Raw genomic sequence first — 62,908 nt, forward strand, 5'->3', positions numbered from 1 at the left:
GTCAAATAATAAAGGCAGAGGAACTTTTATATAATGATGACTATGTTTTTTTTTTTTAACTATGACTGAATTCTTATTTCAACAGGTAAGATTGACTTCTGTAAGTAAAGCTGTTTTGCCAATTTTCCTCTTCCATCCAAGAAAAATCACACTGTGAAAATTTATCTAATTTATAAGCCTGAGCTGAGAATCAGAGGAGGTCCAATAAAGCTATCTACTAACAAAAAATTACATTTTAGTTAACATTTAAGAAAATTCAAAGAGGGAAGGTGGCTCAGTGTTAGAGGGCTTGTCTTGCATGCATGAGGCCCTGGGTTCGATTCCTCAGCACCACATAAGCAGAAAAAAAAAAGCTGGAAGTGGCATTGTGGCTCAAGTGATAGAGCGCTAGCCTTGAGCTGAAGAGCTGAGGGACAGCACCCAGGCCCAGAGTTCAGGCCCACGACTGGAACCCCCAAAAAAAAGAAAAGAAAAGAAAAGAAAATTCACAGAAATAAATAGGCATAATTCACTTTTCTACAGTTCTTTATTCATCCACCCACATGACCAGAAACTCAGTCTTTAACCTTACGTAAATTTAGCATTCAGCCTCAATGCTAATATATTCACTAATTTTCAAAGCCTTTTAAGGTTTAATCTCTGTAAATATCTTGTAGAAAGTTTCACTTTGACTCTTGGTTGAATTCTCTAGTACTACCGGAACAGACATTTGGTCAAAGCCAATACTATAAAACCAAAATGTTGGGCAATGAGTTTCAAACTAACCTGTACTTGGATAAACCTGGGTATACTTCTGAACTTTCTATGCTGAAACTTTATTCCACATTGTACCATTGAAGATAAGATTACTTAATGCTATAGCATTCCCATTAGAAAATACCATTGCATTCAGGAAATAGATTGTGTTTTTGAAAATAAACCTGAACGTTCCTGTTCTAAGTATTAGTCACAAGATGTGTTGCAGCACAATTAGGTTGGTATTTGAAATGATATAAGACAGCAAACAGAAATATTTTTTAACCTCATAAATTTACAAATAACTTCTTTTGTGACTTTAATATGTGTTCCTTTCTATAGCTTACTTTTCTACTAAGAAAATGCATTTCCCAATGCTGGAAAGATAGCTCAGTGGCAGAGTGCTTGCCTTGCATGCATGAGGCCCTGGGTTCGATTCCTCAGCACCACATAAGCAGAAAAAGCTGGAAGTGGCACTGTGGCTCAAGTGGTAGAGTGCTAGCCTTGAGCTGAAGAGCTGAGGGACAGTGCCCAGGCCCAGAGTAAAGGACCCACAACCAACAAAAAAAGAAAGAAAGAAAGAGAGAAAGAAAGAAAGAAAGGAAGAGAGAAAGAAAGAGAGAAAGAAAGAGAGAAAGAAAGAGAGAAAGAAAGAAAGAAAGAAAGAGAGAAAGAAAGAAAGAAAGAAAGAGAAAGAAAGAAAGAAAAAGAGAAAATGCATTTCCCTTTTCAAAAACTGGTCTTAAAACAAGACCTTCTTTCGCTGATAGACTGTGTGAACTACATGACTAAGGAAGCACTACTTTTATAGATGACCAGATAGAAAGCTCATCTTCATTTTAATGGCTACTTGATTTATCACAACTATTATTTTATTTATATTATTTAATTTATATTATGGTTACTGTAGAAATGGGCTGAGTTCAATCTGCCTGAGGTTCATATGCTGCTTCTAGTACTTTCTATGAAATCTTAGAGAAGTTGCTTAACATTTGTTCATCTATAAAATGGAAATATAAAAGTACTTAAGAATGTTTTATAACAAATAAAAAGAAATATATATATTTAAATATTGTAGGTGTTAATTTAGTAAGCAATTGATGAATGTTAATTTATATTCCAGTCATTACTACAATTTTTTCATTTATACATTTAAGCCTCATTTGTTAACTAGATTAAACTTTTTTCATTTCAATAATTTTCATATTTTTTAATCTTTAGGATGAAATCTCTGGATATATATTGTAGCACATACAGAAGGCCAAAGACACATTAGTTAAGCTAATTTCGGTGCTTCTGATTAAACTTTTTAAAAAGTACAGGCATCAAATACAAATGCACAAACCCTGAAATTCTAGAGTAAAATGTAATTAATATATTTGCTTGAAATAAATGTATGCATGTGCTAATCAAAATGTAACTACATATTTATGGGACATTCATATCATCTTTTCACCACAGCTGTGTCTGTCAGCAGCTCCACTGTCTAATGGATTCCCTAGTGGATGGGAACCACACTGTAGTGACAGAGTTCATTCTATTGGGCTTAACACAAGATCCAGTCCTTCGAGTCATCCTTTTCATCATCATCCTGTGCATCTACCTGGTGACTGTATCTGGCAATCTCTGCACAATTCTCCTTATCAGACTTTCTTCTCTGGTCCACCATCCCATGTACTTTTTTCTCAGCCATTTAGCCTTTGCTGACATAGCTTTATCAACCACTGTCACACCCAATATGCTTGTTAACTTCCTAGTGGACAAAAATGCCTTTTCTTTCCATGCATGTGCCTTCCAGCTTGGCTCAGTTGCTGTCTTTGGGGCAGTTGAGTGCTTCCTTCTGGCTGCCATGGCTTATGATCGCTTCATGGCCATCTGTAACCCACTGCTGTATTCAACCAAAATGTCCTCCCAAGTCTGTGTCCAGTTAATCATGGTGGCTTATGCAGGTGGTTTTCTCTATGGTTGCACTTTTACTATTTGCTTCTATGTTTTGCTTTTCTGTGGACCCAATAGGGTCAATCATTTCTTCTGTGACTTTGCTCCTTTGATTGAATTGTCCTGTTCTGATGTCAGTGTACTCACAGGTGTTGCCTCAAGTTCCTCTGGCTCTTTGATTCTGTTCACAGTGGTGGTCATAGTCATCTCATACACGTACATCGTCATCACCATCCTGAAGATGCGCTCCACTGAGGGCCGCCACAAGGCCTTCTCCACCTGCACCTCCCACCTCAGTGCAGTCACTCTGTACTATGGGACCACTACGTTTATTTATGTGTTGCCGAAGTCTCTGTACTCCACTGACCAGAACAAGGTGATATCTGTGTTCTATATGGTGGTGATCCCCATGTTGAATCCCCTCATCTACAGTCTCAGGAACAAGGATATTAAGGAGGCCCTGAAAAGACAGATTAGTAGGAAAATATTTTCTTAATATCTGTTAATTAGTACTTTATATAGTGATAATCTCCTATTCAAATGATAATAGAAGGGAATAATCTGTGGCCAATATATAATAATAAAATTCTGGTGTAGACTATTTAAGTAAATGCGGAGAATGAATTTTCAGATATTAACTGGAATGTCATGGGTTAATTGTGAGTTTCCTTTAATAAACTTAATTTATAATTTAGAATAACATTTCTTTCATAAAAATATTTTCAAGTAATTTTGATCAAATTTTTAGTTTGAAGTACTTTGTGCTACAAATTAATGTTGCTGTTAATATAAATCATTGCAAGTAGGTGAGTTTTCTTCAGTAATTCATCCTGAAAGATGATTGATAACTATAATTACAATGGGCTATGCATTCTGGTAGTAAATGCCAAAATAGAATGCCCAAATATAAACCTTAGACTTGTATTGGTTAGAAATGATAGATTGAGTTGGGTTATCTCACTGTCCTGTTGGAAAATCCTTCTGTTGTCATCTGCAACCTATTGCCATTTTCAACCAAAATGTTCACAAGGGTCTGTGTTTAGTAGCTCCTATTTTATATGCAAGGGTGTTCTTAGTAGTTGTTCTTTCTCCATGTGCTTCTGTACTTTACTCTTCTGTGGACTAAATGGAGGCACTGACTTTTTCTGTGATTTTCTTTTCTTTCTTTTCTTATTGGGAAAATAATGTACAAGGGGTTACAATTACATGGGCAAGATAATGAGTACATTTCTTATCAAGCACTGTAGACTCTTCCTTTGTTTCCCCTTCCCATAACTTCCCATCCTACACCCACACCCCCCCACCCAGTCCTCCTCCACCCCCAACCAAAATTGTAAAGTTCATTTTCTACATAATGACTTGTAAATCTCATTGTTGCAATGGGTCCACCTGTATCCCTATTTAAACCATTTGTTTTCCCCCTTACCCTCCACAAGTTATACCAAACTCAAATACAGTGAAAGCACGGGTTATACTGTCGGGGAGGGACATACAAAGCAACAAAGAAATCATCTTATAAATATGTTAGAAACAATCGCATGAAAGAAAAAAACATTTGAATACATATCTTAGGGTTCATTTCCTTAACATCAACTTATCTGACCTTTTCTGCTTGTCTCAGACATATACTAGTTATTGCAAATAAGGGAAACCATGGCACCTATGGTTCTTTGGGCCTGGCTTAATTCACTTAGTATAATTTTTTTCAAGTCTTTCCATTTCCTAACAAATGAGGCAATGTCATTCTTTCTGATGGAGGCATAGAATTCCATTGTGAATATATACCACATTTTCTTGATCCATTCATCTACTGAGGGATATCTGGGTTGGGTCCATATCTTAGCTATGGTAAACAATGCTGCAATAAACATAGTTGTGCTGGTAGCTTTAGTATGGTCTTCTTTGTGATCATTTGGGTAAATGCCCAAAAGTGAGATTGCTGGGTCATAGGGGAACTCTATGTGGAGTCTTTTGAGGAACCTCCATACTGCTTTCTAAAGTGGTTGAACAAGTTTACACTCCCACCAACAACGAAGTAATGTTCCCTTCTGTCCACATTTCCTCTAGCATCTGTTGTTATTAGAGTTCTTGATTTTTGCCATTCTACCTGGGGTGAGGTGGTATCTCAATGTTTTTTTTAATTTGCATTTTTTTATGACTAGGGAGGTTGAGCATTTCTTCATGTGTTTATTGGCCATCCTTCTTGCCTTTTCAGAGAAGTTTCTCTTTAAATCTTTAGCCCACTTATTTATTGGGCAGTTGTTTCTTTGAAGATTTGCTTTGGGGGGATTTAATTTTTTGAGTTCCAGGAATATTTTAGATATGAGACCCTTGTCCATTGTATGGCTATTGAAGATCTTCTCGCAATACGTAGGCTTTCTATTGATCTTGCTAGCTATGTCCTTTGCCATGCAGAAGCTCTGCAATGTCATGCAATCCCATATATCCAACCTTTCTCTGATTTATTGTGTTTCTGGGTCTTTATTAAGAAAATTTCGACCTGTGCCAAGGAGAGCTAGGGTTTCTCCTATTCCATATTGTAATGTTTTCAGAGTGTCTGCATTGACTCCGAGGTCTTTGCTCCATTTGGAGTTGATTCTGGTACAGGGTGATATATAAGGGTATAGCTTTGGTTTTCTACAAATAGTTAACCAATTTTGCCAGCACCATTTACTGAAGAGGCTGTCTTTCTTCCATTCTATTTTTTAGTTCCCTTATCGAAGATTAGATGGCTATAGGTCTGTAGGTTCATTTCTGGGTTTTCAATTCTATTCCATTGGTCCTGAGGTCTCTTCTTGTGCCAGTACCAAGTTGTTTTGATTACTATGGCTTTGTAGCAGTTTGAAATTTGGTATTGATATTCCTCCAGCAGTGTTCTTTCCGTTGAGGAGCGTTTTTGCTATTCGGGGTCTTTTATTGTTCCATATGAATTTTTGGATTACCTCTTCTATTTCCTTGAAGAATGAGGTTGGAATATTGAATTTGTAGATATTCTTGGGAAGTTTTCCATTTTCACGATGTTGATCTTTCCAATCCAGGAGCATGGGAGGTTTTGTCACTTTCTAAGTTCTGTTTTGATTTCCTTTTTCAAGTTTTTAAAGTTTTCATCATAGAAGTCCTTCACTTCTGTGGTTAATTCCTAGTTATTTTATTTTTTGTGGGGCTATTACGAATGGAGTTGCTTTCCTAATTTCAGCCTCACTTTTTTCATTGTTGGCATACAGACAAGCTATTGATTTTTGAGGGTTAATTTTATACCTTGCTATTTTGACAAAGTTTTGAATCAGCTTGAGAAATTTCGGAGTGAAGTCTGTGGGATTTTTAAATACAAGATCATGTCATCTGCAAAGAGGGAGAGTTTTACTTCTTCTTTCCCTATTTGTATACCCTTTATGGTTGCATCTTGTCTTATTGCTGTAGCTAGGCATTCTAATACTAGATTGAAGAGCAGTGGAGAGATTGGACATCCTTGTCTCATTCCTGAGTTAAGGGGAAATGGCTTTAGTTTTCACCTGAGTTAAGAGGAAATGGCTTTAGTTTTTCACCATTAAGTATAATGCTGGCTGTAGGTTTGTCATATACAGCCTTTATTGTATTGAGTAATATTCCATGGATTCCTAATTTTTTCAGAACCTTCATCATAAAGGGGTGTTGGATCTTGTCAAATATTTTTCTGCATCTATTGAGATAACCACGTGGTTCTTATCCTTGCTTCTGTTGATGTGATGTATTATATTAATTGATTTGCATTTATTGAAACAGCTTTGCATCCCTGAAATGAATCCTGTTTGATCATGGGGTATGATTTTTTGGATGAATTGTTGAAGTCAATTGGCCAAAATTTTGTTGAGAAGTTTTGCATCAATATTCATCAAAGAAATGGGTCTATAGTTCTCTTTCTTTGATGTGTCCCTGCCTGGTTTTGGGATGAGGGTTATGATGGCTTCATAGAATGAGTTGGGTAGTGAACGTTCGCTTTCAATTTCATTGAAGAATTGGAGGAGTATTGGTGTGAGCTCTGCTTTGAAGGCCTTGTAGAATTCTGCTGTAAAACTATCTGGTCCTGGGCTTTTCTTAGATGGGAGGTCTCTTATTGCTGTTTCTATGTCAATGCTTGATATGGGCCTGTTAAGATGGTTTAACTCATCTTGGTTTAGATTCGGCATGTCAATATTTGCTAGGAAAAGGTCCATTTCTGTCAAGTTCTCAAACTTATTAGCATAAAGTTTTGAGAAGTATTCCCTTATAATGTTCTGAATCTTGGTTGTTTCTGTGGTGATGTTTCCATTCTCATCTCTGAGTTGATTTATTTGGGTGTGTTCTATTTTTTTTCTGATAAGATTTGCTAAGAGTCTGTCAATTTTGTTTATCTTTTGAAGAACCAACTCTTTGTTTTGTTGATTCTTTCTATGGTTTTTTGTATTCTAATTCATTTAATTCTGATTTAATTTTAATTATTTCTTTCAGTCTATTGGATTGGTGTTTATCTTGCTGCTGTTTTTCAAGGAGGCTCAGATGTCTTATTAAATTGTTGGTTTCAGATCTCTCCAATTTGTTGATGTAGGAAGTCAGAGTTATAACCTTGCCCCTGAGTACTGCCTTTGCTTTGTCCGAGGAGTTGGTAATTTGTGTGTTCATTTTTGTTAAATATCATGAACATTTGAATTTCCTTTCTAATATCTTCCATGACCCACTCATGATTCAGCAGTGTTTTGTTCAGCCTCCATGTGTTACAGGACTTTCTTTGGTGGCTTTTGGTGTTGAGTTCTAATTTTATTCCCTTGTGGTCAGAGAGAATGCAAGGTATAACTTCAATGTTTCTGAATTTGGACAAGTTTGCTTTGTGGCCTGAAATGTGGTCTATTTTAGAAAATGTTCCATGTGCTGCTGAGAAAAACGTGTATTCTGATGCTGCTGGGTGAAATATTTGGTAGATGTCTGTTAAATCTAGTTGATCTATGCAGTTGTTTAGATCTGTGGTTTCTCTGTTGAGTTTTTGCCAAGTTGATCTATCTAGTGGGGAAAGTGGTGTGTTAAAGTTAATGTCTTTGGATCTATGTGGTATGCAAGCGAAAATAGTATTTCTTGGATAAATTTGGGTGCTCCGTTGTTTGAAGAATAGATATTTAGAATTGTAATATCCTCTTGAAGGAGAGATCCCTTAATTAGTATGTAGCGACCTTCTTTATCTCTTCTCATGAATTTTAATTTGAAGTCTATTTTATCTGATATTAGAATTGCAACTCCCGCCTGTTTATGGGGGCCATTTGCTTGGTAGATTTTGTTCCAGCCTTTCACATTGAAAATGTGTTTGTTTTTACGGGCAAGTTATGACTCCTGAAGGCAGCAGATAGAAGGATCTTGTTTTTTATTCCAACTAGACAGTTTATGTCGCTTAATTGGAGAGTTAAGTCCGTTAATGTTGAGAGATAGGACTAAGAGGTATTTGGGAGTTCCTGCCATTTTATCCACCTTCTTGGGGACTATGGCAATTGGGTTCTTCCTATGGTTCTTGGATTCTCTTTGGGTGCGGTTTCTTGGCCTTTATTGTGGTCTTGTTGGTTTTCTATGTGTAGGACATCTTTAAGAATCTTTTGTAGGGCTGGTTTGGTGGAGATATATTGTTTCAATTTTTCTTTGCTATGGAAGGTTTTTATTTGACCTTCGTTATGAAGGTGAGTTTAGCTAGGTACAGTATTCTTGGTTGACAGTTGTTTGTCTCTAGGGCATGGCATACATCATTCCAGACTCTTCTTGCTTTAATTGTCTCAGCTGAGAAATATGAAGTGATTCTAATTGGTTTCCCTTTATAGATGATTGATCTTTTTTTCTTGACAGCTTTAAGGATCTTTTCCTTGGTCTGAATTGATCCTGTGCAGATTATAATGTGGCAGTGGGATGTCCTGTTCTGATCTGGTCTATTTGGAGTTCTAAAAGCTTCTTGTATCTGAATAGGCCTATCTTTTTGCATGCTTGGGAAGTTCTCTGCTAGGATCCTGTTAAACAAATTTCCTAGACCATTAACTTCTGTCTCTAGGTGCTCCTCTACATCCATTATCCTCAGATTAGGCCGTCTGATGGTGTCTTCCAAGTGTTGAATAGATCTATCAAATTTCTTGGATTTGTTTTGGATGGTTGTATGTTCTTTCTCTCTAATATCTAGGCTGTCTTCAATCCCTGAGATTCGATCTTCTGCATGGTCTAACCTACTATTAAGACTTTCTACTTTGTTTTTTATTTCTTTTCCTTCTAGTTGGTCGGCTTTGATGGCTTCAAATTCTTTGTTGGAGCTTTGTTTTAGATCTTGTATGAACTTCTTTACTTCCTTAATTTGGTGTTCAGTGTTTATTCTCAAATCACTTAGTTGATTGGTTATGGTTTCCTTGGACTCCCATTCCTTCTGTTGGGTTCCATTCAGCATTCCCTTTGTGGTCTCCCTGACTTCTTTCAGCTCTCTGTTTACAGATTCCATGAACACCTTTAGTGATCTTTGTCTATTCTCATCCTGTTCTCTCAATTCCTGTATTACTATTTGATTAGCTTCCTCATGTTCAACCTATTTCTGTAGTTCCCTTTTGAGTGTTCTCAGCCTGCTCACACCATTTCTTTATTTCTCTTTGAGTGTTCTCAAACTGCTCATGAAATTCCTGTATCAATCTATGAGTAGCTTCTTCATGCTCATGATATTCCTGTATTGACCTTTGATTTGCCTCTTCTCTCTCCCTATCATGCTCACACAGAGTCCTTTGCGGGTTTTCAATCTTTTCATTTACCATGTTTACCAGTAGTGTTTGTAGAGCTTTTTGGGAACTCTCCTCTGGATTTTTCATTATCTGTTCTGTCCCCTGATTATCATTAGTAGGAGTTGAGATACCCGGACTTGCCATTTTTTTTTCTGGCCTGTTCTGCCCATTTGGGATGAAAGTAACACCAGTTTTGTGCTAGAACACTATCTTAAGGCAAGCATCAACCAAAGTCTGTAGTTGCACAGTCAAAAGTCTGCAGATACAATCTAGTTCAAAGATATATCTATTCAACATCAAACAACTATGTATTAATGGGCTATGAACTGCAAATAAGAATTTGGTAAACCATAAATTATTAGGTTTAGGGAGAGATGTGGGTAATAATAGGAAAGAGGGATGTGGAAGGGTAGAGGGAGACTTAATCTCAAAGGGAGTCCTAATCTCAAAGCGGGAAATAGGTTGGATAGAATGATAGTAGAGAAAGAGAAAAAAAGAAGAAAGAGAAAGAAAAAAGGGACAAGAAAAAATAGAAAAACAAAAATTGAAAAGTGAAACACTTAAAAAATTATGCAAATTAACAACGTAATATTCAGAGAAGAACCAGGGATAGCATAAAAGAAAGGGAGGTATCGAAAGGAGACGTGAAAAACTTTAAAATGCTTAAAATATTATATAAGTATAAAGAAGTAGAACTGCTATTACGGAATTTAAGTCTAAGAGGTTTTGAATTGAGTAATACATTTCTGGATTAAGTGTGTACACAATGGGGGATAAGGTCTAATAATCGACTATGGTTATATCTGAGGATGAGCAGAACAGCAATTAAGTCATGCACAGAAGAACGAAAAAGAAGAAAAAGTGAAAAGAATGAGAAAGAGAGAAAAAAAAGGATCAAAATGTCAGTAGAGCCAAAAAAACTTTTTTTAAGGAAAAAAAGCATACACACACATACACCTAAAATAAAAATTACAATAGGAAGGAAAAAAGTTAATAGAAAACAATTTTTAAGTTAAAAATTTAAAAAAAATTTTTATAAAAGGTACAAAAAAAGAGTTCTTTGATTTTTTTGGGGGGGCGTTGGGAAGATTCTGTTTCTCCCTTGTGTCCATAACCAGTCTCTTTGTTGGAGTCTCTGGTCTGCTTGTGGTGTTTGATTTTTGTGGTGTTTGATTTGGCTTGGTTGGTTTCTTAAGTCAGTTTGTTTGAGCAGGCAAAAAAATGCTCTGCTTTATTCAGGATTTTGTGATCCTCCTCCCAGGCTAGTTCAATGGGAGGGAGATCTTCTTTGAGTATCACAAAAGAGGGAGATGGCTGTTTCCTCTAGTTTGGAGATGCTGTGATGAGGCTAGGTTCTGGGTAGAGTTGAAGCCTTTCAGCAAACAGCAGCTTTTCCCTGAGAGGCTAGCTTCTGAGAAACTCACAGAGCCCAGCCTGGAGCCTTTCTCAGGGTTTATGTTTACTGAATTTCAATTGATTGTCAAGGCTGCTGTAGGGAGGTGCAGCCTCTGGCTCTGTTTACCCAGTGAAGAAAGCCACTCCTGGGGCTGACAGAACTTGCTCAGCCCAGGCTGGGTGACTTTTCCCTGGGTGGCAGGTCAGGTTAGGTTTCTGTGACCTGCTAAATGGTTCTTTTGTTTTCTTCTAAGGCCTGAGTTGGAGCTAGCTGCTCAGCCAGGCCTTTGTCAGTATCAAAGATGGAGATCTCCGTTGCGGGGGGAGGGGTGGCTTTCCCTCCTTTGTTCCCTGAGAAGGAATGAGGATGTCAGGCTTCTACTCAGGCTGGAGTCTTGGTTCCTGGGTTGTCTCTGGTCTGCGATCTGCAGGATGAAGATGTCTGCTCCTTGTCAGTTCTTGCTGGTGTTGAGTAGAATCTGCTCACCCGCTGCATCTGGTGCCTTTGTCCTGGAATCTCTGTGTTGCAGGTATGGTGGCTACGGCCATTGCCGCTGACGCTGCAATCGCAGCTATGGCTGCTTGCAAGTGCTCAGATGTGCCTCCTTGCCTGGATTTTCCCTCTCTGGCCTGACTCTCTGTCCTGTGATGGCACACTTGGTGTGATTCTCTGGCTTAGGACTGTTCACTGGAGCTCTAAAACTGCTTTCTATGCGAGAGCTTGTTTAGCCTCCAGCTTCTCCTCCGCCATCTTCCCGGAACCTCTTTCTGTGATTTTCTTCTTTAATTTAGTTCTTCTGTTCTGATATCACAAGGTTACCTTATTGTTTGTCTCATCATTATGGATATACTGTTATTATCTCCCTCTTCAATACCCATATTCTACTTACCTTGTGTTAACTCTGTGTACCTATACAATTCTTGTCCCTCTAGCCCTAACGTAAGTAGTAGCAATATTGCAACATAAGGTTTAGTATCATTGAGAGAGATAAAAAATTGAAATAGCTAAAGTAATGTTGATAAACAGAATAAAATCCAAGAAATTACTATATATTGAGTTTTTTTTAATATAGCTACAGTAATTAAAAGTATTTGCTATGCATTAAGAAATAGGCACATAGACGTATGGAATGGAAAAGAGAATCCAGATAAACATAGAATAACTTTTTATCATAAAAAATCCACAAAATATACAATTAGCTTTTAAAATCATTTGAAAATGTACAATCCAGCTTTCTTATAATACATTCACAAGGCTGTAGAATCATCATCCATATCTAGTTTGAGAACAATTTTATATCCCAAACAAGAAACTTCATACCTACTATATCCTTCCCCTTCCTTGGATTCTGGCAAAACTATTCATTATTCTGTATTCTTGGCTTTGCCTACTTTGGATAATTTGTGTTTGAATATGTTTTGTTCACTTAGCCTAACAAGTTTTCTTTTTTAAAAATATTTTTATTGTAAAGATACTGTACAGAAGAGTTACAGTTACATGGGTAAGGTAATGAGTACATTTCCTATTGAGCATTGTTACCCTCCTTTTAACGATTCTTTTTAATGCATTGTTAGTGTAATTGCAAAGGTGATGTACAGTTTAGTTATACAAAACAGATAAAGAGTGCATTTCTTTCTGAAAAATGTAACCATTTTCCTTGCTCTGTCCCAGTTTTTCCTTCCCATCCCACTAGTTGTATAGTACATTTTTAACATAGTGTCTAGTGAGTACCACTATTGCATTTGCTCACCATTTGTCCCTCTATTTCTGTGTTCTCCTTTCACACTTCCTATAAAAGATAAATGAACGAGATAAAGGAAAGAGACAAAAGCAGAAACAAAGAAAAAAACCCTCTTGCTTCAATTCCAGAGTTAATTTCAATTCATATTATTTTATGTGATCAGATGTACCATTGTATTTTTCTCCCAAGAATATCCACCTTTGATCTCACTGAGTGTAATGTCTAGAGATTGCATAATTTATCATGTCCCAGTGTAATATTTTTACCATCCATCCTGTTTACTTGTAGATTTATAGAAACATTGTAGCTATCACAAATGAGGGAAACCAAGCAAACTATGTTTCTTTGGGTTTGGGTTAGTTAATATAAATTTTTCCAAGTGCTTCAATTTCCTTATGAATAAAGCAATATAATTCTTTCTGATGTGAAGCATAGAATTCCATTGTGTATATATACCACATTTTCTTGATCCATTCATCCACTTAAGGCATCTGGGTTTTATTACATATTTTGGCTCTAGTAAACAATGATGCAACAAACATGGTTGTTCTGGTATTGTTAGTGTGGCTTTGTTTGTGGTCTTTTGGATAAATGCCCAGGAGAGGAATTTGCCATTATTGGCTAAGGATTTTTGGTCTGTGTAAAGATCAAATGTATTTCTTCTTTAACACTCTCTTGGCTGAGTTTTCATTCTATTGCTAACTTCATATAATCAATTTGGAAGTATTTCCTCCTACTGTTTTTCTAGGAGATTGTGAAGAACTGATGTTAATGCTTCTTTAAACATTTAATAAAGTTATTGAGTGAGACAATTTAGGCACCTTTCTTGGTAATTTTACTATGAATTCCATATATTTAAGATACAACTTTTAAATAACATATGTCCTATTATCTATATTATGATAGCTCATTTTTTTTATAAAAATTGGATCATCCTATCTAGGAAACATATATACATATATATGCAAGTATTTTTAGATATAGATACACAATAAATATTATACTTATATAATATACTACACAAATATATATACAAACATTTACTGTTGGTATGTATATTTGGTGAAGTGGGTCTTTAATCATTATATGATATTTTGATCCTAACCTCTTGGCTTTGAAATGTACTTTATATGGTATAAACATAATAACTCCTAATTTTCTTTACACAAATGTCTGTATAATTTACCTTTATTACTACTTTGATTACTAAATGAACATATATGCAAGAGGAACCGGTATATTTAGGAGAGGGGTAGAGTTGGAGGAGTTTAGGGAGGATGGTGGAAGGTATGACATTGATCATGATGCATTGTATTAATAAACTGACATGTTGAATTGAAACTCTTTTGTGCAACTACTGAATAATAATAAAAACCTTATTTAAAAATCCAATGCTTCCTACAAGAAAATTGGAAAAAGGGTGGTCTTAACAAAAGTGAAAATCCTTGGGCCACATTTCAGACAACCAGTAATGCAAAAATAGTAGAGTTCCCCCTCCAAGGTCCAAGGTCCTGAACAATGAGAGATTGACCTTCATCCATCCTCCCTCCCAAGCACTTATATAGCTAGTGTCAGAAACATACATTGGGAAAATTATTGTCCTTTCTCTCCAATCTATCCTCATCCAAAATTCAGCAGCGTCTGCTCATTCTCCTTTCTAATTTTTTGAATAGTTATTATCTTTAAGGAGTAGTTCAAAGGAGGATATTATGTATGCAAAGCATCTTGATGGCTGTGGCTCCTTTCAACATTCTCATCAGGCTACACCTTCCCTCAGTTTTCTTAAATTTTAAGATGGAATTTAGTTTTCACTTGTTACTTTAGAGCTTCTCCTGAAATATATGTGAAACCAATAGTGACGATTGGGTATATAATCTCAGTGAAAACGATGAAATAGATCAGACAATAAAAAATTTTGACAATGCTTTTCTTGTCGTGAGATTATCTGTGGGCACCCTAGAAGAATAAGTTGGGTATCTGGCTTCCATTGCCTATGATCACTTTATAGCAATCTTCACACAAACTGACTGCAGGAAACTAAAAAAAGTGGTAATCTTGACAACAGAGACTATCCCTGGGTCACATTTCAGACAAGCGCTGATGGGAAAATAGTCCTCTTCCCTCTCACTGGAGCAAACTAAGACAGTGATCCTCATCCATCCTCCTCCCATACACGTGTTTGGCTAGAGTCAGAAGCAGACATGGGAATTGACTGACCCTTCTCTCCAGCCTTCCTCATCCAGGAATCAACAGTTTCTGATGATTCATTATTCTAATTTTTAACTTAATGTTATTGTCAAGAAGATTTACAGAAGCTTTACAGTTACATAATATGGCAATGAGTACCATATTATGTTCTTATTGAATGGGTTATCCCCTCCCTCATTTTTCTCCCATTTTGCATTCCCACTAACCCTCCACCCCAAAGTTGTAAAGTTCATTTCCAACATACTGTCTCATGAGTATCACTATTGCATTGATTTTCCCTTTGTCTTCTGACCATTTTGTTATTCCCCCTTCCCTTCCCTAATTCAGAAAAATGTATATATAATACCTAGGGTACCAAAATTAAATAGAGTGACAACAGAGGATAAACCATAAGAAAAAACACAAAAGAAAAAAGAAATCATGTAGTGCATTTAAAACAATAACAAAGTAAAAAACCTCTGTTTCCATGTCTTGGGTTTCATTTCATTTAGCATCATCTTATATGGTCATATGGACATAGCTATTGAGCTATTATATGCATCCGCTAGGACTTTCCTAGACATGTAGTAATTATTAAAAATGAGGGAGACAATGGGGTCTATGTTTCTTTGTGTCTGGTTTACTTCATCACTTTTTATAAATAGCACATTTTCTTGATCTATGAGGGGCATCTGGTTTGGTTCCATATCTTAGCTATGGTAAATAATGCTGCCCAGAAGTGGGATTGCTGAGTCTCAAGGGAGCTCTATGTTTAGTCTTTTTTTGTCAGTCATGGGGCTTGAACTCAGGGCTTGGGTGCTATCCCTCAGCTCTTCAGCTCAAGGTGAGTGTTCTACCACTTGAGTCACAGTGCCACTTCCTATGTTTAGTCTTTTAAGGAACCTCCTCACTGCTTTCCAGAGTGGTTGGACAAGATTACATTACCACCAATGGTGTAGTTGTGTTCCTTTTTGGCTATTTCCCCTCTAGCCTCTGTTATTAGATTTCTTCATAATGACCATTCTAACTGGGGTGAGGTAGAATCTCAATGCTAGCAAGATAAATAGAAAGCATAGAGATTTGAAGAAGATCTTCTTAAAACAAACAAAGGTCTCACATCAATAATATATTTAGAACTCAAAAAATTAAAAACCCCCAAAACAAATTCTCAAAGAAACTGCCCCATTAATAACTGGGCTAAAGACCGAAAGAGAGACTTCTCTGAAGAGGAAATAAGAATGTTCAATAGACACATGGAGAAATAAACATCTTGGCCATAAAAGAAATGCAAATAGTTATTCTGAATTTTTAAAGCAAAGTTTTGCTTTACTTTCTACTTTTCCATGTAAAACGTCTCCAATTATGGAAGGGAAGGGGAACAACAAAATGGTGAGACAATGGTCAAAGGGCAAACCAATGCAGTTAGCGATGCACACAAGACAGTATGTTGAAAATGAACATTGCATTGTTTCGTACAGGTACATATAAAGTTCCACTATACCTTATAGTTTAGGATTCTAGTACATTAGTTTTTCTTTCTTTCACAGTCTTTCAGAAGTTTCTTTCTGGAGGAAATATGCTGCAGTGGAAATCTGATCTGTCTAAGCTATTTCTATTTGACAGCATCTGTTAACAGTTCTTCTTCTACAAAGTGTCATTCTACAATATTGTCTAAAATAAGGGACCATCCTTTGGGCCCTTGATATTTATTTTACTTATGATAGGTACAAATGCATCACTTCTACAGAAGTATATGCAGTTTTTGCACCACGTAATATATACTTAGCCATCAGACACTGGTTATTATAGTAATAGTGTAGTTCCTGACACTAAACCATTATGCTAAACCATTGCATTGAACTGTTCAGTTTCTTTTGATTTCTTCATCTTTGTAAGGTGGAAGATTCTTCAGTGGTGGACAGGAGGGCTTTCCAAGGTTTCGGATTTTCTGTGCGACTGTAGCTCTACTCTTCATTTATTACACGTGTCCTACACTCAGGATATAAAGGGTAAATCTCAAGTATCTATGCTTGGCATGCTAGGTTTGCCATGTGGTTTTGAGTACAAGTATGTGTCACATTTTTTTATAGGCTTCTTTTATTTTAGCATTAATGTTTCCTTTTTTAATAAACAGCATTAAAACAAAAAATATTCCAAGCAGGATTATGTCTCTAAGACATTAATTTAATTTAATTTAATCACTCATGTGCTGTAATGTATCCTTGTTACCATTCATATACTCTTCTGCAGTCTCACCTTAAAAAGGAATCACAGTTTAGATTTTCTACAATTCACTTACTGAGATAGTATAAAGAATTCTCTTTTGTCAAAAACAAAAGCTCACACCAATGTTTTCTTGTGCCTCTAAATCATTATTTCTGGGCCAGCATTCCACTGGGTGAAGGAAAGTAGGTTGTAAATCTTGCTTACTGGAGCCATTCGGAATTGACTCTATACCTGCTTGAACTGGGATTGTCTGGATCCCCAACATAGCTCTCTTTCTTGTCACAACCCATAAGAAAATTCAAACTGTAGCACAAGTGATAAAAATTTCTTGAGATATATGTTGGAGAGAATAGTTTCATTTGAGAATAGGCAGAATGTTTTTGCCTTAGCACATGAATCTCCAATCCTAATTATGCAGTTCCCTACTTCTCTAATCAGGATGCTACACATTTAAATTCCAATATCTGATGTCATTAAATAGGTCTTTTCTTCTAACCTATTTCCCTTTTTGTTTCTAATCATTCGCTGCAGTAATGGCATTGCCCTGTCTGTAAGTTGAAGGGTTTCACTTGTGCCTAGTCTGCTTCTTCTTCATTTTATGGCTTCTGCTTGCTTTATTGTCTGCCTGGCACCTCCAGGAAAACACTGGCTACTAGGAATGAGAGTGGGACTTGTTTTTCCTAAACTTACTGCTAACCAACTTATTTCAACCTAGTAATGTCCTCCAAAATCATCTGTGTTGCTAGAAATAACAGAATTTCCTTTTGATGGTTCTCTAGTAATGTATGAGTCTGTGTGTGTGTGTGTGTGTGTGTGTGTGTGTGTGTGTGTGTGTGTGTGTGTGTGTGTGTGTGTTCATATTCAAGTCTTTGAAATTCTTTCTGATGTCTCTCTTAAAGGGACTCAGTACAATTACAAATTTTGCTCAATCATCCATTTAATCATTTGATTTTTGGTTTTTGTTTTCTTTTGCGGTTTTCCCCTCTTGTGGTGGGTTTCATCTCCTCTGTAGTTCCTTTCAATTTAAATACTACCGAATTTACAATTGGTCATTTTTCCTCAAGTACTATGCTTTGTCCCTTCAAATCATCACAGTTTCATCTTTCACCTTCTATTAAATGGGACAATGGGAATTGTTTGCTATGAAATCATTGGAAAGATTGAAGAAGGCAAATAATGCAAAGGGGAAGCACAGTGCTTGCAGATTAAGCTCTGAGTGAAACTTGGTTAGTTCTATCCCTGGTTCCCCCATTTTTTATCATGAGAACATAAGAATCATGTAGTAGAAGTTTCTAAAATTACAGCTTGCAAATGGGTTCAATTGACTCTCCAGGAAATCATCATTCATTCATGTTCCATTAAATCATACAAGATACTAACCAGTGGCTAATGTGTTGAGAAGAATAAGCCTCACATGGAAGTCATCCAAAACACTTTTCACTCAATACACTCTACATTATTTCCAAACTTTAGTTTTATACCTTTGGTTATAAAGATCATATGAACTTCTTAAGTAATTGTCTAAAATTCAATATTATATATCATATTTCTTCCATATTCTCAGTGAACATAGTGGAGTTGTCTCATAGCTTTTACTGTAAATTACTGATCAAACAAACAAATTTTGAAAGGAAGATGTGTTAGGTATTCATTTTATGTTTCCAATTTAGTATATTTTACATTGAAATATCAAGGTTAACTAAGAACAATTATTTAGCTGTGAGATAATTGTTTATAGTGTACTCTAAATCATTATGAAAAGAAAGTGATTAATACATGAAATTACACTTGAGGACTGACAAAGTCCTTGAAGATTACTTTTGTTTATGTGAAATAAACTGCTCATTATACACTTGAGAATATGATAATGATCACTGGTATGTTTGAATGCACATGTGAATCTTTACTCTTCTGATGTTTACCACCTAAGTCAAATAATGAAAGGCAAAGGAGCTATTATATAACCATAATAACTTTGGGTATTTTTTACTGTATGATGAGTGAATTCTTATTGCAAGAGGTAAGGTTGATTTCTTGAGTAAAGCTGTTTTTTTCAGTTTCCCTCTTGCACCAGAGAAAAACCACACTGAAATTTTATCTAATTTATATACCCTTGTTGAAAATCTGAGATGGTCAAATCAAGCTATTTGCTACCAAAAAAACCCACTTTAGCTGAGATAACTTAAATTTTTATAGGAAAATTCAAAGAAATAAGTAGGCATAATTCAGTTTCCCACTATTCCTTATTCATCCACCCATTTGACCAGAATCTCAGACACTCCTTAACCATACCTAAAATTTGCCTTCAGCCCCAATGCTAGTACATTCAGTAGCTTTCAAAGGGATTTAGGACTCAACTTTCTAAATATATTGCAGAAAAACATACTATGTCTATTGCTTGGACTCTACTACTACAGACATGTTGGTCACAGCCAATACTATAAATCTAAAATATTGATCAATGAACTTTAAGCTATTCTCTAACTTGATAAATCTCAGTAAACTGTTCAATTTTGTATGTTGAAATTGTATTCCTTATTGTACTATTGAATATAATATTATTTTATGCTTTGATACTCCAATTAGAAAATATTTTTGCATTTAGGACATGGATTTGTTTGAGAAAATAAACCTTACCATTTATGTTCTAAGTATTAGTCCCATAATATTTTGCAGAATAATTAGGTTGGCAATTGAAATTATATGAGAAAGCAAATGCAAATATTTAAAAAAAACTCATAAATTTACAATTAGTGGCTTCATGTAAAACTTTAATATGCATTCTATTTCTTCTTTTGCTAATAAGAAAATGCAGTTCCCATTTTAAAAACTGGTCATTTTCAACATATTATCTTGTTAGAATCACTGTTGTGATCCTCAGGTCTCAGCCTTCTTAGTAGCTAGGATTACAGATGTTAGCTACCAGTGCCTGGCATGAGTCCATTTCTTTTTGGACAATGTTAGCACTTGCAGTATTCTCTCCCAGTTTTTTCCTGCCATCCCTTCCCACAAGAGGCCAGTCTTTTTTTTGGTCATGGGACTTGAGCACTGTCCCTCAGCTCTTCAGCTCAAGGAAAGCGCTCTACCGCTTGAGCCACAGTGCCACTTTCAGGTTTCGAGTCGTTTATTGGAGAAAAGAGTCTCATGGACTTTCCTGCCTGGGCTGGCTTTGAACTGTGATCCTCAGATCTCAGCCTCCTGAGTAGCTAGGATTACAGGCATGAGCCACCTGCGCCTGGCAAGAGGTCTGTCTTTTGAGAAAAGATTTTGTACATTAATACCTTGCATGAGTTTATTGTATAGTATGTATTCTTTGAGGTTGTATAAAATGTGGAATGTGAAAAAAGACTTTAGCACATTAAAAAAAAACAACAAAATGAATCACTGTTGTATTTTTCTCCCTGAGGGAAAGCTAGAGAAAACGAGGGAGGGGTAACACTGTTAGAAAAGAAATGTACTAATTGCCTTACTTATTTAACTGTAATCCCTCTGTACATCATTTTTGTGATAAAAATATTGGTCTTCAAGCAAGACTATTTTTACTGATAGACTTGTAAACTATGTGACTAAAGAAGTACTTCTTTTGTAAATGAACAGATAACTGAAAATTGAACCCCGTATCTCCTGTTTACATGTGTGTTCACCTTCGTTGTAATCATTATTTATTTAATTGCAACTTTTATTTCATTTACATTATGGATACTGGATAAATGAGCTGTGTCCAAACTGCTTGAGATTCATGTGCTGCTTCTAGTACTTGATATGAAACCTCAGAGAAGTTGCTTAACTTTTGCTCAACTACAAAATGGAAATAAAAGTATTTAAGATATAGTTTTTAGAAAATAAAAAGAACTATATGTAAATATTTAAATCCTCCAGTTATTAATAAGCTGTTGATAAATGTCATCTTCTATTCCAGTTATTACTACAAATTTTTACTTAACAACTTTAAAACTATTTTGATAGGTATATTAAAGATTTTTGTCAGTTTGATAATTCTCTTATTTTTAAGTCTTAGGATAAAAGTTCTGAATGTGTATTGTAGCACATGTAGAGGGCCAAAGAGACATTATTTGAAGCTAATTTTAATATTTCTGCTTAAACATATTTTAAATAGCACAGACTGTGAAACTCTACAGTTAAAATGTAATTAATATGTTTGCTTGCAATAAATGCATGCATGTGCTAATCAAAATGTGACTACATATTTATGGTTCATTCATATCAGACTTCATCACAGTTTTGTCTCGCAGGAGATCCACTGTCAAATGGATTCTCTACTGGATGGGAACCACACTACAGTGACAGAGTTCATTCTATTGGGCTTAACACATGATCCAGTCCTTCAAGTCATCCTCTTCATCATCATCCTGTGCATATACCTGATGACCATATGTGGCAATCTCTGCACAATTCTTCTCATCAGACTTTCTTCTCTGATCCACCATCCCATGTACTTTTTTCTCAGCCATTTAGCCTTTACTGACATAGCTTTATCAACCACTGTCACACCCAATATGCTCGTTAACTTCCTAGAGGACAAAAATACCATCCCTTTCCATGGATGTGCTTTCCAGCTTTGCTCAGCTGCGTTCTTTGGGGCAGTTGAATACTTCCTTCTGGCTGCCATGGCTTATGATCGCTTCATGGCCATCTGTAACCCACTGCTGTATTCAGCCAAAATGTCCACCCAAGTCTGTGTCCAGTTAATCACGGTGGCTTATTCAGGTGGTTTACTCAATGGTTGCACTCTCTATCTTTGCGTCTATGTTTTACCTCTCTGTGGACCCAATAGAGTCAATCATTTCTTCTGTGACTTTGCTCCTTTAGTTGAACTGTCCTGTTCTGATGTCAGTGTCCTCACAGGTGTTGCATCAAGTATTTGTGGCTTCTTGATCCTGTTCACAGTGCTAGTGGTAGTCTTTTCATACGTGTACATCGTCATCACCATCCTGAGGATGCGCTCCACTGAGGGCCGCCACAAGGCCTTCTCCACCTGCAGCTCCCACCTCAGTGCAGTCACTCTGTACTATGGGACCACTACGTTTATTTATGTGTTGCCAAAGTCTCTGTACTCCACTGACCAGAACAAGGTGATATCTGTGTTCTACATGGTAGTGATCCCCATGTTGAACCCACTTATCTACACTCTCAGGAACAAGGATATTAAGGAGGCCCTGAAAAGACAGATGGGCAGGAAAATATTTTCTTAGTATCTGTTAGTTCACCATATTTTTTTATTGTGAAAATGTTCTATTCAGCTGATAGTAAAAGGTACTTTTCTGTTGTCAATGTCTAATAATAATATTTTAGTGTTGACCATTTTGGAAAATGTGGAGAGTAAAATTTCAGAGATTAACTGCTATGTCACATGTTAATAATGAGTTCCCTTTATTAAATTTAATTTATAATTATGAATAACACATTGCTTTCCATAAAATATTTTATTTTTAATCATGCATTTTATTTAATGTACTTTGTGCTATAAATTGATGTTGCAGCAAATATAAACCTTTAAGAGTGTGTGGTTTTTCAATACTACCTCATCCTGAGAAATGATTGATAACTCTCTTATGATTGGCTGTGCATTCTTATAGTAAGTGACTAAGTAGGACACATGTTTTAGTGTGGTAAGTTTATCTGCTGGTCTGGAAACAACAACTTAGGTTTAGTTATCTTACTTCCGTGGCATAAGATCCCTTTGTTGCTATCTGCAACAAACTATATTCTACTAAAATATTCATAGAAGCCATGAAAGTGGTTTTCTCAGTGGTTGCTCTGTCTCTATGTGCTTCTTTCTGTAATTTATTCCTCTCTCCCTCAAACAGAGGCAATCATTTTTTCTGTGATTTTGCTCCTTGAGTTCTTTCTTCTGTTCCTACGTCAGTGTCCCCACAATTGTTTCATTGTTTGATTGTCTCATCATTATGGATATAATATTTATTAAGTCTATCTCCAATATCCATATTCTAGTTTGTCTGGCTTATCTCTGTTTACCTATAAAATTCTTGTCTATATTTTTGTCTCTGACACCTTTGAACTCCAGAATGCAACAGCTATTCTAACCTGTAAGATCAATTTGCTTACCTGTTTACAATTTTCAGACTTACACTCAACAACTGGATAACACACACCCTTAAATTCTGTGTCTATATCTTTTCTACTCTCTCTGTAAATAGATGTGTATGTATGTTGAACCCTTACATCTACAGTGTCAGGAGCAAAGGTATTAAATAGACTTTGAAGAGACAGGTTGGTAGAGCAATATTTTATTAGTGACATCTGCTATTTTTTCTTGGATTTCATTTAGCAATAATACTCTATAAGTATAATGATAAAGGAAATGCACTATGTGTGGTTGAAGTGTATCCATCAATAATCAGCCATCATTGAGATTTTGTTATGATAGAGGGAGATTTTTCATATAGCAAGAGAGAAATCGTAGCTTGATAATAAAATAATATGTTGAAAACCATTTAAAGCTATATATAGTATATTACACACAGAGAGCATACTGGGGTATAAATTCATGATTTCAACTCATGCTTGATAGACAGTACTATAGTACTTGAATCAATCCACATGTCCATTTTTGCTTTGTTATTTTTTAAATATTTTTATTGTAAAGATATTGTACAGTTACATGAATAAAGCAATGAGTACATTTTCTATTGAGCATTGTTACCTCCTCCTTTGTTTTTCCTTTACTATCCCTCCCTGCCCTATCCCCCCAAGTTGTAAAGTTTGTTTTCAACATAATATCTAGTACATCTCATTGCCACAATGGGCCACCTATATCCTCGTTTCAGCATTTTGTTATTTTCTTCCCCTCTCCAAATCAGAAAAATGTATATATGAGATGCAGAGCACCGGGATTATATACAGTGACAAGAGAGGTTATACCATGGGGGAAGAACATACAAAAAAACCCAGAAATATCACATAGTATATTAAAAACAATAGCAACTAAGATAAAACCTCTTGTGTCCCTATCTTGGGGTTCATTTAGCTTGACATCATCTTATATATTCATATTTACCATTTGCTTAGGTTTTTTTTTTTGAGAAAGGGAGTCACATCATGTTTGGGCCAGCCTAGTCTACAATTTCTTGCATTTTTGCTTCCCATGTCACTGAGATGACCAGGATTTGCTATCATGCCCAGTCACTTGTAAAGGCTGACATTCAGGACTGCTTTTCATCTAATGTAGTCCCCTTCCACACAGAATCTCATAAAATATTTTTGATGTCATTGCAAGAAATGGAGATATTAGAAACATAATCTCAGAAGTGGTATTGTGGTTCAAGTGGTAGAACATAAACTTTGAGCACAAAGAGGTCAGAGACACAACCCATTCTGAGTTCAAGCCACAGGACTGGCACATATGTATGTATGTGTATATGTATGTATGTATTTATATATACATAATTTTTCAATATATATATATGATACCAACAGTTATGACTGGATATATCTTCTCTGTGAAAATGCTGAAGTTGTTCAGACAATCAAAATGTTGGCAATATTTTTCTTGCACTGAAATTATCTGTGGGAATCCCTACAGATTGAGTATCTGGCGTCCATGGCCTGTGATCACACAAACCTACTACAGAACACTCGAAACAGGGTGATTTTCACAACAGAGAACATCCTCCAGCCCCATTTCAGATAAGCACTAATGGAAAAATAGTACACCTCTTTCCCAAGGTCTCACTGGAACAAACTAGGAGAGTGATCTTCATCCATCCTCCCTTCCATGAACATGTATGGATAAGGTCAAAAGCATACACTAGGGAAATGACTGTCCTTTCTCTCCAGTAACTTCTCATGTAAAAATTGGTAATTTTTTGAATATTCTTATCTTTAAGTAAATGTATAAATGATTTTGTGAATATAATGTATCTTGATAACTGTCATCCTTTCAAAATTTTCACCCAGGTATCACAGCTCACAATTCCCTCATTTTACTTATATTTGAGGTTATACATTGATTTTTATGCCATTGAACAATGTAGTTTACATATATAATGAATCTTGATCAAAAGGAAGAACTTTCCATGCTCCTGAATTAGGAGGATTAACATCATGGCACAAGAATAGGACTCAAGACCTATGTTATAGAATAGAAGACCCAGAAATAAACCCACAAACCTATAGCTTCCTAATATTTGATAATGGAGCCAAAAGCATGGGAGGGGGGAAGAAAAGAGTCTCTTCTTCAAATGGTGCTGACAGAAAACTGAAGCTAGATCCTTATAATCAACCCTGCACCAGAATCAATTCCAAATGGATCAAAGACCTCAACATAGGGCCAAATATCATGAAAATATTACAAGAAGGGGTATCGAAACACTAGGGCTCCTTGGAGGGGTCAAACTTCCTAAGTAAACATGCAGAATCACAACAAATTAAAGAAAGACTGGATAAATGGGATTGTATCAAACTGAAGTTTGTGCATGGCAAAGTCATAGCAAGATAAATAGAAACATCACAAAATGGGATATATTTACTAGCTGTGCATAAGACAATGGCCTCATATTTAAATTATATTTAGAACTCCAAATTTTAAGCTCCCCCAAACAATCCCTTAAAGAAACAACCCAACATCAAATACAGTGAAAGCAGGGGTTATACCGTGGAGGAGGAACATACAAAGCAACATAAAAAATCTGTGGAAGGGAAGGGCAAAAACAAATCATTTAACTAGGGATACAGGTGGACCCATTGCAACAATAAGATGTACAAGTCGTTATGTCGAAAAACAAACTTTACAACTTTGGTAGTGGGGGGTGGGGGGAGGAGGAGGATTGGGGGGGAGGAGGTGGGGGGAGTATGGGAAGGCATGGGAAGGGGAAACAAAGAGGAAGCAACAATGCTTGATAAGAAATGTACTTGTTATTTTGCCCATGTAATTGTAACTCCTCTGTACCGTATTCTCACAATAAAAAAAAGAAACAACCCAATTAATAAATGGTCTAAAGACCTAAACAGAAACTTCTCTGAAGAGGTAAGAGTGACAAATAGATACATGAAGAGATGTTTAACATCTCTGGCCATAAAGAAATGCAAATCAAAGCTGGGCCTGTATTCCTAGCTACTCAAAAGGCTGAGATCTGAGGACAGCAGTTCAAATCCAGCCTGGGAAGGAAAGTCCATGAGACTCATCTCCAATTAACCACAAGAAAACCAGAAGTGGCACTGTGGCTGAAGTAATAGAACACTTGCCTTGAACTGAGGAGCTCAAGGATAACATACAGGCCCTGAGTTCAAGTCAACAAAATAAAGGACATGCAAATCAAAACAATGAGGGGGATTTTACCTCACCCTAGTGAGAATGGTCATCATCAAGACAACTAACAATAACAAATGCTGGCAGGGTTGTGTCCAAAAGAACATGCAATTACACTGTTGTTGGGAATGTAAACTGGTTCAATCACTCTGGAAAGCAGCATGGAGGTTCATCAAAAGACTAAACATAGATCTTCCCCATGACTCAATAATTCCATTCCTTAGTATTTATCCAATTGACCACAAACAAAGTTACACTAAAGCTACCAGCACACCATTTTCATTGCAGTACTGTTTACTCTAGTCAAGATATAGAATCAGTCCAGATGCCCCTCAGTGGATGAATGGATCAAGAAAATGTGGTATATATGCACAACGGAATTCTATGTTTCCATCTGAAAAAAGTGTCATTGCCCTAGTCATAGGAAATGGAAAGACTTGGAAAAATTAAACCAAGTAAAGCAGACCCAAAGAAACATAGGTTGCATGTTTTCCTTCATTTGTTGTAACTAGAATATGCCTATAAATCTACAAGTAAACACAATGGATGATAAAAGACAAAACAATGCTCTTGAAATGATAAATTATACAGGATTCTAGACATTCACACAGTGAGACCAATGTAGTGTATTCTCAGGAGAGAACCACAGACTAAATAGCTATGTTCATATGATCATATAAAATGATGTTCATTGAAGGGAACTCCAAGAAATGGAAACAAGAAGTTTTTTGTAGTTTTGATATTTCGTTATTTTGCTTTTTTGGGGGGAGGGGTTTCATCAGTATTGATGAATTCTGTATTCATAGAATTTAGGATACATCTTTAATTATTTTTAGTTAATAGATTTATTACCTTTGAAATGTTCTAATATTTTGTAGAAACATTTTATATATATATATATATATATATATATATATATATATATATATATATATACTATTTGATAGCATATTCTACCTAGAGTGAATATCTTTATCTACCTCTAAGTATACAAAGAGATAAACAATTGAAAACATACTCACAGGATACCAAAAATATGGTAATATATTATAGAAAGATCCACATTTTTTAGTATTTAATTAGTCTTTCCAGCCAGGCAACCAGATATTTTTGACAAAAATAGTAGTGAAAAGCCAAAAACTCTCAAGAGGTTCAGAGTGGACCCTAGCTAGGTCAAAGCTCTTAACTCTTAGGCTGAAGATTTTTTTTTAAATTTATTGTGAAGATACCATACAGAGGGGTTACAATTATATGAGCAAGGTAATGAGTACATTTCTTATCAATCATTGTTGCCTCCTCCTTTGTTTCCCCTTACCATCCCTGCTCCCTCCTCATCTCCCCTGCCCCAGCCAAAGTTGTAAAGTTTGTTTTTCAACATAATATCTTGTACATCTCATTGTTGCAATGGGTCCACCTGTATCCCTATTTAAACAATTGTTTTTTTCTCTTCCCCTCTACAAATTATACCAACATCAAATACAGTGAGAACAGAGGTTAAACCGTGAGGGAGGGACATACAAAGCAACAAAAAAATCATCTTATAAATATGTTAGAAACTATAGTAAGAAAGAAAAACCATTTGAGTTCTTATCTTGGGGTTCATTTCACCTAATATCAACTTATCTGACCGTTTCTGCTTGTCTCATACATATAATAGTTATTGCCAATATAGGAAACCATGGAGCCTATGTTTCTTTGGGCCTGGTTTACTTCACTTATGGAGAGACTTGGAAAAAATTATATTAAGTGAAGTAAGCTAGGCTGAAGCTTTTTTCAGCAGTGTTATTATGCTGAAAATTATTAGTTCTATAATATTCCAATTAGAAAAGGTTGTCAGATAGGAAACGTATTCTGTTTGAATAAACAAACTTTCATAATTATGTTTTAAACATTAGCCATATGCCATTTAGTTGGTAAGTTGATATTTCAAATATTATGTGAAAATAATGGCTTAATTGTGAATATCAAAAATATTTAATGAATTTACAACATGTAACATTATTTATAAGTTTAACTTGGGTTCTTTCTTTTCCTAGTTCCATCAGGTATGTTTGTTTCTTATTTAAAAAACTGGCTTTTCAGTAATGACCTTATTTAATTAGTAGATATTATGAACTATGTGATCAAGGAAGCACATGGTTTAGAAAGATAAAAAGCTAATCTGTTAACCTTCCTTACTTGAGTACTGAATTACATTGTAGCTATTATTAATTCATCATAAATTTTTTATTGGTAGTATTGGTTACTAAAGAAATAAAGTTCAACCTGACTATCCTAACTCCACTGTTTCCTTTGTACCTTTAGATAAATCACTTAATATTTTCAAGCTCAGTTTCTTAATGTATATAATTGAAATCAGATATGTAATTAAATTTTATGGAAGTTAAGAATTATGTAGGAAAACTTAAATCCGACAATGATAACTTAATAAGTATTCAGTAAATCTTAGCTATTCCTCAGATATCCCTTACATAACTTTATCTAATACATTTCAAATATTTATGTTACATTTATTATTCTTTCCTATTCTGTTTACATGTCATACATTTAAACAATTATCTTTAAAGACATGTGGGTATATTTCATAATATACTAACAAGAAAAAGATATATATTACTCAAATAGAATAATGCTTCTGCAAAAGATTTTTAAATTAGAGGCATTACACAGAAATGTATACATTTTTAATCTCTAGAGTAAAAAGCTCATTTATTTTTCTAATTTTTGAATGATGCACTTGCTTAAAATATTCTCAGGCATGTATTGATGACAATGGACCAATTATAATCTCAAATCTCTCATGCTATATTTTATCACAGGTATTCTTTATTTTATTTTATTTTATTTTATTTTATTTGTGAACATACTGTACAGAGGGGTTACAATTACATGGGCAGGATAATGCGTACATTTCTTACCAAGCATTGCAGCCTCCTCCTTTGTTTACCCTTCACATCCCTTCCCAGCCTCCCCCCTCCCCCCTCCCAATTCCCCCCCCCCCCCCCGCACCGACGTTGTAAAGCTCGTTTTCGTCATGACAACTTGTACTTCTCATTGTTGCAACAGGTCCACCTTTATCCTTAAACGACTTGTTTTTCCCCATCTCCTCCCCAAGTTATACCGACAGCAAATATAGTGAACGCAGGGGTTATACTGTGGGGGAGGGACATACAAAGCAACAAAGAAATAATCTTATAAATGCGTTAGAAACACATGCATGAAAGAAAAAAACATTTAAATACATATCTAAGTGTTCATTTTCCTAACATCACATTATCTGACCTTTTCCGCTTGACTCATACATATACTAGATATTGCAAATAAGGGAAACCATGGGACCTATGTTTCTTTGGGCCTGGCTTACTTCACTTAATATAATTTTTTCCAAGTTTTTCCATTTCCTAACAAATGGGGCAATGTCATCCTTTCTGATGGAGGCATAGAATTCCATTGTATCACAGGTATTCTTGGGGACATAGTTCCATTGTGTCATAGATTCCATGGTTCATGAGAATCACACCACAGTGACAGTTTATTTTATTGGGCTTATCACATGATCCAGTCCTTCAAGTCATCCTCTTCATCATCATCCTGGGCATCTACCTGGTGACTGTATCTGCAATCTCTGCACAATTCTTCTCATCAGAGTCTCCACTCATCTCCACTATCCCATGGACATTTTTTTCTGAGCAATCTGGCTTTTGCTGACATAGGCTTTACATTTTCTGTCACACTGAATATGTTGGTTAATGTCTTGGTGGAAAGAAACACAATTGTCTACTTTGGGTGTGTCACCCATCTGGGTTCAACTGCTTTATTTCAGACAGCTGAGTGCTTCCTTCTGGCTGTCATGACCTATGATCACTTTGTGGTTATCTGTCACCCACTGCTGTATTCAACCAAAATGTCCACACAACAGTGTGTGTCCAGTTAATCATGGTGGCTTGGTTTCTTAATTTTTGTTTCTTTGCATTATCCTCTATAATTGAGTCTTCTGTGGACCAAACAGAGTCAATCACTTTTTCTGTGATCTGGCTCCTGTACTTGAACTGTACTGTTCTGACATCAGTGTCCTTGCTGTTGTTCCTTCACTTACTGCTGGCTTTGTCATTTTGCCCACAGATATTGTCATAGTCATCTCCTACATCTACATCCTCATCACCATCCTGAAGATGCACTTCACTGAGGGCCGCCACAAGGCCTTCTCCACCTGCACCTCCCACCTCAGTGCTGTTACTCTGTTCTATGGGGCCACTCAGGTCCTTTATGTGATGCCTAAGTCTATGTTCTCCACTGACCAGAACAATGGGATATCTGTGTCCTGTACTATAGTCATCCCCATGTTGAATCCCTGTATCCACAGTGTCAGGAGCAAAGATGTTAAGGAGGCATTGAAGAATCAGAAAAATAATTTCCATTTTTTAATTCTTTAATTTTTTATTTTATTGTAAAAATGCTGTACAGAGGGGTTCTAAGTTAGGTAATGAGTACAATTCTTATCAAGCATTGTTACTCCCTTCTTTGTTGCTCTTCCACTAACCCTTCCTTCCCTGACATCCCCCACCCCTTTCTCGCTCTTGAAGTTGCAAATTTCCAATACACTGTCTTACAGGTATCATTGTTGCATGGGTCATCCAGCATCTTGTTTCAGAGTTTTTTTTTATTTCTCTTTGCTTCCCCAAATTAGATAAATGTATATACAAGATGCAGGGTACCAAAATCAAGTACAGTGACAACAGGGGATATACCATAGGAGGAAAAACATACAAAGGAAACAAAAAAAAATCACTTGAACATTAAAAAATAACAACAAAGGAAGACTTCCTGTGTCCATATCTTGGGGTTCATTTCGCTTAGCATCATGGTATATGGTCATATGTACATAGCTTTTGAGCTTTTCTGATAAAATTATCTTAGATGTATACTAATTATAGCAAATGAGGGAAACCATGGGACCCATATTTCTTTGGGTCTGGCTTACTTCACTTAAGATGATGTTTTCCAAGTCGTTCCTGTTCCATTTCCTAACAAATGGGATGGTGTCATTTTTTCTGATGGAGGCATAGAATTCCTATATATATAATGTTTTCTTGATTCATTCAGCTATTGAGGGGCATTTGGGTTGATTCCATATCTTAGCAATGGTGAATAATGCGGTGATAAACAGTTATGCTGGTAGCTTTAGTATGGCTTTGTTTGTGATCGTTTGGGTAAATGCCTGAAGTGGGATTCCTAAGTTATAGGGGGAGCTCTATGTGTAGTCCTTTGAGGACACTCCATACTGCTTTCCAGAGTTGTTGAATCAGTTTACACTCCCACCAACAATGCAGTAGGGTTCCCTTTTGGCCACCTCCCTGTCAGCATCTGTTGTTATTAGATTTCTTGATAATGGCCATTCTAACTGGTGTGAGGTAGAATCTCAATTTTTAAAATTTTTTATTTATGGTGTTTATTTTTTACTTTTTAAATTTTTATTGTAAAATTACTGTACAGAAAGATTACACTTACATTAGTAAAGTAATGAGTACATTTCTTCTTGAGCACTTTTACCTCCTCCTTTGTTTTTCCCCAACAATCCCTTCCCTCTCCACTTTCCCAACTCAACCCTTCCCCTACCCTGAAGTTGTAGAGTTTGTTTTAACAGTTTCTTGTACATCTCATTGTTACAATGGGTCAGCCTGTATCCATGTTTTGATGTGCACTTCTTTTATGGCTAGAGAAGTTGAGCATTTCTTGGTATGTCTATTGGCCATTAGAAGCAATCCAAAAATACATATGGTACAATAAAAGACCCTGAAAAGCAAAAACACTCCTTAGCAGAAAGATCAGTGCTGGAGGAATATCAATACCAGACTTCAAACTCTACTAGAAAGCCATAGTAATAAAAACAGCTTGGTACTGGCATAAGAACAGAACTGAGGATCAATGGAATAGACCTGAAGACCCAGAAATGAAGCCACAGATGTAGAGTCACCTAATATTCAATAAGAGAGCTAAAAAAAATAGAATGGAAGAAAGACAGCTTCTTCAGTAAATGGTGCTGGAAAAAAATGGTTAAATACCTGCAAAAAACTGAAGCTAGATCCTTAGATATCACCCTGCACCAGAGTCAACTCCAAATGGACCAAAGACCTTGAAGTCAAAGCAGACACCCTGAAAACATTACAGGAAGGAATAGGAGAAACTTTATGGCTCCTTGGCACAAGCCAAAATTTTCTTAATAAAGACCCAGAAACACAAGAAATGGGGTTCCATAAAACTGCAGGGCTTCTGCATGGCAAAGCTAGCAAGATCAATAGAAAGCCCACGGATAGGGAGAAGATCTTCACTAGCCATACAACAGACAAGGGACTCATATCTAAAATATACTTAGAACTCAAAAAATTAAATCCCCCAAAACAAATCCTCAAAGAAACAACTGCCTGATTAATAAGTGGGCTAAAGACTTAAAGACAGACTTCTCTGAAGTGGAATTTCTTTTTTTAAAAAATTTTTATTGTGAAAATACCATACAAAGGGGTTACAATTACATGGGCAAGGTAATGAGTACATTTCTTATCAAGCACTGTTCCTTCCCATCCCTTCCCATCTCCCCCCACCTCCCAGACCTCCCCCCACCTGGCCAAAGTTGTAAAGTTCATTTTTCAATGGCTTGTACATCTCATTGTTGCAATGTGTCCATCTGTATCCCTATTTAAACAATTTGTTTTTGCCCTTCCCCTCCACAATTTTTTTAAAAATTCTATTGTGAAAATACCGTACAGAGGGTACATGGGCAAAATAATGAGTACATTTCTTATTAAGCATTGTTACCTCCTCCGTTGTTTCCCCTTTCAATCCTTTCCCATACCCCTCCTCCCAGCCCCCTCTACCTGATCCTCCCCCCCACCACCAAAGTTGTGAAGTTCGTTTTCGACATAAAGACTTGTACATCTCATTGTTGCAATGGGTCCACCTGTATCCATAGCTAACTGATTTGTTTTTGCCCTTCCCCTCCAAAAATTATACCAACATCAAATACAGTGAAAGCAGGAGTTATACCATGGGGGAGGGACATACAAAGCAACAAAGAAATAATCTTATAAATATGTTAGAAACAATTGCATGAAAGCAAAAACAATTGAATACTTACCTTGAGGTTCATTTCCCTAACAGCAACTTATCTGACCTTTTCTGCTTGACTCAGACATATACTAGTTATTGCAAAGAAGGGAAACCATGAGACCTATGTAATCAAAACAGCTTGGTACTGGCACGAGAACAGACCTCAGGACCAATGGAATAGAATTGAAAACCCAGAAATGAACCTACAGACCTATTTAATCTTTGATAAGGGAGCTAAAAAAATAGAATGGAAGAAAGACAGCCTCTTCAGTAAATGGTGCTGGCAAAATTGGTTAACTACCTGTAGAAAACTAAAGCTAGATCCTTATATATCACCCTGAATCAGAATCAACTCCAAATGGATCAAAGACCTCAGAGTCAAGGCAGACACTCTGAAAACATTACAGGATGGAATAGGAGAAACCCTAGGTCTCCTTGGCACAGGCCGAAATTTTCTTAATAGAGACCCAGAAACACAACAAATCAAAGAAAAGTTGGACAAATAGGATTGCATGAAATTTCAGAGCTTCTGCATTGCAAAGGACATGGCTAGCAAGATCAATAGAAAACCCATGGATTAGGAGAAGATCTTCACTAGCCATACATATATCTAAAATATACCTGGAACTCAAACAATTAAATCCCATAACAACATATCCTCCAAGAAACAACTGTCCAATAAATAAGTGGGCAAATGACTTAAAGAGAAACTTCTCTGAAGAGGAAAGAAGGATGGCAGATAAACCATGAAGAAATGCTCAACCTCCCTAGCCATAAAAGAAATGCAAATCAAAACAACATTGAGATACCACCTCACCCCAGTTAGAATGGCAAAAATCAAGAACTCTAATAACAACAGATGCTGGAGGGGATGTGGACAGAAGGGAACCTTACTTCACTGTTGGTGGGAGTGTAAACTTGTTCAACCACTTTGGAAAGTAGTATGGAGGTTCCTCAAAAGACTCCACAGAGAGCTCCCCTATAACCCAGCAATCCCACTGTTGGACATTTACCCAAATGATCACAAACAAGACCACACTAAAGCTACCAGCACAACTATGTTTATTGCAGCATTGTTTACCATAGGTAAGATCTGGAACCAACCCAGATGCCCCTCAGTAGATGAATGGATCAAGAAACTGTGGTATACACTTTACCCCAGTCAGAATGTCCCACATCCACAAATCAGCCAACGACAAATGCTGGAGGGGATGTGGAGAACGAGGAACCCTATTACACTGCTGGTGGAAATGTACACTTATACAACCACTTTGGAAAGCAGTCTGGAGGGTCCTTAGAAAGCTAAAGATTGACCTCGCTTGCGACCCAGTCATACCACTTCTAGGCATCTACCCTGAACAACAGGAACCAATATACAAGGACACGTGCACCTCCATGTTTATTGCAGCACTGTTCGCAATAGCTAGGATATGGAAACAACCCAGATGTCCCACCACAGATGAATGGATCCAAAAATTGTGGTATCTATGCACAATGGAATATTATGCAGCCATTAGAAATGACAAAATAATGGCATTTGCAGGGAAATGGATGGAGCTAGAAGGAATCACGTCGAGCGAGGTAAGCCAAGAGCAGAGGCAAACGGTACATGGTCTCCCTGATAAGTGGATGCTAAATCCAAAATGTTAGGTGATATGACAAAACTAACAGGACTTAAGAAACAAAGAACTCCCACTCATCTGGTCGAACCACTACTAAACATTCCCATGCTGCTGATCACATGTACGGTGTATAACATGTGAACACCGTTATATGTTATAGACTGTGATAGACAATTTGCTCCAGTAAAGTTAGAATGAACTTGTTACTTTAAATGAGCATCATTATTCCACAATACTGTGAAATTCAGGAAATTATGTAATCACTTAATCACAATAAAAAAAAAAAGAACCTCGGGGAAGTTAGGGAGGGAAGGGATGGTAGGGGGAAAACAATGGAGGGGGTAACAATGTTCAATAGGAAGTGTACTCATTACCTCACTCATGCAACTGTAACCCTCTGTATAGTATCTTTATAATAAAAAAAATTAAGACAAACACACAAAAAAAGAAACTGTGGTATATATACACAGTGGAATTTCTTTTATATGTTAATTTTCTAGTAGCATAGTTTTTTCTGATCCATTTATAACTAATTGACAGATTTTATTGTTTTGTGTACAATTAATTTTTATACAGACTTTCTAAGGCAAAGAAAAATTATCTTTTCTTTGATTTGTCACCTTTTTCTAGAATACTTATTAAAGGAAAGTAAAATTTTATATTCAATCAGTATGCCTTTAACTTCTCTCTGATACTGTTCAGCATTTTGTTCTTTACTTTCCAAGTCTTGCCCACTGCATTGAGCAGCAGTGCCTATGCACTTAGTCCCAGTGTCAGAATTTCTTATGATACAGTGTGTTCTTGTTTGATTTTGCTTTTTAAGCTAGAAAACACAATCATTACCAATCTTAAATATTTAACTACTGTAGCCATTCAGTGGTGACTCATGCCTGTAATTCTAACTACTCTGGAGGCTGAGATATGACGGTCAAGGTTCTAAAGCAGCCCAGGAAGGAAAGTCCATGAGACCCTTTTTGCTAATTAACCAACAAATAGCCAGAAAAGAAGCTGTGACTCTAGAGGTAAAGTCCTCTCCTTGAGCATAAGGGCTCAGAAACAGTGCTCAGGCCCTGAGTTAAAGCCTCAGGACTGAAACAACAACAACAACAAAATAATTAACTTCTCTGATGGGTGATTAAATAGAATGATTCAGTGATTCAATTCTTCTTCTTTTTTTGGGGGGGGTCCTGTTGTGGGGCCTGAACTCGGAGCCTGAACTCTGGCCCTGAGAACATGTATTTAACTATGAGATCATTGTAATAGTGTACTCCAAATCATTATGAAAGGAATGTGACTAATACATGAAGGAAAAAGAAATTACACTTGAGGATTGACAGACTCCTTGAAGATTACTTTTGTTTATGTGAAATAAACTGCTCATTATTCACTGGAGAATATGATAATGATTACTGGTATATTTGACCTCATGTGTGAATCTCTACTCTTCTGATGTTTACTACCTAAGTCAAATAATAAAAGGTAGAGGAACTATTATATAATCATAATACCTTCATGGTTGTTTTTACTGTAAGATGAATGAATTCTTATTCCAAGAGGTAAGGTTGAGTTCTGTGAGCTATTTTTTGTTTCCATCTTGCACCAGCAAAATCACAATCTGAAAATTTATCTAATTTATATGCACTAGCTGAGAATCAGAAATGGTCAAATCAAACTATCTACTACATAAAAAGAGACTTTAACTGAGATAACAAATTTTTATAGGAAAATTAATGAAAATAAATGACAGTTTTAAAAAATAATTTTAAATAAGAATTTTATTTAAAAATAATTCAGTATTCCACTATTTCTTTTTCATCTATCCATATTACTAGAATCTCAGATAGAATTTAACCACACCCAAATTTAGCCTTCAGCCTCAATGCTAATGCATTCACTAGTTTTCAAAGGCTTTTAGGGATTAATCTTTATAAATATGTTGTAGAAAAACTTGCTTTGCTTATCGCTTGAATTCTCTACTACTATAAACATGTTGGTCACAGTGAATGCTATAAATCCAAAATATTGGTTGATGAAATTTGAACTAACCTCTAGCTTGATACACCTGGTTAAACTGTTCAACTTTGAATGCTGAAACTTGATTTCCCATTGTACTATTGAAGATAATATTACTTAACACTCTGATGCACCAATTAGAAAATATTTTTGCACTTAGAAAATAGATCTTGTTAGAGAAAATAAACCTTGAGAATCAGGTCCTAAGTATTAGTCACATAATATTTTGCAGAATAATCATGTTGGCATTTGAGATGATGTGAGAAAGCAAATGCAAATATTAAAAATACTTCATAAATTTACAATTAGTAAGTTCATTTATAACTTTAATATGAATTCCTTTCCATTTCTTCCTTTCCTATTAAGACAATGTATTTCCCATTTTAAAATTGGTCTTTTTCACATAGTGTCTTGTGAGAATCACTATTGTATTGTTTTCTCTGAGGGAAAGTGGGAGAAAATGAGAGAGAGGATAACACTGTTTGAAAAGAAATGTACTAATTGCCTTACTTATGTAACTTTAACCACTCTGTACATCATATTTACAAGTAAAAAAACACTGGTCTTCAAGTAAGACCTATTTTTACTGATGGACTTTGTAAACTATGTGGCTAAGGAAGCACTTCTTTTTATAAATGAACAGATAGATGAAAAACTATCCCTATATCCCCGGCTTACAGGTGTGTTCACCTTGATTGTAATGATTATTTAGTTCATTATTTCATTATTTAGCTCATTATTTAGTTCATTATTTCATTAACATTATGGTTACTGAAGAAATGGGCTGAGCTCAACCTGCTGGAGGTTCATATACTGCTTCTAGTACTTGCTATGAAACCTTAGAGAAGTATATTACCATTTGTTCAATATGAAAAGAAAATATAAAAGTACTTAGCATATAGTTTCCTGGAAAATAAAAAGAACTAAATATTAAAATTTAAATCCTCTGGGTATTAACTTAATAAGCAATTGATAAATGTTATCTTATATTGCAGTCATTACTACATATTTTAATTAGCTTTAAATCTATTTTGTTAATTATATTAAACCTTTTTATCATTTTGATCACTCTCTTATTTATAAATATTAGGATTAAAGCTCTGTATATCCATTGAAGCATATACAGAGGGCCAAAGACATGCTATTTGAAGCTATTAATGTTTCTACTTTTAAAATATTTAAAAAATAGACTCATTAGGTATAAAAGCATAGACTGAACCTTCAGGGTAAAAGTATAATTAATATATTTGCCTGTGCTAATCAAAATGTAACTACATATTTATGGCACATTCATATCAGCTTTTCCTCAAAGCTGTGTCTGGCAGCAATTCCTCAGTCTGATGGATTCCCTGGTGGATGGGAACCACACTACAGTGACAGAGTTCATTCTATTGGGCTTAACACAAGATCCAGTTCTTCGAGTCATCCTCTTCATCATCATTCTGTGCATCTACCTGGTGACTGTATCTGGGAATCTCTGCACAATTCTCCTTATCAGATTTTCTTCTCTGGTCCATCATCCCATGTACTTTTTTCTCAGCCATTTAGCCTTTGTTGACATAGTCTTGTCATCTTCTGTCACACCCAACATGCTGGTTACTTTCCTAGTGGACAAAAATACCATCTCTTACCATGGATGTGCCTTCCAGCTTGGCTCAGCCGCTTTCTTTGGGGCAACTGAGTATTTCCTTCTGGCTGCAATGGCTTATGATCGCTTCATGGCCATCTGTAACCCACTGTTGTATTCAACCAAAATGTCCACCCAAGTCTGTGTGCAGTTAATCATGATGGCTTATGTAGGTGGTTTAATCAATGGTTGCACTTTCAATCTTGGTGTCTATGTTTTACCTTTCTGTGGACCTAATAATGTCAACCATTTCTACTGTGACTTTTCTCCTTTAGTTGAACTGTCCTGTTCTGATGTCAGTGTCATTACAGTTGTTGCCTCAAGTATTGTTGGCTCCTTGATTCTGTTCACAGGGCTGGTCGTAGTCTTTTCATACGTGTACATTGTCATCACCATCCTGAAGATGCGCTCCACTGAGGGCCGCCACAAGGCCTTCTCCACCTGCAGCTCCCACCTCAGTGCAGTCACTTTGTACTATGGGACCACTACATTCATTTATGTGATGCCAAAGTCCATGTACTCTACTGACCAGAACAAGGTGATATCTGTGTTCTATATGGTGGTGATCCCCATGTTGAACCCACTCATCTACACTCTCAGGAACAAGGATATTAAGGAGGCCCTGAAAAGACACATGGGCAGAAAAATATTTTCTTAGTTTCTATTAGTTCACAATACTGTGTATTGTGAAAACATTTTATTCAAATGATAGTAATTCTCTGTTTCCTATGTTTAATAACTAAATTCTAGTGTAGATCATGTTAGTAAATGTGCAGGATGAATTTTCAGATATTGATTAGTATGTCACAGGTTAATAATGTGTTATCTTTAATAAGATTAATTTGTAAACAAATCAAAGAAAGGGTGGACAAATGGGAGTGCCTGAAGTTGCAGAGCTTCTGCATGGCAAAGGACATAGCTAGCAAGATCAATAGAAAGCCCACAGATTGGGAGAAGATCTTCACTAGCCATACAATGGACAAGGGTCTCATATCTAAAATATACTTGGAACTCAAAAAATTAAATCCCCCAACAAAAAATCCTCAAAGAAACCACTGTCCAATAAATAAGTGGGCAAATGACTTAAAGAGAAACTTCTCTGAAGAAGAAAGAAGGATGGCCAATAGACACATGAAGAAATGCTCAACCTCCATAGCCATAAAAGAAATGCAAATCAAAACAACATTTAGATACCACCTCACCCCAGTTAGGATGGCAAAAATCAAGAACTCTAATAACAACAGATGCTGGAGGGGATGTGGACAAAAGGGAACCTTACTTCATTGTTGGTGGGAGTGTAAACTTGTTCAACCACTTTGGAAAGTAGTATGGAGGTTCCTCAAAAGACTCCACATAGGGCTTCCCTATGACCCAGCAATCCCACTTTTGGGCATTTACCCAAATGCTTACAAACAAGACCACACTAAAGCTACCAGCACAACTATGTTTATTGCAGCATTATTTACCATAGCTAAGACCTGGAACCAACACAGATGCCCCTCAGTAGATGAATGGATCAAGAAAATGTGGTATATATACACAATGGAATTCTATGCCTCCATCAGAAAGAATGACATTGCCCCATTTGTGAGGAAATGGAAAGACTTGGAAAAAATTATATTAAGTGAAGTAAGCCAAGCCTAAAGAAACATAGGTCCCATGGTTTCCCTTATTTGCAATATCTAGTATATATATAAGTCAAGCAGAAAAGGTCAGATAAGGTGATGTTAGGAAAATGAACCCTAAGATATGTGTTTAAATGTTTTTTTTCTTTTATGCATTTGTTTCTAATGCATTTATAAGATTATTTCTTTGTTGCTTTGTATGTCCTTCCCGCACAGTATAACCCCTGCTTTCACTGTATTTGAAGTCGGTATAATTTGTGGAGGTGAAGGGGAAAAACACGTCGTTTAAATAAGGATACAGATGGACCCGTTGCAACAATGAGAAGTACAAGTTGTCTTGTTGAAAATGAACTTTACAAATTTGGTGGGCAGGGTGGGGGTTGGCTGGGAAGGGATGGGAAGGGTAAACAAAGGAGGAGGCTACAATGCTGATAAGAAATGTACTCACGGATGTGAGGGCGATCTGGCTGCGACATCTGTCACCCCATTGATTGCCAGGGTTGATTCGGCTGATCTGGCTGGCTAGGTGGGTGTCCCCTTCCTCCATCACCGCTCCATGTGCGTCCCTCCCGAAGCTGCGCGCTTGGTCGAAGAGGACGACCATCCCCAATAGAGGAGGACCGGCCTTCGGTCAAGGTTATTTGAGTAGCTGCGCTCCCCTGCTAGAACCTCCAAACAAGCTCTCAAGAAATGTACTCACTATCTTGCCCATGTAATTGTAAGTCCTCTGTACAGTATTTTCACAATAAAAAAGATTAATTTGTAATTAAGAATATCATATTGTTTTCCATAAAAATATTTTAATTTTTTAAAAATTTTATTTGTTGGTTGTGGGGCCTGAACTCTGGGCCTAGGCACTGTACCTCAGCTCTTCAGCTCAAGGCTAGCACTCTACCACTTGAGCCACAGCACCACTTCCAGTTTTCTTTGTTGTGGTTTATTGGAGATAAGAGTCTCACTGAGGTTCCTGCCCAGACTGGCTTTGAAACGTGATCCTCAGATCTCAGCCTCCTGAGTAGCTAGGATTATAGGCATGAGCCACCAGTGTCCACAAATATTTTTATTTTTAATCATATATTTTATTTAAAGTACTTTGAGTTGTACATTGATGTTGCTGCAAATATAAATATATAAGTATAAGTATGTGTGATTTTTCAACATTACCTCATTCGGAAAAATAATTGATAACTCTCTTTATGATTGGCTCTGCATTCTGGAAGTAAATGACGAAGTAGGTCAGAAAAACATCTTACAGGTTTTATTGTGCTAAGTTTATCTACTGGGCTAGAAACAACAGGTTGGGTTGTGCCATGGCATAAATTCCCTTTGCTGCCATTTACACCCTACTGTATTCAACCAAAATATTCATAAGGTCATCCTAGTGGTTTTTTCAGTGGTTGCTCTGTCTCCATGTGCTTCTTTCGGCACTTTATTTCTGTGTTTGCAATGGAGGCAATCACTTTCCTGTGTTTTTGCTCCATAAGTTGAGTTCTTTCTTCTGTTCTGATGTCAGCGTCCCCACAATTGTTTTCTCATTATTTGATTGCCTTATCATTATGGATATAAAGTTTGTTATCTCTATCACCAATACCCATATTCTAGTTAGTTCGTCTTATCTCTGTGTAAGATTCTTCACTGAAGGCCAAGGAGGTCTTTTTGTGAGACAGTAGACCTGCTCTCCAATTAATGACAATGAGTTATGCTCCTACAACATAAAGGGTAATTTCAGGTACCTATGCTCAGCCTGTTAGGACTGCTATGTGATTTTGAGTATAAGTATATATGGGACTTTTTCATGTTATTTATTGATTTTAGTTTTAATGTTTTCTTATTTAAGATACAGTATTAAAATGAGAGATATTCAAAACAGACTGTGTCTGCACACAATTGTTGAATCACTCATGTACTGTAATTTACCCTCATTAGCTTTCAGATATTGTTCTACATACCCACCTTAAAACGGAATTTTACATTAAATTTTTTACATATTACTTAGTGATATACTAGAAATCTCCTTTGTCAAACACACACACACACACAGACACGCACACACACACACACACACACACACACACACATGATTTCTTACGCCTCCCAACCTGACTTCTTATTTTTTTTTCAATTGTGAAAATACTGTACAGAGGGGTTACGATTACATGGGCAAGATAATGAGTACATTTCTTATCAAACATTGTAGCCTCCTCCTTTGTTTCCCCTTCCCATCCCTTCCCAACTTAACGTCTTAGATATCATTCCACTGAGTGAAGGGGAATAGATTGTAAATCCTGCTTAGTGGAGCCATTAAGAGTTCATCATATACATGCTTGCACTGAGATTGCCTGGATGCCAAAATATGCCTCTTTCTTATTACAACTCATAAATATTCAAAATGCAGCAAAGATATACATTCAAATGATAATTTTTTCTTGAGATAAATGCTACAGAGAACATTTTCATTTGAGAATAAGCAACAGGATTTTGCTTCAGTAAATGATCCACAAGTAATAATTTTGAGGTTCTCAGATTTTTCATCAGGATGCCACACACTTATAGGTGATATCTGGCATTCTTAAGTCATTCTTTTTTTTCTAACATACTGTGAGCTTTCCATTTTCAATTTCCAATCATTTGCTCCAGTATTGATATTGCCTATAATTCAATGTCTTTACAAGTGTGCTGTCTGTAAGTTGAAGTGTTTCAGTTCTTCCTTGTCTATCTTTCTTCATATTATGTCTTTTGCTTGTCTTATTTTCTACCGGCATCTCCAGAAAAGCATTGACTATTAGGAGTGAGAGTGACCCTTGTTCTCCCTAATCACAGTGATGGGAAGTATTTAACAAACATATTTTACCTAACTTACTGTCTCCCAACCTCATCTGTATTGCTGGAAATAGAAAAATTTCCTTTTTGTCAAAGGTTGAAGAGTATCCTGAGTAGTGTGTGTGTGTGTGTGTGTGTGTGTGTGTGTGTGTGTGTGTGTGTGTGTGTGTGTGTGTGTGTGTGTGTGTGTGTGTGTGTGTGTGTGTGTGGTTCCTGTTCAAGTGTTTCAAATTCCACCTGATGCTCTTAAAAGGTGCCACTTAGAGGAATTCACATATAATTTTGAGTTTTTCATTCAACTCTCCATTTGGAAACTGGATTTTTGTTTTGGGTTTTTTTTTTTTGGTTTGGTGTTCTTTTCCCCCATATATGGTGGGTTTCATCCTCCCTGCAGTTCCTTTGCATTTAACTAGTACCAAACTTTACAGTTTACCATCTCTTCCCGAGTACTGTCCTCTGAGCCTTCAAATCATCAGTTTCATCTTTCTACTCCTATTTAATAGAACAATGGGAATCGTTAGCTATTGAGCCATTCAGAAGACCGAAGAAGATAATACATGCCAAGGGGAAGCACAATGCTTGCCAGATTAACTTTGAATGAAAGTCAGCTAGTTCTATTCCTGACCTACATACATATCATGGGAACTTAAGAAATGTGACGACAAAGCTTTTTGAATTACAGCTTGAAAATGAGTTATACTGAATCTTCACACTGAAAGTCATCATCACTCACTCCTCTTCCAGCACATTATACAACCCATTATCCAGTGGCTAATGCATTTTGAAGACTAAGTTTTACTTGGAGGTCATCCAAACCACTTTTCTCTCACAATTCTCCATACAATTTCCAAACGTACTTTATAATTTTGGGTATAAGTATCATATGTACATCCTAAGTAATTGGCTAAAATTCCATTGTACATATCCTGTCTTTCATATTCCTTAATGTTTTCTTACATCTGTTGTTGTAAAGTAAAACAGAGTTGATAAGAATAGGTGTTAGATATTCCATCTTATAATTTTTTGCATCTTGGTACACTTTATACAGTAATATTATAGTTAACTAAGAACAAGCATTTAGCTATAAGATCATTGTAATAGTGTATCCAAATAATTATGAAACAAAAGTAATTAGTACTTGAAGAGAAAAGAAATTACACTTGAGAATTGACAGAGTTCTTGAAGAGTACTTCTGTTTATGTGAAATAAACTGTTCATTACTCACTTGAGAATGTGATCATGATCACTGGTAGATTTGAATGCACAGGTGAATTTCTAGTCTTCTGATGCTTGTCACCAAAGTCAATAAAAGAGAAAGGATCTGGTATATAATAATAATGACTTTGCATTTTTAATCCATGATGAATGAATCTTTATTTCAAGAGGTAGAATTGACTTCTATGAATGAATCTGTTTTTCTCAATTTCCCTGCTATACCTGAGAAAATTGAAATCTGAAAATTTATGTAATTTATACCTTAGTTGAGAATCATTGATGGTCAAATCAAGCTTTCTGCTACCATAGAAAAAGAACTCTTTAGTTAGGCTAACAAATTTTCATAGGAAAATTCACAGGAAGAAAGAAAGAAAAAAAATTACACTATTTCTTATTCACCCACCCATATGACCAGAATCTCAGATGGTCTTTAACCATACCTAAATTTAACCTTCAGTCTCCATGCAAAAATATTCACTAACTTTAAAAGTATAATTAAATATCTTGTAGAAAAGCTTACTTTATTGGTTGAATGCTCTGTTTTTACAGGAAGAAGACATATTGGCCAAAGCCAATGCTATAAATGTTGTGCAATGTGATTCAAACTAAACCTTAGCTGGGTAAACCTGGGCAAACTTATTTTGTATGCTGAAACTTTATTCCTCATTGTACTATTGGAGATAATATTACTTTATGCTGTAATGCCTCCATTAGAATATATTGTTGCACTCAGGAAATAGGTTGTGTTTGAGAAGTAAACATTAGCATTCACGTTCCAATTATTAGTTCCATAATGTTTTACAAAGTAATTAGGCTGGTATTTGAAACGATATGAGGAAGCAAATGCAAATATTAAAAATATCTCATAAATTTACAATTAGTAACTTAATTTATAACTTTAAATGAGTTCATTTCTAATTCTTCATTTTTCTACTAAGAAAATGTATTTCCCATTTTAGAAACTGGTCTTAAAACAAGACCTTCTTTTACTGATAGACTTTGTAAACTATGTGGCTGAGGAAGCACTTCTTTTATAACGAACATATAGAAAGCTGAAAACCTAACTCAGTATCATCTGTTTACATGTGAGTTCACCTTCATTGTAATGATTTTTAGTCCATTTCATTTATTTCATTTATATTATGGTTACTAGGGAAATGGGCTGAGTTCAACCTTCTTTTCATACGCTGCTTCTAATACTTTCTATGAAACCTTAGAGAACTTGTTTAACATTTTCTCAACTCTAAAATGGAGCTATAAAAGTACTTTTAAAAGTTTCATTGTTATTTAAAATAAATATATTGAATTTTAAACCCTGTAGGTGTTAATTCCAGTCATTACTACATTTTTCATTTACACATTTAAATCTACTTTGTTAAGTATATTAAAGATTTTTTTCATTTTAATGATTCTCATATGTTGAAATCTTTAGGATTAATGGTCTTTGAACAGCTAGTTGCCAGTGGCTCACACCTGTAATCCTAGTTAGTCAGGAGGCTGAGACAAAAGGCTGGAACAAAATCTACCAAGCAAACGGCCCCCATAAACAGGCGGGAGTTGCAATCCTAATATCAGATGAAATAGACTTCAAATTGAAATTCATGAGAAGAGATACAGAAGGTCGCTACATATTAATTAAAGGATCTCTCCTCCAGGAGGATATTACAATTCTAAATATCTATTCGCCAAACAATGGAGCAACCAAATTTATCAAAGAAACACTACTTTCCGTCAAATCCCATATAGATCAAAAGACATTAATTGTTAGGGATTTTAACACACCACTCTCCCCACTAGATAGATCAACTCGGCAAAAACTCAACAGAGAAACCGCAGATCTAAACAGCTGCATAGATCAACTAGACTTAACAGACATCTACTGAAAATTTCACCCAGCAGCATCAAAATACACGTTTTTCTCAGCAGCACATGGAACGTTTTCTAAAATAGACCACATTTTAGGCCACAAAGCAAACTTGTCTAAATTCAGAAACATTGAAGTTATACCTTGCATTCTCTCTGACCAGAAGGGAATAAAATTAGAACTCAACACCAAAAGCCACCAAAGAAAGTCCGGTATCACATGGAGGCTGAACAACACACTGCTGAATCATGAGTGGGTCATGGAAGAGATTAGAAAGGAAATTCAAACGTTTATGCTATTCAACAAAAATGAACACACAAATTACCAGCTCCTCTGGGACACGGCAAAGGCAGTACTCAAAGGCAAGTTTATAGCTCTGAGCTCCTACATCAACAAATTGGAGAGATCTGAAACTAACAATTTAATGAGACATCTAAACCTCCTTGAAAAAGAGCAGCAAGATAAACCCCAATCCAGTAGATGGAAAGAAATAATTAAAATTAAATCAGAATTAAATGAGTTAGAATCCAAAAAAACTACAGTAAGAATCAACAAAACAAAGAGCTGGTTCTTCGAAAAACTTAACAAAATTGACAGAACCTTAGCAAATCTTATCAGAAAAAGAAGAGAACACACCCAAATTAATAAACTCAGAGATGAGAATGGAAACATCACCACGGAAACAACCAAGATTCAGAACATTATAAGGGAATACTTCTCAAAACTTTATGCTAATAAGTTTGAGAACTTGACAGAAATGGACCTTTTCCTAACAAATATTGACATGCCAAAATTAAACCAAGATGAATTAAACTATCTTAACAGGCCCATATCAAGCACTGAAATAGAGACAGCAATAAGAGTCCTCCCAGCTAAGAAAAGTCCAGGACCAGATGGTTATACAGCGGAATTTTACAAGACCTTCAAAGCAGAGCTCACACCAATACTCCTCCAACGCTTCAATGAAGTTGAAAGAGATAGCTCACTACCGAACACATTCTATGAAGCCATCATAACCCTCATCCCAAAACCAGCAGGGACTCATCAAAGAAAGAGAACTATAGACCCATTTCTTTGATGAACATTGATGCAAAACTTCTCAACAAAATTTTGGCCAATCGACTTCAACAACTCATCCAAAATATCATACACCACGATCAAACAGGATTCCTTTCAGGGATGCAAAGCTGGTTCAATATACGCAAATCAAGTAATATTATTCATCACATCAAGAATAAGAACCTCATGGTTATCTCAATAGATGCAGAAAAAGCATTTGACAAGATCCAACACCCCTTTATGATGAAGGTTTTGGAAAAATTAGGAATACATGGAACATTCCTCAATACAATAAAGGCTGTATATGACAAACCTACAGCCAGCATTATACTCAATGGTGAAAAACTAAAGCCATTTCCTCTTAACTCAGGAACAAGACAAGGATGCCCACTCTCTCCACTTCTCTTCAATCTAGTATTAGAATGCCTAGTTACAGCAATAAGACAAGATGTAGACATAAAGGGGATCCAAATAGGGAAAGAAGAAATAAAACTCTCCCTCTTTGCAGATGACATGATCTTGTATTTAAAGAATCCCCTAAACTCCACTCCCAAATTACTCAAGCTGATTCAAAACTTTGGCAAAGTAGGAGGTTATAAAATTAACCCCCAAAAATCAATGGCTTTTCTGTATGCCAACAATGAGAAAAGTGTGGCTGAAATTAGGAAAGCAACTCCATTTGTAATAGCTCCACAAAAAATAAAATACCTAGGAATTAACTTAACTAAAGAAGTGAAGGACCTCTATGATGAAAACTTTAAAATCTTAAAAAAGGAAATCAACACAGAACTTAAAAAATGGCAAAACCGCCCATGCTCCTGGATTGGAAAGATTAACATCGTGAAAATGGCAATACTTCCCAAGGCTATCTACAAATTCAACACGATACCTATCAAAATTCCACCCTCATTCTTCAAGGAAATAGAAGAGGCAATCCAAAAATTCATATGGAACAATAAAAGACCCCGATAGCAAAAACGCTCCTCAACGGAAAGAACACTGCTGGAGGAATATCAATACCAAATTTCAAACTCTACTATAAAGCCATAGTAATCAAAACAGCTTGGTATTGGCATAAGAACAGACCTCAGGACCAATGGAATAGAATTGAAAACCCAGAAATGAACCTACTTCCTTATCTTTGATAAGGAAGCTAAAACAATAGAATGGAAGAAAGACAGCCTCTTCAGTAAATGATGCTGGCAAAATTGGTTAACTACATGTAGAAAACTAAAGCTAGATCCTTATATATCACCCTGCACCAGAATCAACTCCAAATGGATCAAAGACCTTGAACTCAAAGCAGACACTCTGAAAACATTACAGGATGAAATAGGAGAAACCCTAGGTCTCCTTGGCTCAGGTCGAAACTTTCTGAATAGAGACCCGGAAGCACAACAAATCAAAGAAAGGTTGGACAAATGGGATTACATAAAGTTGCAGAGCTTCTGCAGGGCAAATGACATAGCTAGCAAGATCAATAGAAAGCCCACCGATTGGGAGAAGATCTTTACTATCCATACAACGGACAAGGGTCTCATATCTAAAATATACTTGGAACTCAAAAAATTAAACCACCCAACAACAAATCCTCAAAAAAACAACTGCCCAATAAATAAGTGGGCAAAAGACTTAAAGAGAAACTTCTCTGAAGAAGAAAGAAGGATGGCCAATAGACACATGAAGAAATGTTCAACATCCCTAGCCATAAAAGAAATGCAAATCAAAACAACATTGAGATATCACCTCACTCCAGTTAGAACAGCAAAAATCAAGAACTCTAACAACAACAGATGCTGGAGGGGATGTGGACAGAAAGGAACCTTACTTCATTGTTGGTGGGAATGTAAACTTGTTCAACCACTTTGGAAAGCAGTATGGAGGTTCCTCAAAAGACTTCACATAGATCTCCCCTATGATCCAGCAATACCACTTTTGGGCATTTACCCAAATGTTTACAAACAAGACCACACTAAAGCTACCAGCACAACTATGTTTATTGCAGCATTATTTACCATAGCTAAGACCTGGAACCAACACAGATGCCCCTCAGTAGATGAATGGATCAAGAAAATGTGGTATATATACACAATGGAATTCTATGCCTCCATCAGAAAGAATGACATTGCCCCATTTGTTAGGAAATGGAAAAACTTGGAAAAAATTATATTAAGTGAAGTAAGCCAGGCCCAAAGAAACATAGGTCCCATGGTTGCCCTTATTTACAATATCTAGTATATGTATGAGTCAAGCAGAAAAGGTTAGATAATGTGATGTCTGGAAAATGAACCCTTAGATATGTATTTTAATGTTTTTTTCTTTCATGCATGTGTTTCTAACACATTTATAAGATTATTTCTTTGTTGCTTTGCATGTCCCTCCCTCACAGTATAACCCCTGCTTTCACTATATTTCATGTCAGTATAACTTGTGGAGGAGATGGGGAAAAACCAGTTGTTTAAGGATACAGGTGAACCTGTTGCAACAATGAGAAGTACAAGTTGTCATGTCCAAAACGAGCTTTACAATGTCGGTGCGGGGGGGGGGGGCAAAGGGGGAAAGGAGAAGGATAGGGATTGGCGGGGGAGAGTGGAGGCTGCAATGCTCGGTATAAAATGTACGCATTATCCTGCCCATGTAATTGTAACCCCTCTTTACAGTATGTTCACAAATAAAATTAAATTAAATTAAAAAACACTTATACAAGAAGGTACATACCCACCACTTCCATCCCCCCATCCTTGGCTTCTGGAAACACTAATCACTGTTCTGTGTTCTTGGCTTTGCCTACTCTGGATAATTTGTGTGAATAAAGCATTACCTTTTGCATTTATTTCCTTTTATTTAGCATAACATTTTAAAGACTCATTCTTTTAATGCATGTTTATTCTTATTGCAAAAGTGATATACAGACTTTGCAGTTATATAAGTCAGACAAAGAGTACATTTCCTTCTTAAAAATATTACCATTTCACTTGCTCTGTCCCAGTTTTCCCTCCCATCCCCACGCACAAGTTGTATAGTTCATTTTCAACACAGTGTCAAGTGAGTACCACTGCTGCATTTATTCACCCTTTGTCTCCATTTCTGTTTTCTCCATTTACCCTTCCCAAACAGATAAACAAACAAGACAAAGGAAAAGAAAAAAACAGCAAAAAAGAAAACCTCTTGCTTCCATTTCCTGGAGTTTATTTTGAGTAATATTATTTTATATGATCAGATGCACATAGACATTGCACCTTCGTATTTTTTTCTCTTGAGAATATCCTCCTTTGGTCTCATTGTGTGTGAGTGCCTAGAGAACTGTATAATTTATTATGTCCCAGTGTCTTTTTTACATCCATACTGTCAACTTGTAGATTTATAGAAACATTCTAGCCATCACAAATGAAAGGAACCATGCAAACAATGTTGATTTGGGTTTGCCTTACATTATTTAATAGAATTTTTCCAAATCTTTATAATTACTTATAGATGGTACAATATAATTTTTTCTGATGGAAGCATAGAATTCCATTGTGTATATATACCACATTTTATTGACCATTCATCCACTGAAGGGATCTGGGTTGATTACAAATCTTGGTTATAGTAAACAATGCTGCAATGAGCATGGTTGTGCTGATAGTGTTAGCGTTGCTTTGTTTCTGGTCTATTAGATAAATGCCCAGGAAAGGAATTTGCTATTTTTTGCTGAGGATTTTTGTGTCTGTGTACAGTTGAAATGTATTTTTCCTTTAATACCCTCAGTCAGGTTTTCATTTTATTCTATTACTTCACATAATCAACTTTGAAGTATTTCCTCCTCCAGTTCTTCTAAGAGATTGTGAAGAACTGATGTTACTTCTTCTTTAAACTTTTAATAAAATAATTTAGTGAAACCATTTAGGCACCTTTCTTGGTAATTTTATTATAAATTCATATAGGTAAGAGACAATTTTTAAATAACATTTCTTATTGTCTAAATTACAGTAGCTTTTGTTTTTTTATAAAAAATGGATCATCATAGCTAGAAAACATGTTTACAAGTATATATGGATATAAATACACAACAAATATATGTATAAAACATTTATTATTGGTGTATCTATTTGATGAAGTCAGTCTTTTATCATTACATGATATTTTTATCATAAGGTGTAGGCTCTGAAATATACTTTATATGGCATAAACATAGTAATGCTTCTGAAGCTAATTTTCCTTACATAAATGTCTGTATAATTTAACTTTTTTTCTACTTTATTAAATGAACATATTTACATGAGGAACCAGGTATATTTAGGAGAGGGGTGGGGTTAGAGGAGATGAAGAAGACATGAAATTGATCAAGATGCATTGTACTCATAAACTGACATGTTGAACTAGAACTCCTTTGTACAAATACTCAATGATAATAAAAAGGTATTCAAAAAATCCAATGCCTGCTACAAGAAAACTGGAAAAAGGTGGCCTTCACAAAACAGAAAATCCTACAGCCACTTTTCAGACAACCTGTAAAGTTCCAAGGCCCAAGGTCCTGGACAATGAGAGAGTGACTTTCATCCATCCTTGTTCCCAAGCACATGTATGGCTAGTGTCAGAAGGATACACTGGGAAATCACTGTCTCTTCTCTCCATCTGTCCTCATCCAAAAAGCGAGCAATTTCTGCTCATTCTCCATCCTAAGTTTTCTTGAATATTTTTATTATCTTTAAGTGGTTGTTCAAAGGAGGATATTATGTAGACAACACATCTTAATGGCTGTGGCTCCTTTCAACATTCTCAATCAGGCCTCACAACCCATACCTTCCCTCACTTCTCTTAAATTTTGAGTTGGAGTTTACTTTTTACTTTTTAGTTTAGAATTTCTCCTGAAATATACATACATATATATATATATATATGATATCAACAGTTATGACTGGGTCCATATTCTCATTGAAGATAATAAAGTAGGTCAGACAACAAAAATGTTAGCAATGTTTTTCTTGCAGTGAGATTATCTATGTGCACCCTAAGAGATTACGTTGGGTATTTGGCTTCCATGGCCTATGATCACTTTGTAGCAATCTTCACACAAACTCACTGCAGAAAACTGGGGAAAAAAGGTGATCTTGACCACATTTCAGACAAGCACTAAATAGTACACTTCCCTTCAAAAGGTCTCACTGGAACAGACTAAGAGAGTGATCCTCATCCATCCTCCCCTCATGCACCTGTTTTGCTAGGGTCAGAAGCAGACACTGGGAATTGACTGTTCCTTCTCTCCAGTCACTCCTCATCCAACCACCGGCAGTTTCTCCTCATTCCTCATTATAATTTTTTATAAATTTTTTATAATTTTTTTTGGGTTCGTTCGTGGGGCCTGAACTCTGGACCTGGGCAATGTCCCTCACCTCTTCAGCTCAAGGCTAGCACTCTACTCTACCACATGAGCCACAGTGCCACTTCTGGCTTTTTTCTTTTTGCTTATGTGGTGCTGAGGAATCAAACTCAGGGCCTCAGGCATGCAAGGCAAGCGCTCTACCACTGAGCCACCTTCCCAGCCCCTCATTATATTTTTTAAAACAAACTTTTGCTTTACTAAAAGTGACTCAAATACTCTTCCTCTCCTCTATATTTGTGTTGTTTCCTACACAGGTACCCATAAAGTTACGCTTACCTTCTTAAGGATTCCGGTACATCTGGTTTTCTTCCTTTCATGAAGTCTTTCACAAGTTTTTCTGGATAAAATACATCCCAGTGAGCCGGGCGCTGGTGGCTCACGCCTGTAATCCTAGCTACTCAGGAGGCTGAGATCTGAGGATCAGGGTTCAAAGCCAGCCCGGGCAGGAAAGACCATGAGACTCCTATCTCCAATAAACCACTAGAAAACCGGAAGTGGCGCTATAGCTCAAGTGGTAGAGCGCTAGCCTTGAGCTGAAGAGCTGAGGGACAGCGCCCAGGACCAGAGTTCAAGCCCCCACGACCGACAAACAAAAAAAAAAAATACATCCAAGTGAGACTGATAGTCTGTCTACGGTATTTTTATTTGACAGCATCTGTTAACACTTGTTCCTCTACACAGTGTCGTTATACAATAATGGCTAAACTATGGGGCTTTTCCTTTGTGCCTTCTGATCCTCATTTTACTTATGGCTGGCACAAATGCATCACTTCTACAGAAGTACATGCAGTTTTTGCACCATGTAATATATGCTTAACCATAAAACACTGGTTATTGTAGGAGTACTAGAGTGACACTAAATAAATGCTCAGTAAACCCTTATATTGAACTGCTTCCAACAGCACTGCAGAAGTTTCTCTTAGATTCATTTTTTAAGGGAAAAGATTCTTGAATGTTGGACAGGAGGGCTTTCCAAGGTCTCCAATTTTCTGCTCTTCATTTATAACAAGTGAACCCTAAATTCAGGACAAAAAGGGTTAATCTCAGATATCTATGCTCGGACTGTTAGGAATGCTATGTGGTCTTGTGTACAAGTATGTGGCATGTCTTTTCTAATATGATTTTTTAATTTTAGTTTTGATGTTTCCTTTTTTAATACATTACATTAAAATAAGAGATATTCAAAGAAGAATTGTGTCTCTAAAACATTATTTAATCACTCATGTGTTATAATTCATCTTTGTTATCATTCAGGTATTGTTCTGTTTTCTCACCTTAAAGTGGAATCAGATTTTAGATTTTCTACAGTTCACTTACTGACATACTACAAATAATTTTCCTTTGTGAAAAACAAAAACACATACAAACATTTTCTTGTGCCTCTCAACCTTCATTCTGGACCACCATTCCACTGGGTGAAGGAAAGTAGATTGTAAATCTTGCTTACTGGAGCTATTCAGAGTTGACTCCATACCTGCTTGAGCTGGGATTGTCTGGATCCCAACATAGCTCTCTTTCTTGTCACAATTCATAAGACAATTCAAGTTGTAGCAAAGAATTAAATTCAAATGATAAAAATTTCTTGAGATAAATATTGTAGAGAATATTTTTTGAGAATAGGCAAACTTTTTTGCCTTGGCACATGATTCTCAAATCATACTTATGAGGTTCTCAACTTCTCTAATTAGGATTCTATACATTTGAAGCCAATATTTGGTGGCCTTAAATAGGTCTTTTCTTCTAATTGATTGTGACCATTTTCCTTTTGTTTCCAATCATTTGCTCCAGTAATGGCATTGTCCATCATTGAATATGTTCACCTGTATATTGTGTGTAAGTTCAAGGGTTTTATTTGTGATATGGGTACTTTACAGTAATAGCTGTAAGACAACTCCACTAGCTACGTTGAGAATGTAGGAGAGATAATATATTCTGCTTGCCTTATTTTCTGCCTGGCAACTCCAGGAAAACACTGACTACTAGAAATGAATGAGAATAGGCCTTGCTTTTCCTAAACTTAGTGGGGAGAACATTTAACGTTTTACTTCTAACCAATTTATTTCAGTTAACATAATATCCCCTATCTTTATCTGTGTTGCTGGAAATATCAGAATTTTCTCCTTTTAACAGGTTGAATATTATGCTAAGTAATGTATCTGAGTTTTTGTGTGTATCTCTCTGTGTGTATTTGTCTGTATATATCTGTTTTAATATTCAAGTCTTTCAAATTCTAGCTGATATTCTTTAAAGTCCCTCTTACAAGAACTCAATATAATCACAAATTTTCACTCAGCTACCACTTAAACATTTGATTTTTAATTTTTGTTTTGTCTTGCCTCTTTTCCCACTTGGGTTTCATCTCCCCTGAAATTACTTTGCATTTAAGTACCACCAAATTTTCAGTTGGGCATCTCTTCCCAAGAACTGTCCTCTGACCTTTCAAATCATCACAGTTTCATATTTCTATTCCTTTTAAATGGGACACTGGACATAGTTAGCTAGGAAATCATTGGAAAGATTGAAGATGATAAAGCATGTGAAAGGGAAACACAGTGCTTGGCAGATTAAGCTATTAATGAAAGTTGGTTAGTTCTATCCCTGATCTACCACATGTATGATGGGAACATAAGACCATGAAGTAGAAGTTTCTAAAATTACAGCTTGCAAATGAGTTAGAGTGACTCTTCAGGTTATAGGAAATCATCATGCATTCATATTCCATCAACTCATACAAGATGCAAACCAGTGGCTACCATGTTCATAATAATAAGTCTCACATAGAAGTCATCCAATACATTTTTTCTCACAATACTCGATACAATTTCCAAACTTTTATATCTTTGGTTATAAAAATCATATATATGTCATAAATAATTATCTAAAATTCAAATTTATATATTATCTCTCCTATATTCTCAATGTAGCTAGTGGAATTGTCTTACAGCTATTACTGTAAAGTACCCATATCACAAACAGATGTTGAGATGTATTGTATTTCAACTTAGTATTCTTTACACTGATATACCTAAGTTAAGTAAGGTCATGTATTTAGCTATGAGATTATTGTAATATTGTACTCCAAATCATTATGAAAGGAAAGTGATTAATACATGAAGAAGAAAGAAATTACACTTGAGGATTGGCAAAGTCCTTGAAGATTACTTTTGTTTATATGAAATCAACAGCTCATTATCCACTAGAGAATATAACAATCACATGAATGCTCATGTGAATCTTTAGTCTTCTGATGCTTATCATCTAAGTCAAATAATAAAAGGCAGAGGAGCTAATACTCTGTGTTTTTCTACTGTAGGATGAGAGAATTCTTATTTCAAGAGGTAAGGTTGATTTCTGTGAGTATAGCTGTCTTTTCAGTTTCCCTCTTGTACCAGAGGAAAAAAAAATCACAATATGAAAATTTATCTAATTTATGGGCCCTAACTGGTCAAATCAAGCTATTTATAACCAAAAAAACCAACAACACTTTAGCTGAAATAACTTAAATTTTTATAGGAAAATTGATGGAAACATATACGCATAATTCAATTTTCCACTAATCCTTATGCATCCACTTGTCTGACCAGAATCTCAGATAGTATTTAATATACCTAAATTTACCCTTCAGCCTCATGCTAATAAATTCACAAGTTTTCAAAGGCATTTAGTGGTTAAACTCTGTAAACTTATTATGTCTATTGGTTGAATTCTCTCCTACTACAGAAATGGTTTTCACAGTCAGTGCTACGATACTCCATTAGAAAGTATTTTTGCATTTAGCAAATAGATCTTGTTAGAGAAAATGAACCTTAACATTTAAGTTCTAAATATTAGTCACACAATATTTTGCAGAATATTTAGGTTGGCATTTCAGATGATCTGAGAAAGCAAATGGAATATTCAAAATACCTCATAAATTTACAATTAGTAACTTCATGTATAACTTTAATATGAGTTCCTTTATATTTCTTCCATTCCTATTAAAAGAGTGTATTTCTTATTTTAATAATTGGTGTTTTTCAACATAGAGTCTTGTGAGTATCACTGTTGCAATGGTTCTCCCAAAGGGAAACAAGAAGAAAATGAAGGAGAGGGCAACACTGTTGGAGAAGAAATGTACTAATTGACTTTCTTATGTTCCTGTAACTCCTCTGTACATCACTTTTTTTTTATCAGTTATGCGATTTGAACTCTGGGCCTGGGTGCTGTCCCTCAACTCTTCAGCTCAAAGCTAGTGTTCTACCACTTGAGCCACGGTGCCACTTTTGGTGTTCTGAGTCGTTTATTGGAGATAAGAGTCTCAAGGACTTTTCTGCCTGGGCTGGCTTTGAAAAACAGTCCTCAGATCTCAGCCTCCTAAGTAGCTAGGATTGCAGGCATGAGCCACCAGTGCCCGGCTCTCTACATCTTTATAATTTTAAAAAATGGTCTTCAAACAAGACCTATTGTTACTGATAGACTTGTAAACTATGTAGCTAAGGAAGCACTTCTTTTATAAATGAAAAGACAGTTGAAAAACAAACCCTATATCCTTTGTTTACCTATGTGTTCACTTTCATTATAATGCTTATTTATGTCTTTGCAACTAGTCTTGCAATTACATTATGGTTACTGAAATAACAGGCTGAGTTCAACCTGCCTGAGTTTCATATGCTGCTTCTTGTACTTTCTAAGAAACCTTAGGGAAGCTGCTTAACAGTTGTTCAACTATAAAATGGAAATCTAAAAATACTTAAGAAACACTTTCATGAAAAATAAAAAGATCTACACTTAACATTTTAAATCCTCTGGTGTTAACTTAGTAAGTGATCCAGTCATTACTACAAATTTTTTATTAATACCTTTAAATCTATTTTGTTAAGTATGATAAAACTTTTTGTCATTTAAATAATTTTCTTATTTTTAAATGTTATGATTAAAGCTCTGTATATGTATTGTAGCACATATAGAGGGCCAAGAAGATACTATTTGAAGCTAATTTTAATGTTTCTACTTTTAAAATATTTTAAAAATAGACTCATTAGGTATAAAAGCATAGACTGAACCTTCAGGGTAAAAGTGTAATTAATATATTTGCTTGTGCTAATCAAAATGTAACTACATATTTATGGCACATTCATATCAGCTTTTCATCACAGCTGTGTCTGGCAGCAGGTCCTCAGTCCGATGGATTCCCTGGTGGATGGGAATCACACTGCAGTGACAGAGTTCATTCTGTTGGGCTTAACACATGATCCAGTTCTTCGAGTCATCCTCTTCATCATCGTTCTGTGTATCTACCTTGTGACTGTATCTGGCAATCTCTGCACAATTCTCCTTATCAGATTTTCTTCTCTGGTCCATCATCCCATGTACTTTTTTCTCAGCCATTTAGCCTTTGTTGACATAGTCTTGTCATCTTCTGTCACACCCAACATGCTGGTTACTTTCCTAGTGGACAAAAATACCATCTCTTACCATGGATGTGCCTTCCAGCTTGGTTTTTCTGCTCTCTTTGGGACAGCTGAGTATTTCCTTCTAGCTGCAATGGCTTATGATCGCTTCATGGCCATCTGTAACCCACTGTTGTATTCAACCAAAATGTCCACCCGAGTCTGTGTCCAGTTAATCATGGTGACTTATGTAGGTGGTTTAATCAATGGATGCACTCTCTATCTTGATGTCTATGTTTTACCTCTCTGTGGACCCAATAGAGTCAATCATTTCTTTTGTGACTTTGCTCCTTTAGTTGAACTGTCCTGTTCTGATGTCAGTGTCCTCACAGGTGTTGCCTCAAGTATTGTTGGCTCCTTGATTCTGTTCACAGGGCTGGTCGTAGTCTTTTCATATGTGTACATTGTCATCACCATCCTGAAGATGCGCTCCACTGAGGGCCGCCACAAGGCCTTCTCCACCTGCAGCTCCCACCTCAGTGCAGTAACTTTGTACTACGGGACCACTACATTCATTTATGTGATGCCAAAGTCCATGTACTCTACTGACCAGAACAAGGTGATATCTGTGTTCTACATGGTGGTGATCCCCATGTTGAACCCACTCATCTACACTCTCAGGAACAAGGATATTAAGGAGGCCCTGAAAAGACACATGGGCAGAAAAATATTTTCTTAGTTTCTATTAGTTCACAATACTGTGTATTGTGAAAACATTTTATTCAAATGATAGTAATTCTCTGTTTCCTATGTTTAACAACTAAATTCTAGTGTAGATCATGTTAGTAAATGTGCAGGGTGAATTTTCAGATATTGATTAGTATGTCACAGGTTAATAATGTGTTATCTTTATTAAGATTAATTTGTAATTAAGAATATCATATTGTTTCCATAAAAATATTTTAATTTTTTAAAATTTTATTTATTAATTTACTTGTTGGTTGTGGGGTTTGAATTCTGGGCCTAGCCACTGTACCTTAGCTCTTCAGCTCAAGGCTAGCACTCTACCACTTGAGCCACAGCACCACTGCCAGTTTTCTTTGTTGTGGTTTATTGGAGATAAGAGTCTCTCTGAGGTTCCTGCCCAGGCTGGCTTTGAAACGTGATCCTCAGATCACAGCCTCCTGAGTAGCTAAGATGATAGGCATGAGCCACCAATGTCCTGAAATATTTTTATTTTTAATCATATATTTTATTTAAAGTACTTTGTGTTATACATTAATGTTGTTGCAAATATAAATCTTTAAGTGTGTATGATTTTTCAAATTACCTCATCCTGTAAAATGATTGATAACTCTCTTTATGATTGACTCTGCACTCTGGAAGTAAATGACAACGTAGGACACAAAAACTTTTTAACGTATTTTATTGTGCTAAGTTTGGGGCTGGGAAGGTGGTTCAGTGGTAGAGTGCTTACCTTATTGTGCTAAGTTTATCTGCTGGGTTACAAACAACAGGTTGGGTTGTGCCATGGCATAAGTTCCCTTTGCTGACATTTACAACCTACTGTATTCAACCAAAATATTCATAAGGTCATCCTAGTGGTTTTCTCAGTGGTTGCTCTGTCTCCATGTGCTTCTTTTGGCACTTTATTTCTGTGTTTGGAATGGAGGCAATCACTTTCCTGTGTTTTTGCTCCATAAGTTGAGTTCTTTCTTCTGTTCTGATGTCAGCGTCCCCACAATTGTTTTCTCATTATTTGATTGCCTTATCATTATGGATATAAAGTTTGTTATCTCTATCACCAATACCCATATTCTAGTTAGTTCGTCTTATCTCTGTGTAAGATTCTTCACTGAAGGCCAAGGAGGTCTTTTTGTGAGACAGTAGACCTGCTCTCCAATTAATGACAATGAGTTATGCTCCTACAACATAAAGGGTAATTTCAGGTACCCATGCTCAGCCTGGTAGGACTGCTATGTGATTTTGAGTATAAGTATATATGGTACTTTTTCATGTTATTTTTTGATTTTAGTTTTAATGTTTCCTTATTTAAGATACAACATTAAAATAAGAGATATTCAAAACAGACTGTGTCTGCACACAATTGTTGAATGTACTGTAATTTACCCTCATTAGCTTTCAGATATTGTTCTACATACCCACCTTAAAACGTAATTTTACATTAATTTTTTTACATATTACTTAGTGATATACTAGAAATTTCCTTTGTCAAACACACACACACACACACACACACACACACACACACACATGATTTCTTACGCCTCCCAACTTAACTTCTTTTTTTTTTCAATTGTGAAAATACTCTACAGAGGGGTTACAATAACATGGGCAAGATAATGAGTACATTTCTTATCAAGCAGTAGCCTCCTCCTTTGTTTCCCCTTCCTATCCCTTCCTAACTTAATTTCTTACACATCATTCCACTGGGTAAAGAGGAATAGATTGTAAATCCTGCAGGATTTCTATTAAGAGTTCATTGCATACCTGCTTGCACTGAAATTGCCTGGATGCCAAAATATGCCTCTTTCTTATTACAACTCATGAAATATTCAAAATGCAGCAAAGATATACATTCAAATGACAATTTTTTCTTGAGACAAGTGCTACAGAGAACATTTTCATTTGAGAATAAGCAACAGGGTTTTGCTTTAGTAAATGATCCACAAATCATAATTTTGAGGTTCTCAGATTTTCTCATCAGGATGCCACACACTTATAGGTGATATCTGGCATTGTTAAGTCAGTCTATTTTTTCTAACATATTGTGAGCTTTCCATTTTCAATTTCCAATCATTTGCTCCAGTATTGATATTGCCTATAATTCAATGTCTTTACAAGTGTGCTGTCTGTAAGTTGAAGTGTTTCAGTTCTTCCTTGTCTATCTTTCTTCATATTGTGTCTTTTGCTTGTCTTATTTTCTACCGGCATGTCTTTACAAGTGTGCTGTCTGTAAGTTGAAGTGTTTCAGTTCTTCCTTGTCTATCTTTCTTCATATTGTGTCTTTTGCTTGTCTTATTTTCTACCGGCATCTCCAGAAAAGCATTGACTATTAGGAGTGAGAGTGACCCTTGTTCTCCCTAATCTCAGTAAGGGGAAGTATTTAACAAACATATTTCACCTAACTTACTGTCTCCCAACCTCATCTGTATTGCTGGAAATAGAAAAATTTCCTTTTTGTCAAAGGTTGAAGAGTATCCTGAGTAGTGTGTGTGTGTGTGTGTGTGTGTGTGTGTGTGTGTGTGTGTGTGTGTGTGTGTGTGTGTGTGTGTGTGGTTCCTGTTCAAGTGTTTCAAATTCCACCTGATGCTCTTAAAAGGTGTCACTTAGAGGAATTCACATATAATTTTGAGTTTTTCATTCAACTCTCCATTTGGAAACTGGATTTTTGTTTTGTTTTTTTTTTGTTTGGTTTGGTGTTCTTTTCCCCCATATATGGTGGGTTTCATCCTCCCTGCAGTTCCTTTGCATTTAACTAGTACCAAACTTTACAGTTTACCATCTCTTCCCGAGTACTGTCCTCTGAGCCTTCAAATCATCAGTTTCATCTTTCTACTCGTATTTAATAGAACAATGGGAATAGTTAGCTATTGAGACATTCAGAAGACCGAAGAAGATAATACATGCCAAGGGGAAGCACAATGCTTGCCAGATTAGCTTTGAATGAAAGTCAGCTAGTTCTATTCCTGACCTACATACATATCATGGGAACTTAAGAAATGTGAAGTCAAAGCTTTTTGAATTACAGCTTGAAAATTAGTTGTACTGAATCTTCACACTGAAAGTCATCATCACTCACTCCTCTTCCCGCACATTATCCAACCCATTATCCAGTGGCTAATGCATTTTGAAGACTAAGTTTTACTTGGAGGTCATCCAAACCACTTTTCTCTCACAATTCTCCATACAATTTCCAAAAGTACTTTATAATTTTGGGTATAAGTATCATATGTACATCCTAAGTAATTGGCTAAAATTCCATTGTACATATCCTGTCTTTCATATTCCTTAACGTTTTCTTACATCTGTTGTTGTAAAGTAATACAGAGTTGATAAGAATAGGTGTTAGATATTCCATCTTATAATTTTTTGCATCTTGGTACACTTTATACAGTAATATTATAGTTAACTAAGAACAAGCATTTAGCTATAAGATCATTGTAATAGCGTATTCCAAATAATTATGAAACAAAAGTAATTAGTACTTGAAAAGAAAAGAAATTACACTTGAGAATTGACAGAGTTCTTGAAGAGTACTTCTGTTTATGTGAAATAAACTATTCATTACTCACTTGAGAATGTGATCATGATCACTGGTAGATTTGAATGCACAGGTGAATTTCTAGTCTTCTGATGCTTATCACCAAAGTCAATAAAAGAGAAAGGATCTGGTATATAATAATAATGACTTTGCATTTTTAATCCATGATGAATGAATCTTTATTTCAAGAGGTAGAATTGACTTCTATGAATGAATCTGTTTTTCTCAATTTCCCTGCTATACCTGAGAAAATTGAAATATGAAAATTTATCTAATTTATACCTTAGTTGAGAATCATTGATGGTCAAATCAACCTTTCTGCTACCGTAGAAAAAGAACTCTTTAGTTAGGCTAACAAATTTTCATAGGAAAATTCACAGGAAGAAAGAAAGAAAAAAAAATTACACTAGTTCTTATTCACCCACCCATATGACCAGAATCTCAGATAGTCTTTAACCATACCTAAATTTAACCTTCAGTCTCCATGCAAAAATATTCACTAACTTTAAAAGTATAATTAAATATCTTGTAGAAAAGCTTACTTTATTGGTTGAGTGCTCTGTTTTTACAGGAAGCAGACATATTGGCCAAAGCCAATGCTATAAATGTTGTGCAATATGATTCAAACTAAACCTTAGCTGGGTAAACCTGGGCAAACTAATTTTGTATGTTGAAACTTTATTCC

The 62,908-nt window shown here is 35.9% G+C and overlaps 4 protein-coding genes across 4 annotated transcripts; all 4 read left to right on the top strand.

Moving 5' to 3' along the window:
• Positions 1-2,224: 2,224 nt before the first annotated feature.
• Positions 2,225-3,169, top strand: LOC138836276 (olfactory receptor 5P6-like). Its single transcript, XM_070034768.1, has one exon. It carries the CDS (start codon positions 2,225-2,227, stop codon positions 3,167-3,169), a length of 945 nt encoding a protein of 314 aa, XP_069890869.1.
• An 18,061-nt stretch (positions 3,170-21,230) lies between these two features.
• LOC138836277 (olfactory receptor 5P6-like) lies at positions 21,231-22,179 on the top strand. The gene has a single exon (XM_070034769.1). The coding sequence runs from the start codon at positions 21,235-21,237 to the stop codon at positions 22,177-22,179; it is 945 nt and encodes a 314-aa protein (XP_069890870.1). The 5' UTR covers positions 21,231-21,234.
• A 16,155-nt stretch (positions 22,180-38,334) lies between these two features.
• Positions 38,335-39,279, top strand: LOC138836278 (olfactory receptor 5P6-like). Its single transcript, XM_070034770.1, has one exon. It carries the CDS (start codon positions 38,335-38,337, stop codon positions 39,277-39,279), a length of 945 nt encoding a protein of 314 aa, XP_069890871.1.
• An 18,453-nt stretch (positions 39,280-57,732) lies between these two features.
• LOC138836279 (olfactory receptor 5P6-like) lies at positions 57,733-58,677 on the top strand. Its single transcript, XM_070034772.1, has one exon. It carries the CDS (start codon positions 57,733-57,735, stop codon positions 58,675-58,677), a length of 945 nt encoding a protein of 314 aa, XP_069890873.1.
• The last annotated feature ends 4,231 nt before the right edge of the window (positions 58,678-62,908 follow it).

The sequence above is a fragment of the Dipodomys merriami genome, unplaced genomic scaffold (assembly GCF_024711535.1).
Source record: "Dipodomys merriami isolate MVZ:Mamm:240054 unplaced genomic scaffold, mDipMer1.0.p SCAF_25, whole genome shotgun sequence".
Lineage (NCBI taxonomy): Eukaryota > Metazoa > Chordata > Mammalia > Rodentia > Heteromyidae > Dipodomys > Dipodomys merriami.

Bases quoted from the DNA above. Each gene is read 5' to 3' on its own strand.
- LOC138836276 (XM_070034768.1), top strand. From the start codon at position 2,225: ATGGATTCCCTAGTGGATGGGAACCACACTGTAGTGACAGAGTTCATT.
- LOC138836277 (XM_070034769.1), top strand. From the start codon at position 21,235: ATGGATTCTCTACTGGATGGGAACCACACTACAGTGACAGAGTTCATT.
- LOC138836278 (XM_070034770.1), top strand. From the start codon at position 38,335: ATGGATTCCCTGGTGGATGGGAACCACACTACAGTGACAGAGTTCATT.
- LOC138836279 (XM_070034772.1), top strand. From the start codon at position 57,733: ATGGATTCCCTGGTGGATGGGAATCACACTGCAGTGACAGAGTTCATT.